The 71,634-nt window shown below is 47.2% G+C and overlaps 2 protein-coding genes across 4 annotated transcripts; both read right to left on the bottom strand.

Annotated features, from left to right (window-relative positions):
- Positions 1–18,654: 18,654 nt before the first annotated feature.
- Positions 18,655–54,120, bottom strand: LOC308637794 (cocaine esterase-like; the record flags this gene model as incomplete). 3 transcript variants are annotated; one of them, XM_081274622.1, is made up of 12 exons in its annotated part: positions 18,655–18,893; positions 19,338–19,410; positions 19,891–20,028; positions 20,412–20,559; positions 20,792–20,872; positions 20,982–21,122; positions 21,403–21,501; positions 21,931–22,189; positions 22,271–22,404; positions 23,127–23,268; positions 24,258–24,462; positions 54,045–54,120. In XM_081274622.1, 12 exons carry the CDS (start codon positions 54,118–54,120, stop codon positions 18,707–18,709), a joined length of 1,683 nt encoding a protein of 560 aa, XP_081130748.1. In that variant the 3' UTR covers positions 18,655–18,706. The 3 variants fall into 3 exon arrangements, with proteins under 3 accessions (XP_081130748.1, XP_081130747.1, XP_081130746.1); XM_081274621.1 differs by lacking the exon at positions 54,045–54,120 and adding an exon at positions 26,907–26,982; XM_081274620.1 differs by lacking the exons at positions 18,655–18,893; positions 19,338–19,410; positions 19,891–20,028; ... (6 more) ...; positions 23,127–23,268; positions 24,258–24,462 and adding exons at positions 45,846–46,093; positions 46,513–46,585; positions 47,068–47,208; ... (6 more) ...; positions 50,417–50,558; positions 51,462–51,666.
- A 4,219-nt stretch (positions 54,121–58,339) lies between these two features.
- Positions 58,340–67,042, bottom strand: LOC308637961 (cocaine esterase-like; the record flags this gene model as incomplete). Its single annotated transcript, XM_081274849.1, is given in 13 exon segments — positions 58,340–58,576; positions 59,028–59,100; positions 59,609–59,743; positions 60,156–60,183; positions 60,185–60,301; positions 60,684–60,767; positions 60,874–61,014; positions 61,636–61,734; positions 62,133–62,391; positions 62,472–62,605; positions 63,458–63,596; positions 64,507–64,711; positions 66,940–67,042. Coding segments are annotated over 13 exon segments (1,701 nt in total). The 3' UTR covers positions 58,340–58,392.
- Between the last annotated feature and the right edge of the window lie 4,592 nt (positions 67,043–71,634).

Genomic DNA, 71,634 nt, shown 5'->3' with positions numbered 1-71,634 from the left:
ATAGATAGATAGATAGATAGATATATGAAAGAATCAGTCAAAGCTATTGAAGGTTTTTCCCTAAGGTCAAATATTAATGTGCTGATATAAACCAAAGTTTAATCTACATGTTAAAATGACAAGGATTTTTTTAAAACATTAATTTACCCATAACATTGTGTTTATAAGTTTTACTTTTTAGAACAATAACTTGAAGGAATTTAGGTAAATACAACTGTTAAACAACAACTGTTACAAAGTCTAAGTTTTCATTAAAAGCTAAATTTGATTAATATAAAAACTTCAATGTAATTATGGTGATATTCCTCTTCTTTGTATATTCAATATGTTCTTATCTTCCAGGTAAACAAATCTTTAAGGTAGAAGGTTTAAAAGAACATTATGTCAAGCTGGTGTTCTCCAACTAAAGTTTTATGGTAATTTTAGATTCATAAGAATAACAAATTTTATTGGGGACTTATTTATATAATTTAATGTTCTAAAACTGGACCTGTTATCAATAAGATATATAAAGCTTTCTGTTACTTTTTACACTGGGATACAATTTAAATGTATTTTTGAGTGAATGAAAGCCTAATCTATTTAAAGGTTAATATTGTAAAACTCAAAAGCATTTTGCTACTTTTCCCCAAAAATGTTAAAAACTCTCAGACTTTCTTTAATTTGTGTTTTAAATGTAATATCATATTGTGTTAGCTAACATTCATATGAACTTTTAAAAAAGACAATATATGTAAGCTTTGTCAAATGGTATTTAAGAAAGAGGCAAAAATCAGCTTCAGAGCTAGAACACTTCACCTAAGATTTATGAGGAGCCCCACCTTACCTGAGATAAGGCTCTGCCTCCCTCCTTACAGTGTATCAGAATAACTCCAAAGTAGGCCAAACTTCAGCCCGTTGAAAGCTATGTTCAAAAGATTGATTTTTGTTATTAAGATTACTAGGATATCAAATAGGGGAGATAGATAGATAGATAGATAGATAGATAGATAGATAGATAGATGATAGATAGATACATAGATAGATATAGATATATATATCAGCCAAAATTCAAGACAGTTATTACACAAACTAATTACGTTTTTACTTGTTAACTTTATTTTTGTATTTTCCTTATAAACTGTATAAATGTTGTCTGTTAATGTTTTCCAGAGGTGTTACTTCAAGAACCCACAACCTGGGTTAATTTAAGGTAATAAGTCATCACCTATAGGACAGATAGGATAACATTATCCCTAGTTTAATAAAATGGGTAACTGACTGTAAGGTTATAGACATTAAAGTTAAAAACCAGTAATCTTAATTTAAGACTGGTGAGACTGACTTGCTGGATGATTAAGATCAAAACTTAAAAATTAATGTTAAATTAACAGGGCCAAGGAAACCAATACTTGGCTCTTGGCCTCTGAGTCAGTCTGAATTTAGGAACAGGGAACTTCTCCAAAGAGCTTTGCGACTCTGGTCACACAACCTCCTGATCAGGGAGATTAATGAGACCACTGGAGAATGAAAAGCCAATCAGTGCACTCTCTATGAAGAGGAGGGTCATTGGAGAACAGAGAATGTCCCTGAGGTTTCCAAGGAAAGCCACATGGTCAGCAAGGCCTGGACCCATCCTAGTGCAAAGAGCACTAGCAGAACTGAGACCTGCTCTCAAGTGCCCCTACGGGTGACCCCTGTGGGAACTCAGCTGACTCTTTACAATAGATAGAAACAAAGTCAGTTTTGACCAGCTTGACCTTAAACACCTAGCAAAAACAGTTGAACCAAAATAGAGCCATTCCTGGGCATTAAAAAGAAAGGAAATAATAGTTAAATGTAACTTAAGATATACACTTGTGTTAGCCCCCAAGAATATGTAAGAGAGATTCTTAGGCAAGAATGCCTGAGAAGGATCAAGAGAAACTGCCAAAGCCAGAAGTTTTTAGTTAGTTTAAAAACCTACAGATATTCCGAACCTACACATGTAGGCTTGATGTTTTCTAGTATGATTATCCAGCCCTAAGTAACAAAATAGATATTTTACAAAATCAGATGACATTAAATAGCTTAACTATATCTTGAGAGGGTGGACATCTGTGACATTAATAGTTAAATGTTGTGTTTGTATTCCTGATAATTCGGGCTCTGTTAAAGATTTATATTCTCGAATAAAGTCCTTGTCCTCTCCACCCCTGTTATGGAGACAAGTTCTCAGCCCTCAGACCTCCAGGGACGCGATTATTGGCTTCTCTCATTGAATAGCAGGTCTTCTAGGACTAAACAGCTCCTTGGTAAGTCCGTGCTCATATGAGGCCTTGGACAAATGGGCTATTCAATTTGTTTCTCTACAAGCCACCTAGGGTTATGGCAGGCCTAGCCACAGGAAGGGCAGGAATAACCACATCCATTTCCCACTTTCATCAGCTCTCCAATCAGCTGATAGGGGATATCCAACAGGTAGCCGAGTCTATAGTAACTCTCCAAAATCAACTGGACTCCTTAGCCTTTGTGGTCCTACAAAACTGCTGTGGACTGGGACCTATTAACAACAGAGAAAGGGGGCCTCTGCCTATACCTACAGGAGCAGCGCTGTTCTATGTCCTCCAGTCAGGGTAGGAAGAACAAGAGAAAAACAACTACAAGAGCAGCTAGAAAACAGGAAAGAGCAAGCAGGCCAACAGTGGCCTTGGGGAATGTGCAGTCAAGTGTGGCCTTGTCTTCTCCCCCTTGCAGGACCCCTATTAATCCTCTTTCTGTTCCTCCTACTAGGACCATGCCTGTTAAATTGCTTGCAGAAGTTCCTGCAAGATCAGACACACAAATTCATCAACTAGTTGGTCAATCAACTACTTCTCCTTTAAGAATACCAGCCCCTGACTCCCAAGACAGAGACCTACAACTCGTGGTCAATTGTTCCAACTCCAGAGACTCTGCCCCACCTAAAACCCTCCCTGACCCACTTCATAGGAAGGAGATTCTTTGTCCCTAACCAGCAGGTAGAAGCTACAGAAGAAAGACCATCACCCTCTGCAACCCTGTATCTATAAAAACAAAAAGGGAAGATTATTGGCATGAGATCAATATTGGCATCAGATCTGCCATTTTAGGTTGAGGGTCATTTTTATTTAGGGACTCCGAAGTTTTGATTTAGGAGCCTTTTTACTCAGGGCCTCCCAGGTTTCAATTTAGGAGCCATTTTATCTAGGGACTCCCAGGATGCGATTCTGAATGTGCCTGCTCAAAGGTTCACCCCACCCCAGCCCATGACGCAACCCGTAACCATGCTTGTTGCTGCTCTCCTAGGAAGGACAGCCTTGTCAGTTTGCTCCATGCTACTGACAATAAATTTCTCGCGTGGGATTCCAATGTGTGGTGTGGTCCTTGGACTTCACAAGTGTCCTCTCAGAAAGGTTTCTTGCTTTGTACTTGTGATCCTCCTTCCTCAGACTCTGAGTTGCTGGGATTACAGGTGTGTGCCACCATGCCAGGCTGGGCATCTCGACTTGGAAATAACCTTGCAAACTCTGAATAATTTTCTGTGGTTTATAAGCTACCCACAGTGTGATGATGTTTGTTACAGCAGTCTGAATGTACCAAGATACTAGGACTTTAGTAAACAGATTTCTAGTCTAGTCTAGAGGTCAATGTCAGAGATGAGAATACATGGGACTTGCTGAGAAGTAGATGTGGGATTTTGACACTCAGGTGTGGGCAACATTCTCACAGTATAGCTCTCCTTTGAAGAGTGTCTAGGTGCTTGGAGGAGAGAAGACAGAAAGTACTGGGAGGCGAGGTGAGAAAGGGAGGAATATACTCAGGCCCGGTTGGGAGTATATTCAGGCCTAATGGAGGACAGAGGGCATCCACTGGGTTCACCCATCCACAGCTTCCTGGGGGGATTGACTGAGTGTGTCTAATGAGAAAGGATCCATGGCAGCCTGGGCAATGACCATCATGAGGTCAGTTCTTCATTAGCCTTGGCTGAATGGACAAATGAAAAGTGGACGAAGAGCTATGTGAATGAGAGGGTCAACCCTGGCTCCAGTGTGGGCAAGAGAGGACAACACAGACAGACCCCACCTGCATGTAGCCCTTCCCTTCCTCCCTCTAGGAAAGTTCTGGAGACCCTGCTGTTGGAGTTCAGTCACTGCAAAATTCTTCTGCTGTTGGAGTGGAGTCACTCAAAGATTCTTCACCAGAATGCCTAGTGAGGCCATGAGAGTGGGACCACTGCTCTTGAGACCCCAGAAGTGTAGAGCCATTGGCAGTGTGCAATGCCAGCGAGGAAAGCCACAGGCCATGTCATGCCGCCCAAGAGAGCAGCCATGTGGGCTGCAAGCAGCATCACCCCAGGGGCGGGGCTGCCCAAAGCCCTGGGGACCAGTACCCTGCCCTGTGTCTAGGAGGCTGGACTTGGAGTTTGGGGATCTAGTGTCTTGATTGTTTTCAGACTTGCTGGGGGTCTGGGAGCCCTTTCTACTTGCTATTCCTCCTTTTTGCCACAGAACTGTCTGCCCTGTGCCTGTTTCAAGGCTGTATCCTGAAGCCATGTAACTTGTTGGAAGTCATTTGCCTTGAGTTTCAGATGGGACTTGGGACTTTGCACTTTGGAGCCATGCTGGCAAGACTTCAGCCTTTGAGGACTATAGGCATGGAATGACTGCATTTTGCATTGAAAGAAGGACGTGAACCTTGGGCGGCAGGGGCAGAATGGTATGTTTGGACGTGGTTTGCCCCTCAAAGATCCTTACCATGGATGACTGGTCCCCAGACTGGTGGTACTTTTCAAAAGTAGGACCTAGTGATCTGCTCAGGACTTCCCTGTGAAGGGATTAATGCTAGTCTTTCAGAGTGGATTAGCTCTCACAGGAGTGGATTAATTCCTTTGAGGTGATTGTGAGTTTTTCTAAAACAGCAAGTCTGGGGCTGGGGTTGTGGCTCAGTGGTAGAGGGCTTGCCCAGCATGTGTGAGGCACTGGGTTCAATTCTCAGCACCACATATGAACAAACAAATAAATAAAGGTCCATCAATATCCAATAAAAACATTGTTAAGAAATGCAACTCTACCTCTGTCTATTGCTTCCTCTTTCACCATGTGATCTTTCTTCCACTAAGTCATACAATGTCATGACATTGCCATGTTATGACATAGCTGAACGTTGTTAACCAAGACCAAACCAGAGAGAGTCACCTCGGCAGAGGTAAATAAATCTATTTTCTTTATAAATCACCCACTGTCAGGTCAGTTCTATTGTTTTACCACCCCAAATCAAACTAAGATATGTTCCAAGTCAAAAGGCACATGCACATGTCTGTAATCCCAGCGACTCAGGAGGCTGAGGCCAGCCTCAGCAAATTAGCATAGTCTTAAGCAACTTAGTGAGATGCTGTATCAAAATACAATGAAAAGGGCTGGGTGACATGGCTCAGTGGTAAAGCAACCTGGGGTTTCACTCAGTACCAAAAAGGGGCATGGGTGGTACGCACCTCTTCTCAGTAACAGCCTGCCTACACAGAATTCCTTACTGGGGGAAATTTCTTTTCATGTAATGTACACAGACAGCAGTCCCAGATGCCTCAGGTGTGTGTTGTAACAGCAATGGACAAAGTCTGCTAAAATGTCCCTGATCAGAGACTTGTTAAGTCAACAGCACATCATCCTTTCCACTGGATGGTGGAGGAAGCTGCACCATGTAAGAGTGTGAGGTGCCTCCTGTGTTAGGAAGGGGAAAGCATGGTGCCCCAGAGGGTGAGTTGTGGTCATGCAGATGGAAACCAGGCATGAGAAAAAAATCTCTCTCTCTCTCTCTCTCTCTCTCTCACACACACACACACACACACACACACACACACACACACACAAAATGTCCTGGGCATTGTGTGTAAGACCCTGAGGCCTTGATGGTTTCTGTGAAGGAGTCAGGACTGGTGGGGACAGAAGAGGGTGGAACCCAAATCGATGATCATTTGTGACTTGTTAATGATTATTTCTGATGGGTGAAGCCAAGACAATATTTATAATGGCAGCCAACAGTGAAATGGGCAGTACTCCTTGTCTAGAAAACCCTGTTGACTTTTGAGAGGAGCCTGGTCAACAGTAGGGAGGTGGGAAAGACCCTCTGTGGGTGTGCCATGGGGGAGAGGTGAGTGTGGACTCCTCCTGGGCAGAGTGGGGAGGATTAGCAGGAGATAAGTGGGGCCCACACTAGAAGCCTATAAGGGAGAGGATCAAGGGCCAAGGGCAGCCCAGGCATCCTGCCAACCTTGCCTAACTTCTGATGAGGGCCTGGATGCTGCCTGTAGGCTCAGAGCCCCATCACCTTTGCCCCAATGGCCAAGCCATATCCTCCTTTAGTTCAGGTGCATAAAGTGACAGGAGCCCAGTGACATCCCAGATCCCCTTTAGGACACAGTGCCTGGACCTTCTGTATTTCCCCCAAACACAAGTAACCTTGCCTGGAGCCCCTTTGAGAGGGCCAGGTCACCCCTCTGGGCAAAGGCATAACCTAGAGCCAAATGGCAGCAGGTAGGTGTTCCTAAGTGGCTGTTTTTTCCCATTGGCAGCAGGAGCTCCAGCACAGCCCAGCACTCAGTGTCCTGAATGCCCCTTCCAGAGACAGGGAAGTGGGCCCTGCTATTCTGGGTTCCTCAGTCTCCCCTCATACTCTGCCTTCTACTTGGTGCTGGTGACAACAGGCTGACTGACCCTGTCTGCACTTCAGGGGAGTCTCCCTGGCATTAGGTGGACACCTGGGTGGCTGCATATTCCCCTCTGTCCTCTATCATTTCCACCATCCTCCCCCTCCCTGTCACCTATCCTCCTGCAGCTTCAGTCTCTTCCTCTGCACCCTTTGGCTGATGGGCCTCCAGACTCTGCCCAAACTGGAGTCTCACCCTGGCCTTGGAGGAGGAGCAGCAGGACCCCCCAGGCCATGATGCCCAGCTTCCCATGAAGTCTGTGCAGCCACATGGTCATTTCCCAGGGCTGTTTCCATTGCTGTGCTTCAGAGGTCAGCACAGAGAGGACCTGGGCCCAGGTGGATTTTGGACCCTGCAGGGAGGAGGCAGAGCAATGAGTGGTGTCCTGCAAGCTGGGCACTGTGGGAGAGCCAATCTGTACCCACACAGGTTACAGAGCCAGTGGGTACTGAGCAGGACAGGACTCCCTGCCTCTTAGCTGCTCTGAGATCCCAGGAACCCATTCCTCACCCCTGGAGTCACTAACTTACTGTCCTAGCAGCCACTGGCTCTTTTATTCTACTTTTTTTTTGCTGCTGTGACCCAAAGACCTGACAAGAAAAACAAGGAAATGGAAAAGTTCATTTGGGGCTCCTGGTTTCAGAGGGCTCAGTCCAAAGACAGCGGGTCCATTCCTTAGGTCTCAAGGAGAAGCTGAATATCACGGTAGAAGGGTGTAGAGAAGGAGAGCTGCTCAAGACATCATACCAGGAAGCAGAAAGAGAGCGAGCTCCACTCAACAAAGACTAAATACATACCCCCAGGCCCGCCCCAGTGACCCACCTCCTCCAGCTCCACCCTCCATGGCTACAGTTACCATCAGTGAACCCTCATCAGGGGATTAATCAATGATTGGGTTAAGGCTCTCATAACCCAATCATGTCACCTCTAAACTTTCTGGTATTGTCTCACACACGAGCTTTGGGGGACAACTCCTCTCTAAACCATAACACTGGCCCATGAGGGTGTTGGGGTGGAGAGGAGGGAGCAGTGGGCTGTAATTAGAGGTGCCAGGAGGGCTTCTCTGAGGGGATGCAAAATGAAGATCCCCCACAGGTGAGAAATGATGACCTTGGGGGATGAGGGGACTGCCTGAGCAAACTGGGCAGTGTGACTGTGCCCATGGTACTGGGAAGTCCTTCTTCCTCTCAGCATTCATAGTTTCCTGAGTTCTCTCCAAGGTCCTTGTAGTCCTGGTCTGAGGGTCTGTGTAAACCTGTCCCTATTCGGTCCTGGCTGCTCTGTTGAAATACACTGGTGACTGCAACTGTGACACTTCTTAAGAGCCCACCCCCTTGGGCTTGGGATAGAGTTCAGTTGGTCTTGCATGCACAAGACCCTGGGTTCAATCCTCAGCACCACCAAAAAAAGAAAGAAAGAGAAAAAAAGAAAGAAAGAAAGAAGGAAGGAAGAACCCACCCCCCTCTACTTACTCTGTCCCCACCCTGTGGTTTCCCCTGAGGACAGCTCCCTCTGAGGTTGAGTTTACTGTTATTTATGCACCTGACAAACATTCTGAGGACTTCCTGGTTCTAGCACTGTGGACCTGGAAGGGCTTCTTGGGCATCTGGGGCCGCTGGGGAGACAGGCCCATAACCAGGAGATGTCAAATCTTCTAGAATCCTGCAAGGACATAGGGAATACAACAGGAGACAGGAGTGCCTGCTCTGCCTGACTTCCTGGAGGAAGGGGTGTGGGCTCCACCTCAGATGACTTCAGTACCTTCTCCTAACAGGCCTTGGCTTCTTCATTCTAGCCTGGGTTCATTCCTACACACCAGGATAGCAATTGTCTTTATTGGTGTCTTTCTAGGAGTGACAATATTCCCAGGTGGCTGTGTCCGTGACTTCTACCTAAAGAGCAAGGTCTGTTGTTAACTCAAAGTTTTCCATCAATGCACTGTGCTCCAAGCCTCTGTCTCAGCTCCCATCCAGGCAGATGCTCTCTCTGTATTCCCCTGACCTAGTTCACAGCTGGGGCTGTGGAGGTTGACATATTCCCAGCTCCTCCCAGTTCATAGCCATTTTATATGCTCCTTTATGTCAATTGAAAAACACAGTGCTCCTTCCTAACCTGGAAGTTACTGTCTACCTCTTGGTGAAAGTCCCCAAACTAACAGTAAAACTGTGGAATGAAGAAGAGTCTTCAGAGCATTAGGGCATGTGGGGGGTGGGGTGGGGTGAAAAACTGACATATATGTAATGATCTAGATAAAGTCTGAGAGAAGAGAAGAGGAGAGGAGAGGGTGAAAAGATGGCGGCGGGAAGTGAGTAAGCCGCTCCGTGCTCCGCGCCGCCGCGTCTGAAAAGATGAGGTAAAGATCATTAAAGGAGATCTGTCGACAAAAACCCAGCACCGTGTCAAGAAAGGGGCCTAGGTGGAGTGAATCCACCACGAATCCAGCCAAGGTGGAGGGAGTCCATCACGACTTCAGCGCGAGCAGTAAGGCTGCAGCCCCAGCTGCATGGCTCTATCGGCCCCATCTCCTTCTCCTCTCTGCCTCTCCGCCTTGCTTCTCCCCAGCTGTCTCTCCTCCCAAGCTCAGTCTCTAAATCTAGATCTCAATTTCTTTCCCCCACCCCGCCCGCTCTCCCGCGTGTCCGTACCCGGCCCGCGCGGCCCCGAGGCACCGCCTCCCCTCCCCCAACCCGCACCCCCTCCCCGGGGGTCCCGAAGGCCGCTGCCGCCGCCGCTGCCGCCGCCGCCTCCCGCGGAGCAACATAGAGCAGACTCTTCACCGCGCGAATGAGCTGCCGAATTAAATGAAACAGCTGATGAGTGACAATTTAAAATCCAAGTGATCCGAGAACACCAACTGAGCCCTGATCGGCTGAATTCAAACTCCCAGTCACCTGCTTCCCGCAGACAAACAGCTATGACTCGGCATTAATCCATCCGGCTGAAACAACTGGTCAGCCCTTCTCATCATACGAAGGTAAATGCCTACTGAGCCTTCATAAGTAGTGGCCACAGGTTTGAAACGGGGCTTGGGAGAGAAGGACCCACCCATTGCATTGGTCGCCCGGCAAAGGGAAACGATGTCATCAGACTGCTGCGGAGGAGATAACTTCGTTGAAACCTGCAGCTACAGGTGTGTGATCCCCTAGCCTTCCCTCTCCACACATCGGGGAAACCTTAAGGGCCCCTCCCAGCTCTCCCGTAAGGGCCCCTCCCAGCTCTCCCGTGAGTGCTACAGCCAGCCCGAGGGAATCAGAGGTGGTGCGGGACCCGTGGCGCGGAACTACCGCTCCCACCAGGGCTGACTGCTGAGGTCTCTTGCACCAGCTACGGGGAAGTGGATACCGGAGGGCAAGTAAAATCTGCTGAGGATTCTCAGCCCCAAGCTCTACAAACTTAGGGTCTGAGGGAATGGCAAACTGGAAGAGTGTGCCCAGTCGTTCATGAAAACAGGGCTCCAGGGAGCAGCAGACCTGGCATGTAGCCAGTATTGTGGTGATAAGGGCCTGGCTAGAGAAAAAGTGGGAAGTGACTAGACACAAGAGGAGGCCCTAGACACTCAGGATTGGAGACTTGCCCAGTCTGGGAGGAGCTGCTGCACAGTGATTGGTTCCCGAGTATTGACAGGAGAAACTTGACCTGGTGGGCACAGCACCATCTACTGGAAGAGAAGTTAATCAAACTCTAAGACGGCATTTATTAGGTTTTTTTTTCTTTTCTTTTTTTCTTTTTCTTTTCTCTTTTTTTTATTTGGGTTTTTCTTTCATTTTCATTTTTCTTTCTTGTTGTTTTATTAATTTTTTTTACAAAATATTTTTTTTTAATTTTTTTTCTACTAATTTTATTTTAATTTTTTTAATTATTATTATTTTTTTAAATTTTTTTCTTTTTCAGTTCCAATTTTTTTCTTCTTTAGTCTTTTCATTTTTCTTATCCCCCCTTTCCTTGAATTCTACCTGCCTACTCTCATTCTCTTTAGTGACTTCTTCCCTTCCCTTCAAATACCTTTCCTCCCAAGCATCAAATTAATTTGTAGGAGTAAACAGTAACTCAGCAGTCAAACAGAACAAGAAGTAACATGAGCAGCTTCAAAAAACAAGGAAGAAAAGGAGTACAAACAATGCAGGACAGCCTAAATGTTCAGGAGGACCTAGAGTCATCAGAAAAATGGTCATATAAAGAACTCAAGGAACACCTTAGACAGATGGAATGGAACCTTAAAGAGGATACAAGGCAGCAAATTCAAGCAGTGAAAGAACACATTGAGAATGAATTTCATAAACAGATAAAAGAAGAAGTTAAGCATCTTTATCAGGAGATAGAGATTATAAAAAATAATCAAACAATAATTCTAGAAATGAAGGAAACGATAAGCCAAATTAAAAACTCAATTGAGAGTATCACTAACAGAGTGGAGCAAGTAGAAGCCAGAACGTCAGATAATGAAGACAAAATATATCATCTTGAAAAGAGTCTAGCCAACTCAGAAAGGCTGGTAAAAAATCATGAGAAAAACATCCAAGAGGTATGGGATAACATAAAAAAACCAAACTTACGAGTCATTGGGATAGAAGAAGGTACAGAGATCCAAACCAAGGGAATGAGTAACCTGCTGAATGAAATAATTACAGAAAACTTTCCAGAAATAAAAAAGGAAACAGATATACAAATTGAAGATGCATACAGGACACCGAACACACAAAATCACAGTAGACCAACGCCAAGACACATTGTTATGAAGATATCCAATCTACAGAACAAAGAGAAAATATTAAAAGCTACAAGAGAAAGGAGACAGATTACATTCAGGGGTAAACCAATAAGGTTAACAACGGATTTTTCATCACAGACACTGAAAGCAAGAAGGTCATGGAACAATGTATTTCAAACATTGAAAGACAATGGATGCCAACCAAGAATTCTGTATCCAGCAAAATTAAGCTTCAGGTATGACAACGAAATAAAAATCTTTCATGATAAACAAAAGTTAAAAGAATTTGCAGCCAGAAAACCAGCATTGCAAAGCATTTTGAGCAAAACACTACACGAAGAAGAAATGAAAAACAATAACCAAAACCATCAGTGGGAAGTGCCTCAGTAAAGACAGAGGGCGAGGAGAAAGACAATCATGGAGAAACAAACTAAAATTTTTTAAAAAAAGGATAAACAATCAAACATGGATGGAAGTTCAAACCATATATCAATAGTAACTCTGAATGTTAATGGCTTAAACTCTCCAATAAAGTGACATAGGCTGGTATCATGGATTAAAAAAACAAATCCAACAATATGCTGCCTCCAGGAGACACATCTGATTGGAAAAGACATACACTGGCTGAAGGTGAAAGGATGGGAAAAAATATACCACGCACACGGTCCTCGCAAGCAAGCAGGGGTGGCCATCCTCATATCGAATAAAATCGACTTCAAGACTAAGTTAATCAAAAGGGATAAAGAAGGTCATTATATACTGTTAAAAGGAACCATTCACCAACAAGACATAACAATTATCAATATTTATGCACCAAATAATGGTGCTGCGACATTCATAAAACAAATTCTCCTCAAATTCAAGAATCAAATAGACCACAACACAATAATTATGGGAGACTTCAACACACCTCTCTCACCATTGGACAGATCCTCCAAACAAAAGTTGAATAAAGAAACTATAGAACTCAATACCACAATCAATAACCTAGACTTAACTGACTTATATAGAATATATCAACCATCATCAAATGGATATACTTTTTTCTCAGCAGCACATGGATCCTTCTCAAAAATAGACCATATATTATTCCATAGGGCAACCCTCAGTAAATATAAAGGGGTGGAGATAATACCTTGCATTTTATCTGATCATAATGGAATGAAACTGGAAATCAATGATAAAAGAAGGAAGGAAAAATCCTACATCACATGGAAAATGAACAATATATTACTGAATGATCAATGGGTTACAGAAGACATAAAGGAGGAAATCAAAAAATTCTTAGAGATAAACGAAAATACAGACACAACATATCGGAATCTATGGGACACAATGAAAGCAGTTTTAAGAGGAAAATTCATCGCCTGGTGGTCATTCCTCAAAAAAAGAAAAAACCAACAAATAAATGAGCTCACACTCCTACTCAAAGCCCTAGAAAAGGAAGAACAAAACAACAGCAAATGTAGCAGAAGGCAAGAAATAATTAAAATCAGAGCGGAAATCAATGAAATTGAAACAAAAGAAACTATTGAAAAAATTAACAAAACTAAAAGTTGGTTCTTCGAAAAAATAAATAAGATCGACAGACCTTTAGCCATGCTAACGAAGAGAAGAAGAGAACTCAAATTACTAACATACGGGATGAAAAAGGCAATATCACAACAGATGCTACAGAAATACAGAAGACAATTAGAAATTATTTTGAAAACCTATATTCCAATAAAATAGAGGATAGTGAAGACATTGATAAATTTCTTAAGTCATATGATTTGCCCAGACTTAGTCAGGAGGATACACACAATCTGAACAGACCAATATCAATGGATGAAATTGAAGAAGCCATCAAAAGACTACCAACCAAGAAAAGCCCAGGACCGGATGGGTATACAGCGGAGTTTTACAAAACCTTTAAAGAAGAATTAATACCAATACTTTTCAAGTTATTTCAGGAAATAGAAAAAGAGGGAGCTCTTCCAAATTCATTCTATGAGGCCAACATCACCCTGATTCCGAAACCAGACAAAGACACCTCAAAGAAAGAAAACTACAGACCAATATCTCTAATGAACCTAGATGCAAAAATCCTCAATAAAATTCTGGCGAATCGAATACAAAAACACATCAAAAAAATAGTGCACCATGATCAAGTAGGATTCATCCCTGGGATGCAAGGATGGTTCAACATACGGAAATCAATAAATGTTATTCACCACATCAATAGACTTAAAGATAAGAACCATATGATCATCTCGATACATGCAGAGAAAGCAATCGACAAAGTACAGCATCCCTTTATGTTCAAAACATTAGAAAAACTAGGGATAACAGGAACTTACCTTGACATTGTAAAAGCTATCTATGCTAAGCCTCAGGCTAGCATCATTCTGAATGGACAAAAGTTGAAGGCATTCCCTCTAAAATCCAGAACAAGACAGGGATGCCCTCTATCTTCACTTCTATTCAATATAGTTCTCGAAACACTGGCCAGAGCAATTAGACAGACGAAAGAAATTAAAGGCATAAAAATTGGAAAAGAAGAACTTAAATTATCACTATTTGCAGATGACATGATTCTATACCTAGAAGACCCAAAAGGGTCTACAAAGAAACTACTAGAACTAATAAATGAATTCAGCAAAGTGGCAGGATATAAAATCAACACACATAAATCAAAGGCATTTCTGTATATCAGCGACAAAACTTCTGAAATGGAAATGAGGAAAAACACTCCATTCACAATATCCTCAAAAAAAATAAAATACTTGGGAATCAACCTAACAAAAGAGGTGAAAGATTTATACAATGAAAACTACAGAACCCTAAAGAGAGAAGTAGAAGAAGATCTTAGAAGATGGAAAAATATACCCTGTTCATGGATAGGCAGAACTAACATCATCAAAATGGCGATATTACCAAAAGTTCTCTATAGATTTAATGCAATGCCAATCAAAATCCCAACGGCATTTCTTGTAGAAATAGATAAAGCAATCATGAAATTCATATGGAAAAATAAAAGACCCAGAATAGCAAAAGCAATTCTAAGCAGAAAGTGTGAATCAGGCGGTATAGCGATACCAGATTTCAAACTATATTACAGAGCAATAGTGACAAAAACAGCATGGTACTAGTACCAAAACAGGCGGGTGGACCAATGGTATAAAATAGAGGACACAGAAACTAATCCACAAAGTTACACCTATCTTATATTTGATAAAGGGGCTAAAAGCATGCAATGGAGGAAGGATAGCATCTTCAACAAATGGTGTTGGGAAAACTGGAAATCCATATGCAACAAAATGAAACTGAATCCCTTTCTCTCGCCATGCACAAAAGTTAACTCAAAATGGATCCAGGTGCTTGATATCAAATCAGAGACTCTGCGTCTGATAGAAGAAAAAGTTGGCTCCGATCTACAGATTGTGGGGTCGGACTCCAAATTCCTTAATAGGACACCCATAGCACAAGAGTTAACAACTAGAATCAACAAATGGGACTTAATTAAACTTAAAAGTTTTTTTATCAGCAAAAGAAACAATAAGAGAGGTAAATAGGGAGCCTACATCCTGGGAACAAATTTTTACGCCTCACACTTCAGATAGAGCCCTAATATCCAGAGTATACAAAGTTCTCAAAATTGGGGGTTCATAACCCACTTCAATCTAATGTATGAAATATGATATGTCAAGAGCTTTGTAATGTTGTGAACAACCAATAAAAAATTTAAAAAAAAAAGAGAAGAGGAGAGAGTGTGAGAGCAAGAGAGAGAGAGAGAGAGAGAGAGAGAGAGAGAGAGAGAGAGAGAGAGAAACACAGAGAAGAAAATTGAAGTAGAAGCTAAAAATCCAGGAAAATATCTGCAATGACAACTCAGTGCTACCACCCTTTCCATCTCATCAGGTTTAAGACCCCCAAAAGCAAGTTTTGGTGAGAATATGGAGCATCTGTCACCCTCATATTGTTTAATGGGATAAAAAAATAATATAGTCATATTGGGAGATACCTAGGCATTGTCCTTAAAAGTTCAGCCCAGACCTGGGAGCAGTGGCACATGCTTATAATCTCAGCAACTTGGGGGGCAGACACAGGAAGATTCTTAGTTAAAGGTGAGCTTTAGAAACTTAGCAAGTCCCTCAGTATTTTAGGGACACCCAGTCTCAAATTAAAAAATAAATACAAAATGGATTAGAGCTGTTGTCAGTAGTGAAGCACCCCTGGGTTAAATTCCCAGTACCCTCTCCACCAAAAAAAAAAAAAAAACTCAAAAGGAAAAACAAGTTTCACTCAATCACAGTGATTTGATACAGAGGATTCTTATCACAGGGCTTTACCGAAAAAAAAAAAAAAAGGGCACATGTCTACAAAGTGATTTCTGAAAATATACGCCTCAAGTTTTATGTAAAATAGCCTAAGCCAGGCATGATGTTACCCTTATTGCAATTCAGGTACTCAGGTGGTCAAAGGAGGAGTTGGAGGCCAGCCTGAGCAAGTTAGTGAGACCCAACTCAACTAAAATAAACAGGGATGGATTTGTAGATCAGTTTTAGAATGCCCATGGGTTAAGTCTCCACTAATAAGGAAAAAATAATAATAAGTGGGAGGAGGATAAATGGAAGTCATTCAGATGTGCATCAACTGGGAACGGCTTAAAGTGTGGCAGATGTGTACATGCAAGGCCAATCCTGAAAAAGAGAAGAAATTGCAAGTTCAAAGCTAGCCTCAGCATTTTAACGAGGCACTAAGCAAGTCAGTGAGATCTGTCTCTAGTAAAATAGAAAAGAGGGCTAGGGGTGTAGCTCAGTGGTCAAGTACCCCTGAGTGCAATCCCTAGTACCCCCCGCCACCCCAAAAACCCTCTTAAAAACAGCTACTGAATGGGCTGGAGTTGTGGCTCAGTGATAGAGCACTCACCTAGCACAGGTGAAGCACTAGGTTCAATCCTCATCACCACAGAAAGATAAATAAATAAAGGAATGTGTCCATCTACAACTAAAAGATATTTTTAAAAAGAAAAGAAAAGAAACCTACTGAAACTACTGAAAGTCTGAAAAATACTCTGAGGACCCACTCTGGGAAGCATCCTGTGCATGCTCAGAACTGAAAACCATACAGGGGCATGTTTGCAGCAGGAGCACAAGGGATGTTTTCAGCACAGAGTGGAAGGATTATGCACCAGTCCCTGTACACTAAAAGGAACTAAAAGGTCTTTTCACCTCTGCAGAGATCCAGTCAGCCCAGGCTTACCGCTATCCTCATCTGCCCCCTGGTGTCCAGGATGGGCAACAAGGCAATCTTCATCTTGAGCCCTAAAGGCCTTGGTGCCCTGTGGTGGGGCTTAAAAGAACTGGATGAAAGAGGAGAGTTTCTCTGTTGGGAAAACTGGTGCCCCATGGAGGCAATTTGGTAAGAGGGAGGGTATAGGGGGAGTCCCAGGGTCCCTAGAGTAAGGGTCACAGCCTTTCCGTGACAGAGAGAAAATGCTTTGGAGGAACAAAAGGGCATATTGAGCTTCATTTGGCACTTTTGATTACTGAGATAAAAGATGAGAGGGTTTCTATTGGAGGGTCCAGAAAAGTTTAGGGACATCAATGAGGTGAGAGGGAAAGTCAATCACGTGCATGTCATAGTGAGCAGCAGGCTGCAGAGGGAATTCTGAAAGATTGTACATGGAGAGATCCTCAGGGAGCCAGGGACAAGAATCTCTTCTGCTATGTGTCTGGACCTCCTGACATGTCAAGGCCTCTTCCTGGACACACCCCACTCAGAAACACTTTCACAGCTGTGTGGTGATTGTGTCAGTGTGGGGCTCACAGTGTCTGCAGAGCCACAGAGAATAAGAGGCAACTTCAGGAGACAGGACCCTGAGGACCCCACCTGGCTCTCCAGGATGCACCCAGCTGGCCCAGGCTCCAGAAGCCAGTGGAAAAGCCCAGTCCTGCTTCTCATAAGGATGGGGCCAGTCACCTCCTTGGGACAGAAATAGATGAGTATGTTGGTAGATTGAAATGTTAATGATGGATGACATTTAATCTCCAGGTGGGCTCAGGGATATGAAACTTTGCTTTTGCTTGTAGTCTGGGTGGGTTAGATGTGGGAACTCTAAGTGTTTGGCCTGAAAGTTTGTGTGCTGCACATTTGTACATTGAAAGCCAGTCAGGTGGTAGAGTGCTTGCCTAGCCAGAACTAAGCTCTAGTGCATTAAGTTCTAATGCACTAGGCTGAATCCCCAACAACAACAAGCTAACACACACGCACACACAATGCATAACTAATAAAATCAGTCTACTACCTGGTCTTTCATTGAGAAAGAAAGAAAGGAGAGAGAGAGAGAGAGAGAGAGACAGAGAGACAGAGAAACAGAGAGAGAAAGAAAGATAGATAGATAGATATGAATCATTGTGAGGAGCTAGGGTTTAGGAACTGTCAAATAGTCCCAGGAGAACTTGTTCACCCCTTCTGCCAAGTGAGGACATAGTGGGAAGGTGCCATCTAGAAACCAAAGCAAGACCACCCCAGACAACAAATCGTCTAACACCTTGATTCTGGACTTGTCACCTCCAACACAGAAGACAACATATTTAAACTGTTTATGAGCTGTTATTGTGTTTATTTGTTGATATTTAGGTGGTAGCACTGTGATCAAACCCAGGACCTTGTGCATGCTTAGCAAGTACTCCACTGAGCTATTCTCCCAGGACTTGTTGTTTTATTTTGAGCTCGTGTCTCCCCAAGTGGCCAGCCTTGGCTGAATATGTAATTCTTTTCCCTCAGCCTCCTGAGTGGCTTGGGTTATGGGCATGTGCCACCATGCCGAGCTAGGTTATTATTGGAGTTGTTGTTGTTGTTGCTGTTGCTGTTATTGTTACAGGAGCCTGATGGAGTAAAACCCTGGGGCTTGTGGTGTCCAGGTTTTCTACAGAGGTCCCACTGGTATGAGAACATGGGGTACTTGCTGAGAGGTGGGAAAGGGGTTCAGAAAAGTACCAGCTCCTCCTCTAAAACTTCTCTGTCAGTATGGGAGGTGTGGCAACTGGGAGGAGGGGATAGGAGGGGTTGTAGAGAAGGAGAGGGGTGGAAGGAAGTGAGGGACTCAGGCACAGTGGGGTGAGGAGGAAGGTGGGCATGAACTGGCTTACCCATCCACAGCTTCCTTGGAAATTATGAGTGTGTCTAACAGGAGAGGACCCAATGGTGCAGTGGATGGATGAATAGCTATGTGAATAAGTGGGTGAACCCTGGTTCTTGGGTGGGCACGTGTGGGCACCACAGGAAGACCCCATCACACCTAGCACACCCCTCTCTTCCTGACAAGGAAGCTAGAGCTCTGTGTGCTTGTTCTCAGCCCCCTTTAGCTCCTGGATCTTCTGAGGCAGGGTCTTGGTCCAGAACTGCAGCCTGTGTGCCTTCAGGGCCTGGCCCACAGCAGGCTGGATGTCCAATTGCAGGTACTGCTGGTCCTGGTCGAACAGTGGCCAGTGGGGTAGGCCCTCTCCGTTGGGGTTCCTGTGCACATGCCCTCCCAGCAGGGCAGGGTGAGGGTCAGTCTGAGATCCTTTGAACTCAGACCTGACCTTCAACCCCAATTATAAACAGGGCAACCAGCCAGGCACACAGGGGTGTTGAGAATGGGGAGAGGTGTCCTGATGTAGGAAAGTAATGGCCTCTCACTAGTGTCATTCCACACATGGCACAGCAGCCTGGCCTGTGTTGCCCTTCCCTGTGAGAAGCTGGCTCCCATGGTAGCCCAACACTATGGCTCACCCTCTGGACCACTGTGAGAAGAGACCAGGGACCTGTGGGTCTTCCCATTGGGTAAGGGGCTAAGATGTGATGAAGGACACACAATTGCTAATGGGGTCACCTCAGACAAGGGGAGCAGTGGAGGGCTCGTGCCCCCTGGGTGGGCATGTGTAGGCACGGGAGGATGCAGTGTTCAGGTTTTCTCACCCATTTCGAGCAAAGTTGGCCCAGTACTTCATCATCCTCCTTTTCAGCAGCTCCTCCTCCTCAGAGAGCTCAACTGTGGGAGGAGGAAGGCAAGGGTCCAGGTCCTGGCCAACCCCATCCAGCTGTCCACTCCTGTGCCACACTCACCACCCCAGCCCCAGGCTTGTGTCCCTTCCCTATCACAACAGTCCTGGGGCCAGGCCCTCTGCTTGTGCAACCTGCCTTTACTACTCCCAGCCTTTAACTGAATCAACACTGGGCTCATCCTTGCATAGAAATTTCCTTCTTTTGGACACTGTGAAGTCATTTAAGAAATGATTAGGCTTTTACCCAACCCCCTCTTCTCCTAGGCTAGACACCAGGTTGGGTTGACAATAGGTGGAAGGAGCATAGATTGGACGGGGAAAGGTCTGACCCTGGAATGACCCATTGAGTTGTAATATGGAAGACACTGGATCCCATGTTCTCTCTCACCCCAGTTTCGCATTGTACCATGAGAGTGATTACCACCCTGTACCCATGAGAATACTTCTGTGGAACAAGGAGAACTCACCTCTGATGCCATTGATGTAGGATCCAAAGACAAAGACTACCTCATCACCATGGTCAGCCTTCACATGTGGAGGCCTCATGTCCTTAAACTTGCTGGGCGGATGCTGGAACTCATAGAAGTAGACAGGAGCATGGGAACCTGGAGGGTGGACAGAATGTGTCACTCTTGGTGACAAGATTGCTAGGTCCAGCACTGTTTGAATCTTCACAGTGGCTTGGAAGCTCAAAATGGATCAGGGTGTATTTGGAAGGCTCTTTGTTAAGTCATATCTTGGACTTCTTGGCTATGTGGTCACAAGCAAGTCCTTGAGTGCCACTACCTTAGTTCCCTCCTCTGTAAAATGTGTGTGATGTCTATCTCTTACTCTAGCCATAAGGATTAACTGAGATGAGGGCCTTCAGGTACCTGGGACCAGGGTCTGGATAAAGACATGTGTCAGGACCTGACACCAGAACTCTCCTGGGACCCACAGCTCTGAGCTGTCTCCTAGGAAGCCAGGATTCAGGTTCAGATTCACTCACTCTGATCGTGTGCAACTTGGAGTGCAGGCATCACAAAAGTAAAGTCCGCCATCATCTCCTGGAACTGGAGCCGGCGGGTGTGGGGGTCCTCGTTGTCTCCCATGTACTCCTCCATCAATAGGTCAGCACATTCAGCAGAAAACATCATCTGGTCCAGGGGATCAGGGAGAGTCAGGATAGGCAATCTCTGGGGCAGGGAGGCAGGACCTTGAGGGGAGGGATTGGGGTTTGCAATGTGTCAGGGAATAGGACATTGGTGTCAAGCTGTGCGGTGGCCCCACCCACAAATGCACATAGCTCAGTCTTTGTTCCTGGGCATTACTGAAGAGGAAGAGTGTCTTGCTGCACTCTTGCCTGGCCCAGGACTTCAGGAGTCTCACCGTCTGTACTGATATTCTCTGCAGAACAGCTCGCATGGTCTCTCTGTCTATGTCTTTCTGGATTTCAGGGGGGCCCAAGATCTGTGTGGTGAAAAGATAGTCTAGAGTTGGGTGTGAGATGACCAGGAGGTACGAAGTCCAAACCCACTCCCACCTGACACTATTGTGGCGGTTTGGAGAGGGGACTCACCATGGGAAGGAGCCAGCCATACTCATCATTGGTGACACCAATGATGCTCGGAACAGGTTGAAAATCAGCAGAGGCCAGAAGCTCCTGGGGGTGCCTGGGTAAGAAGGCCCCATCCACCACAGCAGGAATGCTCTTGAAGGTCTAAGGTGGCATCCAAAGTCCATGATTATGGGAAACAAAGTCTCTTTTCGAACGACACCTGAGTTACTTCCAATGCATCCTACTCATCCCATGATTCTCACACCAACATTCAGAGATTCTACACCTGGTTTAGCATATTTTTGTCTCAGTTCCCATCCAGAGCTATGAGGATACAAGAATATCAAGCTTTGGAAATGACATCATTGTTCCACAGTAGAAAGCACTGTATTGTCCTTATACCATAACCCCCGTCTCCTCACTAACGTCCATTCAGCCCTACCTTGGTAATAGCCAGCATTTCCTGTTCACTCTTGCCCCGCAGGCAGCTCACCAGGGCCTCTGACTCTACCTGCCCACAGGCAGACAGGTTGGCCACCATCTGTAAAGGCACCAAAAAGAGGCTGAATCATCTCTCCAGACAGGGAGGGAGTTGCTGCCTAAGGTCTCAGCTGTGTGCAGGTTACCCATGATTCTCAAAGGGAGCCATGTGTGTATTGCAGCAAGTATGAAATCCTTCCACCTTTACTGAAGCTCAGGTGTCAGCCAGAGGAGCCATCACACCTGCTTACATGGGTCTTCTGAGGAGGAGGCTCCAAGGTGTACCTTTGCAGACCCTAGATCAAAATCAACCACTTGAGGCAGAGATGTGTGGATTCTGACCTTTGAGATCCTCAGAAACACTGGGGTGGTGGCCAGTTCTGGAGACAGCTGCATGGTCTTTGTTTTCATGGAATAGATAGTGTGGCAGAGGTTCTGAAGTTGAAGGGAGAGGCAGCAGATTTGGCCTTGAGTAGTAAAGGATACTCACTGTGGAGACATCTTTAGATGAGCTGGTGATGAGGCCAGGCAGCAGGGCCACCCCACTCTGCATGATGGCACCATGGAAGAGTCCTTGGGACATTGGTGACACCACAAGCGAGGACACACTAGTGCCACCTGCAGACACGCCAAAAATGGTGACCCGATCAGGATTTCCTCCAAAGTGAGCGATATTCTGCTGGACCCAGCGTAGGGCGGCCACTTGGTCCAGGTAGCCCCAGTTGCCAGTGGCATGCTGGTCTCCAGTGCTGAGAAATGGAAACGATGATGATCACTGGATGGTCCTCTGTCTACTCAGCCCTCATTGACCATCCCTGTCCCAGGCTCACCTGAAGAAGCCCAGTACTCCCAGGCGGTACTGGATACTGACCACCAGTACATTTTCAATGGCTGCCAGAATAGAAACATCATACATGGAAGCTGAGCCCACCACCAAGCCACCACCATGGATCCAGACCATCACCTGGGAAATCAGGAGATATACTGTGTGCTAGCCACCGTGCCCAATCCCATCGTGGCTGATCCCCTAGTGTGAACACCACTTTGGCTATGTAGCTACCCACATAGAACTCTAGTAGGACTTCATGACCTATGGCACTCATCACAGAATAATTTCAATTTGGAAGTTCAGGCCTCCCATACTTTGGGGTCTAATCACCAATTAGAACCCGGATCTATTTCTCTCAGAACTACTCTGAAAGGAAAAGAAAAGTGATGATTCTGTTATTACCCCACTTGAACATTAATTTAAAGTGTCATCTAATCTCTGGCCCCCAAATTAATCGATGGTCATGGAATGTAGTGACTGCAAAATTGCACATTTGGGCACCTGAATGAATCTCCTGGATACAAGCTGGTGAGATGATCAGTGGGTCAGAACATTTGGCCTCTGAGAACATCCAGGGCTCTTTGACTCCATGCCTAGGTCAGATTCCTGCCTGCATAAGAGGACTTCTTGGAGCTGATAGTGGGAAACTTTTCATGGTAATAAACACTATAGTGGTGGCCAGCTGAACCTGTGTCTTCCAGTGTCATTGGTATTCTTATGTAGTACTTGGGGTCAGTCCCAGGCCTTCACAGCATTGTGCTAGCTCTCTACCTTGAACCATGTCCCAAGCCCACTTCGAATCCTCTTCTCAAAGAAATGTTCTCCCACCCTTCAACTGACCATGACTTCACACTCACAGGCAGGTTAGAGCCCTCACGGGCATGTGTAGGCGTGTAGATGCTGAGGTACAGGCAGTCCTCTGACATGGGGATGGGAGGCAAGTTTATACTTTGTAGGTTCAGAGCCTCTGTATTCATTATATCTGCATTTTGCAGACACCTGGTGACAATGGAATACAGTTACTCCAGGGGCTGAGCAGTGGTCAATTCAGACCTCAGGTCCTGACTCGATCCCAGACAACCTCACTCCCTGCCTTAACTGATGCCTTGCCTCACATGATCCTTCTTTCAAGTCATTCCCCACTGAGTTCCAGGCCACAGGCTCTGGGGAAGCAGGGATGGATTCCAGACCCCCAGGAAGGCCTCAAGATTGTTGAGCACTTGCATCCAACTCCTTCTGTGGCTGGGCAATTCTGACTCTAGGGCCCTGTCTGGGAAACACTGGCTGCCCCTGTTGACAGTCACTATTTATTACTATCCCCACTCAGGCCTGGAACAGCATAGGTGTCCCCACACAGCTGGTGCCTGAGTGGATGGAGGTTAGTTCTCACAGAAGGGTAATGGGGCATCCCACAGCCCAACTTGAGACTCTGAGAAAACCTCACCCCTTCACTGAGTCTTGAGCTGTAAGCACATGCCCCTTTCCCCTGGCCCTGTGGGTGGGGTCCCCAAGGAGCCACCACTGTTGCGTTCCTCAGGGATCTGCAGCATCGACTGCTGGAGTCAAGGCCTTTTATAGGTTCAGAGAGCCACGCCGACCCTCTCCCAGAATCATCTCCCCTGGTGGGAGAGAACCTCTGAAATAAGATAAATCCAGGGACATTATTTTCTTCTCTGTGTTTAGCACCTGGAGCTAATGTCTTTTGGGTTCCACACTCTGACGCAGGGGCCTGGCAAAGTTACTCCAGCATTGGAAGAATGAGTGTGGGAATTGCCCCAATGTAGATGGATAGGTTTTTGTATATTTGTTTATTTTGAACCTGGGTTTTAAAGATGGTGCATTAGTTTGCAAAAAACACATTACCACTGGTCTACAGCCCCAGGCCTTGCAGTGCAGTTTAGATGAAGGAGCCACTGCAGCCTGGCCCAGGGCTCGGGGTACCCACCCCCACCCAGCCCTGAGGTTTCCCAGACCCCAGGAGAACTTACATGGCCGGGTGGGAGGTCCCATCCCTCACACCACTCCAAGGTTCAGGGGGCTCAGGGGCTGCAAAGCGCAGTGGTCCTACAGGTGGCTTGGCAAAGGGAATTCCCAGGAAGGTGTGGACCCCAGCATCGGTGCCCTTCACATGGACGAGGCTGCCCCGCACCTGCCCGGTGTGGGTGGTCCGGATGGGGCTGACTGAGTCCTGGCCTGTGGGCAGAGAGATGCACTTCAGGCTCAGGTCTGCCCACTCAGCTGCTGGCCTGCAGCACCTTGGCCTGGTTGGCCCTCCTCAGCTCCGCCTTGTGGAAGGAGACTGATCTGTCAACATTCGCTTCAGAATCTTTCTGCCCATCCGTAATTCCTATCCCCACCACAACTATCACTCGACAAGGTCACAGCCTATCTCTCCAGGCTCACCAGGCCCCTGTGACTTGCCACCATCCTTTAGCCCTAGCAACTTCCAGCAGAATGTCTTTTGGGCTGATGGGGCAAGACTGTCCATTGCACTCACTGTGCCAGGTCATGTCACCCACTGGGAGGACTGTGGGAATGGAACTAAAGATTTCTATCCTTAAGGATCTCATACTTGATGGGACAAGAAATGACATAAAGAAGCATCATTCATGTAAGGAGATACGAACGGTGGGAGGAGAGCTATGAGTTCAGGCCATAAAACTCTTGTCCCTCCTGGGGTTGGGGATCTGGACAAGGAGGCAATGAAAAGTCAAGCTAGATATATCTCGCTTGTCCAAGTCATGATATTTGTTAAAAGTTGATGGTGGGCATATGGGGTTTATCTCCTCTCTGTGTCCCAGAATAGGTCCGCATTTGGGTGCTGTGCAGCCCTCAGGATGCCCCAGTCCTCTCTCTATGCTTCAGGGTGCAGAGAGTTACACAGTCAGGTCCACAGTCCTCCTGCTATTGTTGACATCGCCACAGCTCCCACATCACTAGAGCCTTCCCTCCCCCAGGCTCCAGTTCTCACTCTAGAGTTTGGCAGATCTGAGCTGGTTTCCATAAGAAAACGTTAAGAACTTCAAACTTCCTCCTCTCTCCCATGAGATGCGCTAGGATCTGATGTTTGATGCTCCCTGGTACAGGTCAGGACAGGGCAGCAGCCACTCACAGGACCAGAGAAGGAAATTGGCCAGCATCCCTCCAAGTCACGGCCTATCCCTCCAGGCTCACCAGGCTCTTGTGACTTGCCACAAAGACACACTCCTGTCCCTACCAACATGCTGTCTCCACACAGTGCCTTGCCAGAGGGATCGTGGTCCATGTAACTCGTGTGGTGACTGGCCACTAATGCCTGATATTAGATACTACAAAGGACAAAGCCTGTGAAATACTCCTGCTCACAGTCTGCTGACATTATGTAGCTGCTTCCTTGAGGACAAGCCCTGCATGAAACAGCAGGAGGAATCTACTCATGTATATATGGAGTGGTATGAAGTGTCCTCATGTCCAGATGTGGAAAAGGTCACACCAGAAAAGATGGGTTTGTGACCATTTAGGTGAGAGACAAAGATGAGCAGTGTGTAAGACCTGGACCCTATTCAAGACCTAGATGGGCCTGTGGAGGAGCCAGGACTTGGTGGACAGAAGACTGTGGGACTCAATTCTATACCCTCTCATGACTCAGTTTTTTTTTTTAATTTTTGTATGTGAGGTAAAGAAAAAAAGACTGTTGAAAATAGAATCTTTCAGTGAAACTAGAAAAATCTTCCTCTTGAGAAAGTTCTGGTTCTCTGTAAGATGCCAGGTAAGAGAGGAAGCCTTTCAGCGATGATCCAAGGGGGACAGGTGAGCATGGATTCCTCTCTGCAGATTAGATTGAGAAAGTTGGGTCTATGTCCAATGCCCACACTAGGAGCCTTTGGGGTGGGAGGGATCAGGGCTGCTGACACTCCGTGGGCATGGTTCTCTTATGCCAGCACCTTCTGATAAGGGCCTAGAGACTTCTAGCAGGTACAGAGCACATCGCCTTTGTCCTAGAACAATCCAAGCCATGCCAGTTCAGGTTCACCAGTGAAAGGAACCCAGCAGTCATTCAGATCAGCGTTGAGAAGTGGTACCAGGGGGTTCTGTAACCCCCAAGGCCAGTAACCTTGCCTGGGGACCCTGCGGAGGGGGCCAGCACTACTCTGGCCAAGGGGTCAAAACACTCAGAGCCAAATGTAACCAGCAAGCTCTTATATTGCTGTTGTTATTATCCAAGGGTGAGTAGTAGCTACAGCCACAGCCACACACAGGAGGGAATGGTCCCTGTCCCTGTTCCTTTGCCAGGAGGCTTCTGACTTGCCCATTCCCTGGATTCCATTCCCACAGTCTTCTGCCCACCCAGTCCTGGTTCCTCCACAGGCCCATCTAGGTCTTCATTTGGGTCCAGGTCTTACACACTACTCATCTTTGTCTCTCACCTAAATGGTCACAAACCCATCAGAATCCCCTAAAACTAGCTCACTCCTCCATGGGGGTGTCCTTGAGCATGTCTGACCCTCTCTGGCTCACCCTCCTGCCCCTCGTCCCCTTCGTCTGTCTCCTCTACCAACTCCCCCGCCCTGGTGCCTTCCCTCCAGGCTCAGGCTCTGTCTCTGTGCACTTTGGCAGATCCAACCCGGTCTCTACCACCCTCCCCATGGCAGCCTCACCCTGGCCCTGGATGAGGAGCATCAGGAGCCCATAGGCCACGATAATGAGCCAGGCAGGAAGTTGATGCAGGCACATGGTCGGCTCCCAGGGCTGCTTCTGTATTCTCAGGGCTTCACCTGGAAATGCAGAGCAGCATTCTGCCAGGTGGAATTTGAACCTGACAGTGAGGAGGCGGGGAAATAGGTGGTGCCCTGCAAGTTGTGTGCTGCAGGAGAGTCACTCTGAACTCTCAGAGGTCATGGAGCCAGTGTGCAGCGGGCAGGGCCCTAACCCTCTTCTTCCCTTGGCCACTTTCCAACACTCTGCAGACCCTCTGAGATCCAGGACCCTCTCCTCACAACCTGGAGTCACTAATTCTCTGTCCTTGCTGTCACAGACCCATGAGGGTGTTGGGGAGGAGAGGAGAGAGCAGAGAGCTGGATGTAACTGGAGGAATCTGGAGAGCTTCACTGGGGGGAGCAGAATGAAGATTTCTAGAGATGGAGAAATACGGGTGACCTTGCTGGAGTGAGGGGAACTGCTTACACAGTGGCAGGGAGGTGTGACTGTGACCTTCAAAGCTGACTGGGTGCCCTTCAATTGTCCCTAATCTTCTATACACCATCATCTGAGAACATCTGAGGGCCTCTCCCTTCTTATTCTGGCCCTAATTTGAAGGCATTTTTGTAGATACCCCATCAACACATGACCAAGGTCCCTTCTACAGTCACTTATCCACTGGAAAGATGTGAAATGAACGCCTGCCTGTCCAGGGAACTCCCAGAGATTAGGTGCCTCTGAGAGATTCTAAATAATTCTGATCCCTGCATGGGTGAATGGAAGCCAGTGTGGGTTAGGAGAACCTGCTCAACCTGACTTCCCTGATGAAGGGGTGTGGGGCTCAACTTCAGGCAGCCTAGAGGTTCCCTGAAAACCATACTTTGCTAGATTCTCCCCACCCCCCATAGGCTCTTACAGTTCAGTGTTGTGTCCTTCTCAGCCACTTTGGGGAGCAATCAGTTTTATCCAGATGTCAGGAGAAAGCATGCTGAGAGCACTGCTTCTCCTTGACCTCCACCCAATCAGTATGGTTGCTGTGGATTCAGTTCCTCTGCAGTATTTTATGCTCCCATCCATCTCCCAGCCCCTGCCTGGCCAGATGCTTACTCTGCCCAGAGTCTCCTGATCTAATTCATAGCTGGGCTTGGTTCTCCTCCCAGTTAAGTCCTAGTATAAGCACTTTTGTGTCGACTGGACAACATAGTGCTTCCTCCTAATCTGGAGTCTGCTAGGGTGAAGGCCCACATGTGCTCTGCCATTTATGGCACCATCTTACAGAGGCCTTGGCTTTGACAAAGACCAAGATAATAGAAATAATGAGAAATGAAGAAGAGTCTCAGCAGCATATCTGTGTATGTGTTTGTATATATTATATCTCATACATATATAGAGATGAGAGAGAGAGACAGAGAGAGAGAGAGAGAGAGAGAGAGAGAGAGAGAGAGAGACAGAAAGAGAGAGAGAGAGAGAGAGAGAGAGAGAGAGAGAGAGAGAGAATGGAAGATGGAAACAGAGTCTAAAAGTCAAAACAAACATCTGCAATGAGATCCCCCAACAGGTCCTTTAAATACAATTTGATCTAAGACCATCAGACCAAGTGTTGAAGAGGATATGGAGCAAATGATACCCTCAGTTGCTTAGGGATGCAAAGTGACAGAGTCCTTTTGGAGAGGAGTTTGTTATTTCCCTTAAAAGTTCCACACACACTTGCTATATGACTCAGCAATTGTCCTCTCAGGTCTCTCCTCAACAGAAATGACAGCATGGGTCTATATAAATAATTTCTGACAATATCCCTAAGAGCTTCATTAGAATTAGTCAAAAAATGGAAGTCGCTCAGATGTATATCAACTGGTCAATGAATACATAGTGTTGTGTGCCTACAAGGAATGCCACTCCCCAGGAAAAGGAAACTGAGATCTGCCTGGATTTCAAAAATAGGATGTGAAGTGACAGAGCCATTCCTAAAAGTGTCCATTTGCATCATATTTGGGGCAAGGACAACTAGAGGAACCCAAGCAATTAGGTGACTGCCTTAGAGCAGGATTCAGGGCAACGAAGGACTACAAAGGGGCATGAGGAAGTTTAGGAAGTGAAAGAAACTGGTAAAACTTCTGGTGGTGGTGTCTGCTTATCTTACATGTTACCTCAGAGTGAGTAAATTGTACACCCAAGAGAAGAATTTCATTGTAGATAAGTTATTCCACACTGGGCTGTGAATGGATGTAGCTCAGTAATATAGTGCTTGCCTAGCAGGCCAAGGAGGTAGATGTGGTCCCTAGCACTGTACACACACACACACACACACACACACACACACACACCGCGCTAAAGCATTTAAAAAGCTATTAAAAATCTACAAAATATCATGGAAACCCCTTTGTATAATACAGTGTGCTTTTGCAGAACTAAAACATAGAGGCATGTTCACAGGAACTCAGTAAATGCTATAAGGATGCACCCATCAGTCTTCACCAAAAGGAAAGTCTTTCCTGTGCTGGATCCCTCCAGGCTTAATGTTAACCTTGTCTGTGCCCTGGCGGCCCAGATGACATAACAGAATTTTCATTTTTGCATGAAATTCATGAAGGTCTTGGTTTGGGCTTCAATGTAGTGAATGGAAACAAGGGGGTCATCTCCCCTGGGAAAAGTGGTGCCCCAGGAGGGCATGTCAGTCAGAGGTTGGGGGGTGGGGGACTCCCAAGGTCTTTGGGATGAGAAATCCAGCTTCTGAATGTCTGAGAGAAAAAGATTTGAGGGAACCCAGAGGCACATTGAGCATTATTTGCTACCTTTGTACAATGAGAAAAGATGAGAGGGTTTTTATAGGAGGAGTCAGAAGAGTTTAGAGACAGCAGTGAGGGCAGAAGGAAAATCAATGATGTGGATGCCATAGTGGGTGGGGGATGGTCAGAAGGCTGCAGGGGGAATTCTGCAAGGCAGAAGGACACCTTACTGGAGGGAGAGGTTCCCAGGAAACCAGGGACAAGAATCTCTTCTCTGGACCTCCTGAGCCTCCAAGGCCTCTTCCAGGACACACCACACAGAGAAGCATCTTCTTGCTATATGACTCAGTGTTATAGTCATGTCAGTGTGGGGCTCATAGTGTCTGCAGATTTACAGGGAACAAGACCCAACTTCAGGAGACAGGACCCTGAGGATGCCCCTTGGCTCTCTCTCAGCTGGCCCAGGCTTTAGAATCAATGGAAAAAACCCAGTCCTGCTTCCCACAAGGGTGGGAATGGAAATAGATGGGAAAGTGGTTGTTTTAAATAGGCAGACATTTTCCAATAGTTTGCAAATTTGGTTTCTGAATCTTGGGTTGTAGGACCCTTGTGCTAGGGTCTCAAAACTTGTGTCCACCCAATTCACACATTGAAACCTAATCTCCAATACGATGGTTTTAGAAGTTAGGTTCATAGCTGGGCATGGTGGGCCATGATTGAAATCCCAGTGGCTCTGGAGGCTCAGGCAGAATGATAGGGAATACAAAGCCAGCAATGTTGAGGTGCTAAGCAACTCAGTGAGACTCTGTCTCGAAATAAAAATAAATAAATAAAATACAAAATAGGACTGGGGATGTGGCTCAGTGGTTGAGTGCCCCTGAGTTCAACCCCAGGTACCAAAAGAAAAAGAGTTAGGATGAATAGGAAACCACTGGTTATTGTGATGAGTTCTTCTTCCTCCAATGTTTAAGTCTGAACACTAGAGAAGTGCCAAGGCAAGCATATAAAGGAAGTTTTATTCAAAAAGTAGTAATAAAGACTTCTCCTGGGAGAAAGAAGGGGGCCATAGCTGGTGGTATCCTGATATCCCAAGACGGAGAGCATCCTACACCTTTTAGACATTTTAGACTTTCTCTGTTTTCCTGCTCTCTTCCCCCTTATCTCTTCCTTCCTGACGAGGCCCAGGAGATGCTGTGGAATGGCCAAAAGGGGAGAAACAGGTGGGCTGCAAGGGACAAGGTGGAGTGACGGGGCAGGAAGGAAGCTGCAGCCCAGGGGACCTTAATTAGCAGCTCCCTGTCTGTTCAGGGGGTGCTTCATGAACCACCTTCTAGGAGGGGCAGTATAGGCAGGAATCCTGGTAATCAAAATGCTCAGGAGGCATTTCCATTCCAGTCTCCCAGGAGTGATCTCCAACTTTCTGGACTCCAACTGGCCTCCATTTGCTTCATTGACTCTATTACCTGTCTACATTGACTGCCTGTCTTTAATTCTGGCTTCAACATGGTCATGGGAGGCATTGTTTGTCCCTTATACCATGTAATGACTCAGTGAGAAGGTGCCGTCCATGAGTGAAAAAGCCAAAAGCAAGCTCTCCACAGACTCCCAATCTGGTAGCATCTTACTTTCTTTCTTTTTCTTTTTTTTTTTCAGGACTGAGGTTTGAACCCAGGAGAACTTTACTACTGAATTACATCTCTAGTTCTATTCATTCTTAATTTTGAGCCAGTATTGGCATGAGATCAATATTGGCCTTATCTCCGCCATTTTAGGTTGGGAACCATTTCATTCAGAGCCTCCCAGGCTTTGATTTAGGAGCCATTTTATCTAGGAACTCCAGGCTTCCATCCGAATGTGCCTGCTAGAAGGTTCACCCCACCCCAGCCCAGGACACAACCCCTAAGCATGCTTGTTGCTGCTGTCCCAGGAAGGACAGCCTTGTCAGTTCACTCCATGCTACTGACAACAAATCTCTTGCGTGGGATTCTGGTGTGTGGTGTGGTCCTTGGACTTTGCGTGAACCTCATGAGTGCCCTTTCAGTGGTGCCATGACTTGGATTGGCTCTCCCATGGATCTTCCTTTCCCTTTGGGGACCTGAGCTGCTTTGGGATCCTCTCCTGGGTCCTAGGACACCCTCACCACACACATTCCATTTCACTGAGCGCTTGATTTCTCATCCACCGCCAGCTGATTCGGGTAAGTTCCCGTGCCTTTAGTCAATTCAAAGGAACTGCGGGTCCAGAGAAGTGACCATGGACCATCTGGTGCTCCTAGGCTTCCCTTTGGTCTGGGACACCCCCAACTATGGCTTCCAGAGCTGTGGTTGGTCTCTACCATCAACTGGGTCCATAGGCTCAGAAGGTCTCACTCCTAGCAAAAGATCTCTCTCTGGGTCTTGGTTACTCTTTGGGCTCAAAGCCCTGGTGCCAGGCACTGAGAACCCCTATGGGCCTTAGCCCCAGCTGCCACCCTGAGGTCAGCTCTTCCTCACTCAATATGGGAAGACACAGAGGGATGCCTCTGCTCCTCCCTAGGAACTCTCTCTCTCCCTCTTGCCATGGGTGCAGCCACCTCTGCCATCCCCTAGACACCCTTGGGTTGCCTTTTAGCAAATTCAGACTCCTTCCACCTTACCCTTGACTTAAAGGAACAGAAACGAATTTGTCTCTGGAACTAAATTTGGCCCCTCTATACCTTAGACAATGATTCCAAATGGTCACTTAACGGCACTCTAGAGCCCAACATTTTTGATGAAACATTTTAAATTTTGGGAGCGCTCTGGGAAATGCAAAGATATCCCCCATGCTCAGCTATCTTTCCTTCTTTCCAAACTGTCCCTCTGCTCTTCCTGTTCTCTGGCCCAGGTTCTGCTGGCTCTTAAACTCTCTCTTCTCGACCTCAGGATCCTGCTTAACCCCAGACTTTGACCCTGCTGAGGAACCCCCTCCCTACCATTCTGCACTGACTCCTTTGGGACCTCCCTCACCTACTTTCAGTCCACCTGTTACTCCTTCTTGCTCGGCGCCCTCTACCCAGCCTGCACCTTTGCTTCCTTTTGTGAAGTAGCAGTGTTGGAGGGAGTTGTCCAGGTACATGTCCCTTTGTCCCTTAGTGACCTCTCCCAAATAGAAAGGAGGCTAGGGTCTTTCACCTCCAGTCCCACAGGGTACAGTAAAGAATTCCAACTCCTAACACAATCAGAGGATCTAACTTTCCATGATCCTATCCAACTGTCTCCTACCACTGAAAACAAGGTTACTGAAAATTTAAATTATCCCAACAGGTATAATTCTATATACTTGAATATTGTATTTTCATGAAATGATAAACAAATGAGATTCTCTATTCAAATAGGTCCGAAAGTTTTAACTGTGTTTCAATTAGAGTACTTTAAATAATATAAAGTATTTATTCTCATTAAAGTGGAATAATTTGTCTAAATTCAGAAATTTACAAGGATTATTTTAAAAAGTGAATATAAAAGGATTTGTTTAAAGATGGGAAAGAGAAATTAGAAGGTTTTAGGTATGGAGCCATATTTAATAGAAGGAAAAGAAAATGTTTCTGGATAAGAAAGTCTTTATGTGATGAAGTAAATAAGAGGGTTTAACGAAGTTATATATATATATATATATAAGATATATATATGAAAGAATCAGTCAAAGCTATTGAAGGTTTTTTCCTAAGGTCAAATATTAATGTACTGATATAAACCAAAGTTTAATCTACATGTTAAAATGACAAGGATTTTTTTAAAACATTAATTTACCCATAACATTGTGTTTATAAGTTTTACTTTTTAGAACAATAACTTGAAGGAATTTAGGTAAATACAACTGTTAAACAACAACTGTTACAAAGTCTAAGTTTTCATTAAAAGCTAAATTTGATTAATTAAAAACATCAATGTAATTATGGTGATATTCCTCTTCTTTGTATATTAAATATGTTCTTATCTTCCAGGTAAACAAATCTTTAAGGTAGAAGGTTTAAAAGAACATTATGTCAAGCTGGTGTTCTCCAACTAAAGTTTTATGGTAATTTTAGATTCATAAGAATAACAAATTTTATTGGGGACTTATTTATATAATTTAATGTTCTACAACTGGACCTGTTATCAATAAGATATATAAAGCTTTATGTTACTTTTTACACTGGGATACAATTTAAATGTATTTTTGAGTTAATGAAAGCCTAATCTATTTAAAGGTTAATATTGTAAAACTCAAAAGCATTTTGCTACTTTTCCCCAAAAATGTTAAAAACTCTCAGACTTTCTTTAATTTGTATTTTAAATGTAATATCATATTGTGTTAGCTAACATTCATATGAACTTTTTAAAAAGACAATATATGTAAGCTTTGTCAAATGGTATTTAAGAAAGAGGCAAAAATCAGCTTCAGAGCTAGAACACTTCACCTAATATTTATGAGGAGCCCCACCTTACCTGAGATAAGGCTCTGCCTCCCTCCTTACAGTGTATCAGAATAACTCCAAAGTAGGCCAAACTTCAGCCCGTTGAAAGCTATGTTCAAAAGATTGATTTTTGTTATTAAGATTACTAGGATCTCAAATAGGGGATATAGATAGATAGATAGATAGATAGATGATAGATAGATAGATATAGATAGATAGATAGATAGATAGATGATAGATAGATAGATATAGATAGATAGATAGATAGATAGATAGATAGATAGATATATCAGCCAAAATTCAAGACAGTTATTACACAAACTAATTACGTTTTTACTTGTTAACTTTATTTTGTATTTTCCTTATAAACTGTATAAATGTTGTCTGTTAATGTTTTGCAGAGGTGTTACTTCAAGAACCCACAACCTGGGTTAATTTAAGATAATAAGTCATCACCTATAGGACAGATAGGATAACATTAACCCTAGTTTAATAAAATGGGTAACTGACTGTAAGGTTATAGACATTAAAGTTAAAAACCAGTAATCTTAATTTAAGACTGGTGAGACTGACTTGCTGGATGATTAAGATCAAAACTTAAAAATTAATGTTAAATTAACAGGGCCAAGGAAACCAATACTTGGCTCTTGGCCTCTGAGTCAGTCTGAATTTAGGAACAGGGAACTTCTCCAAAGAGCTTTGTGACTCTGGTCACACAACCTCCTGATCAGGGAGATTAATGAGACCACTGGAGAATGAAAAGCCAATCAGTGCACTCTCTATGAAGAGGAGGGTCATTGGAGAAGGGAGAATGTCCCTGAGGTTTCCAAGGAAAGCCACATGGTCAGCAAGGCCTGGACCCATCCTAGTGCAAAGAGCACTAGCAGAACGGAGACCTGCTCTCAAGTGCCCCTACGAGTGACCCCTGTGGGAACTCAGCTGACTCTTTACAATAGACAGAAACAAAGTCAGTTTTGACCAGCTTGACCTTAAACATCTAGCAAAAACAGTTGAACCAAAATAGAGCCATTCCTGGGCATTAAAAAGAAAGGAAATAATAGTTAAATGTAACTTAAGATATACACTTGTGTTAGCCCCCAAGAATATGTAAGAGAGATTCTTAGGCAAGAATGCCTGAGAAGGATCAAGAGAAACTGCCAAAGCCAGAAGTTTTTAGTTAGTTTAAAAACCTACAGATATTCTGAACCTACACATGTAGGCTTGATGTTTTCTAGTATGATTATCCAGCCCTAAGTAACAAAATAGATATTTTACAAAATCAGATGACATTAAATAGCTTAACTATATCTTGAGAGGGTGGACATCTGTGACATTAATAGTTAAATGTTGTGTTTGTATTCCTGATAATTCGGGCCCTGTTAAAGATTTATATTCTCGAATAAAGTCCTTGTCCTCTCCACCCCTGTTATAGAGACAAGTTCTCAGCCCTCAGACCTCCAGGGAAGCGATTATTGGCTTCTCTCATTGAATAGCAGGTCTTCTAGGACTAAACAGCTCCTTGGTAAGTCCGTACTCATATGAGGCCTTGGACAAATGGGCTATTCAATTTGTTTCTCTACAAGCCACCTAGGGTTATGGCAGGCCTAGCCACAGGAAGGGCAGGAATAACCACATCCATTTCCCACTTTCATCAGCTCTCCAATCAGCTGATAGGGGATATCCAACAGGTAGCCGAGTCTATAGTAACTCTCCAAAATCAACTGGACTCCTTAGCCTTTGTGGTCCTACAAAACTGCTGTAGACTGGGACCTATTAACAACAGAGAAAGGGGGCCTCTGCCTATACCTACAGGAGCAGCGCTGTTCTATGTCCTCCAGTCAGGGTAGGAAGAACAAGAGAAAAAACAACTACAAGAGCAGCTAGAAAAGAGGAAAGAGCAAGCAGGCCAACAGTGGCCTTGGGGAATGTGCAGTCAAGTGTGGCCTTGTCTTCTCCCCCTTGCAGGACCCCTATTAATCCTCTTTCTGTTCCTCCTACTAGGACCATGCCTGTTAAATTGCTTGCAGAAGTTCCTGCAAGATCAGACACACAAATTCATCAACTAGTTGGTCAATCAACTACTTCTCCTTTAAGAATACCAGCCCCTGACTCCCAAGACAGAGACCTACAACTCGTGGTCAATTGTTCCAACTCCAGAGACTCTGCCCCACCTAAAACCCTCCCTGACCCACTTCATAGGAATGAGATTCTTTGTCCCTAACCAGCAGGTAGAAGCTACAGAAGAAAGACCATCACCCTCTGCAACCCTGTATCTATAAAAACAAACAGGGAAGATTATTGGCATGAGATCAATATTGGCATCAGATCTGCCATTTTAGGTTGAGGGTCATTTTTATTTAGGGACTCCGAAGTTTTGATTTAGGAGCCTTTTTACTCAGGGCCTCCCAGGTTTCAATTTAGGAGCCATTTTATCTAGGGACTCCCAGGATGCGATTCTGAATGTGCCTGCTCAAAGGTTCACCCCACCCCAGCCCATGACGCAACCCGTAACCATGCTTGTTGCTGCTCTCCTAGGAAGGACAGCCTTGTCAGTTTGCTCCATGCTACTGACAATAAATTTCTCGCGTGGGATTCCAATGTGTGGTGTGGTCCTTGGACTTCACAAGTGTCCTCTCAGAAAGGTTTCTTGCTTTGTACTTGTGATCCTCCTTCCTCAGACTCTGAGTTGCTGGGATTACAGGTGTGTGCCACCATGCCAGGCTGGGCATCTCGACTTGGAAATAACCTTGCAAACTCTGAATAATTTTCTGTGGTTTATAAGCTACCCACAGTGTGATGATGTTTGTTACAGCAGTCTGAATGTACCAAGATACTAGGGCTTTAGTAAACAGATTTCTAGTCTAGTCTAGAGGTCAATGTCAGAGATGAGAATACATGGGACTTGCTGAGAAGTAGATGTGAGATTTTGACACTCAGGTGTGGGCAACATTCTCACAGTATAGCTCTCCTTTGAAGAGTGTCTAGGTGCTTGGAGGAGAGAAGACAGAAAGTACTGGGAGGCGAGGTGAGAAAGGGAGGAATATACTCAGGCCCGGTTGGGAGTATATTCAGGCCTAATGGAGGACAGAGGGCATCCACTGGGTTCACCCATCCACAGCTTCCTGGGGGGATTGACTGAGTGTGTCTAATGAGAAAGGATCCATGGCAGCCTGGGCAATGACCATCATGAGGTCAGTTCTTCATTAGCCTTGGCTGAATGGACAAATGAAAAGTGGACGAAGAGCTATGTGAATGAGAGGGTCAACCCTGGCTCCAGTGTGGGCAAGAGAGGACAACGCAGACAGACCCCACCTGCACGTAGCCCTTCCCTTCCTCCCTCTAGGAAAGTTCTGGAGACCCTGCTGTTGGAGTTCAGTCACTGCAAAATTCTTCTGCTGTTGGAGTGGAGTCACTCAAAGATTCTTCACCAGAATGCCTAGTGAGGCCATGAGAGTGGGACCACTGCTCTTGAGACCCCAGAAGTGTAGAGCCATTGGCAGTGTGCAATGCCAGCGAGGAAAGCCACAGGCCATGTCATGCAGCCCAAGAGAGCAGCCATGTGGGCTGCAAGCAGCATCACCCCAGGGGCGGGGCTGCCCAAAGCCCTGGGGACCAGTACCCTGCCCTGTGTCTAGGAGGCTGGACTTGGAGTTTGGGGATCTAGTGTTTTGTTTGATTGTTTTCAGACTTGCTGGGGGTCTGGGAGCCCTTTCTACTTGCTATTCCTCCTTTTTGCCACAGAACTGTCTGCCCTGTGCCTGTTTCAAGGCTGTATCCTGAAACCATGTAACTTGTTGGAAGTCATTTGCCTTGAGTTTCAGATGGGACTTGGGACTTTGCACTTTGGAGCCATGCTGGCAAGACTTCAGCCTTTGAGGACTATAGGCATGGAATGACTGCATTTTGCATTGAAAGAAGGACGTGAACCTTGGGCGGCAGGGGCAGAATGGTATGTTTGGACGTGGTTTGCCCCTCAAAGATCCTTACCATGGATGACTGGTCCCCAGACTGGTGGTACTTTTCAAAAGTAGGACCTAGTGATCTGCTCAGGACTTCCCTGTGAAGGGATTAATGCTAGTCTTTCAGAGTGGATTAGCTCTCACAGGAGTGGATTAATTCCTTTGAGGTGATTGTGAGTTTTTCTAAAACAGCAAGTCTGGGGCTGGGGTTGTGGCTCAGTGGTAGAGGGCTTGCCCAGCATGTGTGAGGCACTGGGTTCAATTCTCAGCACCACATATGAACAAACAAATAAATAAAGGTCCATCAATATCCAATAAAAACATTGTTAAGAAATGCAACTCTACCTCTTCTCTGTCTATTGCTTCCTCTTTCACCATGTGATCTCTCCTCCACTAAGTCATACAATGTCATGCCATTGCCATGTTATGACATAGCTGAACGTTGTTAACCAAGACCAAACCAGAGAGAGTCACCTCGGCAGAGGTAAATAAATCTATTTTCTTTATAAATCACCCACTGTCCAGTCAGTTCTATTGTTTTACCACCCCAAATCGAACTAAGATATGTTCCAAGTCAAAAGGCACATGCACATGTCTGTAATCCCAGCGACTCAGGAGGCTGAGGCCAGCCTCAGCAAATTAGCAAAGTCTTAAGCAACTTAGTGAGATGCTGTATCAAAATACAATGAAAAGGGCTGGGTGACATGGCTCAGTGGTAAAGCAACCTGGGGTTTCACTCAGTACCCAAAAGGGGCATGGGTGGTACGCACCTCTTCCCAGTAACAGGCTGCCTACACAGAATTCCTTACTGGGTGAAATTTCTTTTCATGTAATGTACACAGACAGCAGTCCCAGATGCCTCAGGTGTGTGTTGTGACAGCCATGGACAAAGTCTGCTAAAATGTCCCTGATCAGAGACTTGTTAAGTCAACAGCACATCATCCTTTCCACTGGATGGTGGAGGAAGCTGCACCATGTAAGAGTGTGAGGTGCCTCCTGTGTTAGGAAGGGGAAAGCGTGGTGCCCCAGAGGGTGAGTTGTGGTCATGCAGATGGAAACCAGGCATGAGAAAAAAACCTCTCTCTCTCTCTCTCTCTCTCTCTCTCACACACACACACACACACACACACACACACACAAACACACACACACACACACACACACACACACACACATAAAAATGTGCTGGGCATTGTGTGTAAGACCCTGAGGCCTTGATGGTTTCTGTGAAGGAGTCAGGACTGGTGGGGACAGAAGAGGGTGGAACCCAAATCGATGATCATTTGTGACTTGTTAATGATTATTTCTGATGGGTGAAGCCAAGACAATATTTATAATGGCAGCCAACAGTGAAATGGGCAGTACTCCTTGTCTAGAAAACCCTGTTGACTTTTGAGAGGAGCCTGGTCAACAGTAGGGAGGTGGGAAAGACCCTCTGTGGGTGTGCCATGGGGGAGAGGTGAGTGTGGACTCCTCCTGGGCAGAGTGGGGAGGATTAGCAGGAGATAAGTGGGGCCCACACTAGAAGCCTATAAGGGAGAGGATCAAGGGCCAAGGGCAGCCCAGGCATCCTGCCAACCTTGCCTAACTTCTGATGAGGGCCTGGATGCTGCCTGTAGGCTCAGAGCCCCATCACCTTTGCCCCAATGGCCAAGCCATATCCTCCTTTAGTTCAGGTGCATAAAGTGACAGGAGCCCAGTGACATCCCAGATCCCCTTTAGGACACAGTGCCTGGACCTTCTGTATTTCCCCCAAAAGACATGTAACCTTGCTTGGAGCCCCTTTGGGAGGGCCAGGTCACCCCTCTGGCCAAATGCATGACCTAGAGCCAAATGGCAGCAGGAAGGGGTTCCTAAGTGGCTGTTTTTTCCCATTGGCAGCAGGAGCTCCAGCACAGCCCAGCACTCAGTGTCCTGAATGCCCCTTCCAGAGACAGGGAAGTGGGCCCTGCTCTTCTGGGTTCCTTAGTCTCCCCTCATACTCTGCCTTCTACTTGGTGCTGGTGACATCAGGCTGACTGACCCTGTCTGCACTTCAGGGGAGTCTCCCTGGCATTAGGTGGACACCTGGGTGGCTGCACATTCCCCTCTGTCCTCTATCATTTCCACCATCCTCCCCCTCCCTGTCACCTATCCTCCTGCAGCTTCAGTCTCTTCCTCTACACCCTTTGGCTGATGGGCCTCCAGACTCTGCCCAAACTGGAGTCTCACCCTGGCCTTGGAGGAGGAGCAGCAGGACCCCCCAGGCCATGATGCCCAGCTACCCATGAAGTCTGTGCAACCACATGGTCATTTCCCAGGGCTGTTTCCATTGCTGTGCTTCAGAGGTCAGCACAGAGAGGACCTGGGCCCCGGTGGATTTTGGACCCTGCAGGGAGGAGGCAGAGCAATGAGTGGTGTCCTGCGAGCTGGGCACTGTGGGAGAGCCAATCTGTACCCACATAGGTTACAGAGCCAGTGGGTACTGAGCAGGACAGGACTCCCTGCCTCTTAGCTGCTCTGAGATCCCAGGAACCCATTCCTCACCCCTGGAGTCACTAACTTACTGTCCTAGCAGCCACTGGCTCTTTTATTCTACTTTTTTTGCTGCTGTGACCCAAAGACCTGACAAGAAAAACAAGGAAATGGAAAAGTTCATTTGGGGCTCCTGGTTTCAGAGGGCTCAGTCCAAAGACAGCGGGTCCATTCCTTAGGTCTCAAGGAGAAGCTGAATATCACGGTAGAAGGGTGTAGAGAAGGAGAGCTGCTCAAGACATCATACCAGGAAGCAGAAAGAGAGTGAGCTCCACTCAACAAAGACTAAATACATACCCCCAGGCCCGCCCCAGTGACCCACCTCCTCCAGCTCCACCCTCCATGTCTACAGTTACCATCAGTGAACCCTCATCAGGGGATTAATCAATGATTGGGTTAAGGCTCTCATAACCCAATCATGTCACCTCTAAACTTTCTGGTATTGTCTCACACACGAGCTTTGGGGGACAACTCCTCTCTAAACCATAACACTGGCCCATGAGGGTGTTGGGGTGGAGAGGAGGGAGTAGTGGGCTGTAATTAGAGGTGCCAGGAGGGCTTCTCTGAGGGGATGCAAAATGAAGATCCCCCACAGGTGAGAAATGATGACCTTGGGGGATGAGGGGACTGCCTGAGCAAACTGGGCAGTGTGACTGTGCCCGAGGTACTGGGAAGTCCTTCTTCCTCTCAGCATTCATAGTTTCCTGAGTTCCCTCCAAGGTCCTTGTAGTCCTGGTCTGAGGGTCTGTGTAAACCTGTCCCTATTCAGTCCTGGCTGCTCTGTTGAAATACACTGGTGACTGCAACTGTGACACTTCTTAAGAGGCCACCCCCTTGGGCTTGGGATAGAGTTCAGTTGGTCTTGCATGCACAAGACCCTGGGTTCAATCCTCAGCACCACCAAAAAAAGAAAGAAAGAGAAAAAAAGAAAGAAAGAAAGAAGGAAGGAAGGAAGGAAGGAAGGAAGGAAGGAAGGAAGGAAGGAAGGAAGAAAGAACCCACCCCCCTCTACTTGCTCTGTCCCCACCCTGTGGCTTCCCCTGAGGACAGCTCCCTCTGAGGTTGAGTTTACTGTTATTTATGCACCTGACAAACATTCTGAGGACTTCCTGGTTCTAGCACTGTGGACCTGGAAGGGCTTCTTGGGCATCTGGGGCCGCTGGGGAGACAGGCCCATAACCAGGAGATGTCAAATCTTCTAGAATCCTGAAAGGACATAGGGAATACAGCAGGAGACAGGAGTGCCTGCTCTGCCTGACTTCCTGGAGGAGGGGGTATGTGGCTCCACTTCAGATGACCTTCAGTACCTTCTCCTAACAGGCCTTGGCTTCTTCATTCTAGCCTGGGTTCATTCCTCAATGCCGGGATACTAGTTGTCTTTATTGGTGTCTTTCTAGGAGTGACAATATTCCCAGGTGGCTGTGTCCGTGACTTCTACCTAAAGAGCAAGGTCTGTTGTTAACTCAAAGTTTTCCATCAATGCACTCTGGTCCAAGCCACTGTCTCAGCTCCCATCCAGGCAGATGCTCTCTCTGTATTCCCCTGACCTAGTTCACAGCTGGGGCTGTGGAGGTTGACATATTCCCAGCTCCTCCCAGTTCATAGCCATTTTATACGCTCCTTTATGTCAATTGAAAAACACAGTGCTCCTTCCTAACCTGGAAGTTACTGTCTACCTCTTGGTGAAAGTCCCCAAACTAACAGTAAAACTGTGGAATGAAGAAGAGTCTTCAGAGCATTAGGGCATGTGGGGGGTGGGGTGGGGTGAAAAACTGACATATATGTAATGATCTAGAGAAAGTCTGAGAGAAGAGAAGAGGAGAGAGAGAGTGTGAGAGCGAAAGAGAGAGAGAGAGAGAGAGAGAGAGAGAGAGAGAGAGAGAGAGAAACACAGAGAAGAAAATTGAAGTAGAAGCTAAAAATCCAGGAAAATATCTGCAATGACAACTCAGTGCTACCACCCTTTCCATCTCATCAGGTTTAAGACCCCCTAAAAGCAAGTTTTGGTGAGAATATGGAGCATCTGTCACCCTCATATTGTTTAATGGGATAAAAAAATAATATAGTCATATTGGGAGATACCTAGGCATTGTCCTTAAAAGTTCAGCCCAGACCTGGGAGCAGTGGCACATGCTTATAATCTCAGCAACTTGGGGGGCAGACACAGGAAGATTCTTAGTTAAAGGTGAGCTTTAGAAACTTAGCAAGTCCCTCAGTATTTTAGGGACACCCAGTCTCAAATTTAAAAATAAACACAAAATGGATTAGAGCTGTTGTCAGTAGTGAAGCACCCCTGGGTTAAATTCCCAGTACCCTCTCCACCAAAAAAAAAAAAAAAAAAACTCAAAAGGAAAAACAAGTTTCACTCAATCACAGTGATTTGATACAGAGGATTCTTATCACAGGGCTTTACCAAAAAAAAAAAAAAAAAAAGAGCACATGTCTACAAAGTGATTTCTGAAAATATACGCCTCAAGTTTTATGTAAAATAGCCTAAGCCAGGCATGATGTTACCCTTATTGCAATTCAGGTACTCAGGTGGTCAAAGGAGGAGTTGGAGGCCAGCCTGAGCAAGTTAGTGAGACCCAACTCAACTAAAATAAACAGGGATGGATTTGTAGATCAGTTTTAGAATGCCCATGGGTTAAGTCTCCACTAATAAGGAAAAAATAATAATAAGTGGGAGGAGGATAAATGGAAGTCATTCAGATGTGCATCAACTGGGAATGGCTTAAAGTGTGGCAGATGTGTACATGCAAGGCCAATCCTGAAAAAGAGAAGAAATTGCAAGTTCAAAGCCAGCCTCAGCATTTCAACGAGGCACTAAGCAAGTCAGTGAGATCTGTCTCTAGTAAAATAGAAAAGAGGGCTAGGGGTGTAGCTCAGTGGTCAAGTACCCCTGAGTGCAATCCCTAGTACCCCCCGCCACCCCAAAAACCCTCTTAAAAACAGCTACTGAATGGGCTGGAGTTGTGGCTCAGTGATAGAGCACTCACCTAGCACAGGTGAAGCACTAGGTTCAATCCTCATCACCACAGAAAGATAAATAAATAAAGGTATTGTGTCCATCTACAACTAAAAGATATTTTTAAAAAGAAAAGAAAAGAAACCTACTGAAACTACTGAAAGTCTGAAAAATACTCTGAGGACCCACTCTGGGAAGCATCCTGTGCATGCTCAGAACTGAAAACCATACAGGGGCATGTTTGCAGCAGGAGCACAAGGAATGTTTTCAGCACAGAGTGGAAGGATTATGCACCAGTCCCTGTACACTAAAAGGAACTAAAAGGTCTTTTCACCTCTGCAGAGATCCAGTCAGCCCAGGCTTACCACTATCCTCGTCTGCCCCCTGGTGTCCAGAATGGGAAACACGGCAATCTTCATCTTCAGCCCTAAAGGCCTTGGTGCCCTGTGGTGGGGCTTAAAAGAACTGGATGAAAGAGGAGAGTTTCTCTGTTGGGAAAACTGGTGCCCCATGGAGGCAATTTGGTAAGAGGGAGGGTATAGGGGGAGTCCCAGGGTCCCTAGAGTAAGGGTCACAGCCTTTCCGTGACAGAGAGAAAATGCTTTGGAGGAACAAAAGGGCATATTGAGCTTCATTTGGCACTTTTGATTACTGAGATAAAAGATGAGAGGGTTTCTATTGGAGGGTCCAGAAAAGTTTAGGGACATCAATGAGGTGAGAGGGAAAGTCAATCACGTGCATGTCATAGTGAGCAGCAGGCTGCAGAGGGAATTCTGAAAGATTGTACATGGAGAGATCCTCAGGGAGCCAGGGACAAGAATCTCTTCTGCTATGTGTCTGGACCTCCTGACATGTCAAGGCCTCTTCCTGGACACACCCCACACAGAAACATCTTCACAGCTGTGCTGTGATTGTCTCACTGTGGGGCTCACAGTGTCTGCAGAGCCACAGAGAATAAGAGGCAACTTCAGGAGGCAGGACCCTGAGGACCCCACCTGGCTCTCCAGGATGCACCCAGCTGGCTCAGGCTCCAGAAGCCAATGGAAAAGCCCAGTCCTGCTTCTCATAAGGATGGGGCCAGTCACCTCCTTGGGACATAAATAGATGAGTATGTCGGTAGATTGAAATGTTAATGATGAATGACATTTAATCTCCAGGTGGACTCAGGGATATGAAACTTTGGTTTTGTTTGTAGCCTGGGTGTGTTAGATGTGGGAACTCTAAGTGTTTGGCCTGAAAGTTTTTGTGCTGCAGATTATACATTGAAAGGCAGTCTCCATGGGCTGGGGATAGAGCTCAGGTAGTAGAGTGCTTGGCTAGCCCGCACTAAGCTCTTGTGCATTAAGTTCTAATGCACTGGGCTCAATCCCCAACAACAACAACACACACACACACACACACACACACAATGCATAACTAATAAAATCAGTCTACTTCTTGGGCTTTGATTGAAAAAGAAAGAAAAAAAAGCCAGTCTGAAATGATGAATCATTGGGAGGGGACAGTGTTTAGGAACTGTCAAATAGTCCCAAGAGAACTTGTTCACCCCTTCTGCCAAGTGAGGACATAATGGGAAGGTGCCATCTAGAAACCAAAGCAAGACAACAAATCTGCTAACACCTTGATTCTGGACTTGTCACCTCCAACACAGAAGACAACACATATGCATTGTTTATGAGCTACCCAGTTTATTGTTTTTATTTGTTGATATTTTGTTGTTAGCACAGTGATCAAACCCAGGACCTTGTGCATGCTTGGCAAGTACTCTACCACTGAGCTACTCTCCCAGGACTTGTTATTTTACTTTGAGTTTGTGTCTCCCCAAGTGGCCAGCCTGTGCTACATATGTAATTCTTTTCCCTCAGCCTCCTGAGTGGCTTTGGTTATGGGCATGTGCCACCGTGCCGAGCTAGGTTATTATTGGAGTTGTTGTTGTTGTTGCTATTGCTGTTTTTGTTACAGGAGCCTGATGGAGTTAAACACTGGGGCTTATGGTGTCCAGGTTTTCTACAGAGGTCCCACTGGTATGAGAACATGGGGTAAGTGCTGAGAGATGGGCAAGAGGTTCAGAAAAGTACCAGCACCACTTTCTAAAACTTCTCTGTCAGCATGGGAGGGTGTGGCTACTGGGAGGAAGGGATAGATGGGGTTGTAGAGAAGGAGAGGGGTGGAAGGGACTCAGGCACAGTGGGGTGAGGAGGAAGGTGGGCATGCATTGGGAATTAATAAGTGTGTCTAACAGGAACGGAACCATGGCGGAGTGGATGGACGAATAGCTATGTGAATGAGTGGTCAACACTGGTTTTTCGGTGGGCATGTGTGGGCACCACAGGAAGACCCCATCACACCTAGCACACCCCTCCCTTGCTGACAAGGAAACTAGAGTTCTGTGTGCTTGTTCTCAGCCTCCTTTAGCTCCTGGATCTTCTGAGGCAGGGTCTTGGTCCAGAACTGCAGCCTGTGTGCCTTCAGGGCCTGGCCCACAGCAGGCTGGATGTCCAGCTGCAGGTACTGCTGGTCCTGGTCGAACAGTGGCCAGTGGGGTAGGCCCTCTCCGTTGGGGTTCCTGTGCACATGCCCTCCCAGCAGGGCAGGGTGAGGGTCAGTCTGAGCTCTGTTGAACTCAGACCTGACCTTAAACCCCAATTATGGACAGGGTAGCCATCCAGGCAGAGAGGGGTGTTGAGAATGGGGGGAGGTGTCCTGATGTAGGAAAGTAATGACCTCTCACTAGTGTCACTAGCCTGGCCTGTGTTGCCCTTTCTGTGAGAGGCTGGCTCCCATGGTAGTCCAACACTATGGCTCACCCTCTGGACCACTGTGAGAAGAGACCAGTGACCTGTAACCAAATAGCACCCTCTTTTAGTGTGGGTCTTCCCGTTGGGTAGGGGGCTAGGATGTGATGGAGGACACACAATAGCTAATGGGGTCACTTCAGAGAAGGGGAGCAGTGGAGGACCCGTGCCCCCTGGCAGGTTTTCTCACCCATTTCGAGCAAAGTTGGCCCAGTACTTCATCATCCTCCTTTTCAGCAGCTCCTCCTCCTCAGTGAGCTCAACTGTGGGAGGAGGAAGGCAAGGGTCCAGGTCCTGGCCAACCCCATCCAGCTGTCCACTCCTGTGCCACACTCACCACCCCAGCCCCAGGCTTGTGTCCCTTCCCTATCACAACAATCCCAGGGCCAGGCCCTCTGCTTGCCCAACCTGCCTTTAATACACCCAGTTTTTAACTGGATCAACACTGGGCTCATCCTTGGCGTAAAATTTTCCTTCTTTTGGACACTGTGAAGTCATTTAAGAAATGATTAGGCTTTTACCCAACCCTCTCTTCTCCTATAATAGAAACCAAGTTTGGGTGGGAACAGGTAGAAATGAGCATAGATTGGACTGGGAAAGGTCTAACCCTGGAATGACCCATTGAGTTGTAAGATGGTAGACACTGGATCCCATGTTCTCTCTTACCCCAGTTTCTCCTTGTACCATGAGAGTGATTGCCACCCTGTACCCATGAGAATGCTCCTGTGGAACAAGGAGAACTCACCTCTGATGCCATTGATGTAGGATCCAAAGACAAAGACGAACTCATCATCACCATGGTCAGCCTTCACGTGTGGAGGTCTCAGGTCCTTAATGAAGCTGGGCGGATGCTGGAACTCATAGAAGTAGACAGGAGCATGGGAACCTGGAGGGTGGACAGGATGTGTAACTCTTGGTGACAAGATTGCTGGGTCCAAGCTGGCTTGAATCTTCACAGTGGCTTGGAAGCCCAGAGTGGATCAGAGGCAGTTGCAAGGCTCTTTGTTAAGTCATGTCTTGGACTTCCTGGCTGTGTGGTGACAGGCAAGTCCTTCAGTGACACTACTTTAGTTCCCTCCTCTGTAAAACATGTGTGATGTCTATGTCTCACTCTAGCCATAAGGATTTACTGAGATGAGGGCCTTCAGGTACCTGGGAACAGGGTCTGGATAAAGACATGTGTCAGGACCTGACACCAGACCTCTCCTGGGACCCACAGCTCTGAGCTGTCTCCTAGGAAGCCAGGATTCAGGTTCAGACACACTCACTCTGATAATGTGCTACTTGGAGTGCAGGCATCACAAACATGAAGTCCGCCATCATCTCCTGGAACTGGAGTCGGAGGGTGTGGGGGTCCTCGTTGTCTCCCATGTACTCCTCCATCAATAGGTCAGCACATTCGGCAGGCAACTTCATCTAGTCCAGGTGACCAGGGAGAGTCAGGTTAGGCAATCTCTGGGGCAGGGAGGCAGGAGCTAGAGGGCAGGGATTGGTGTTTGGGATGTCAAGGAAGAGGGCAATGGTGTCAAGCTGTGTGGTGGCCCCACCCACAAATTTACATAGATCAATTTTTGTTCCTGTGGATTCCTGAAAAGGAAGAGTGTCTGGCTGCACTCTTGCCTGGATCAGGACCCCAGGAGTCTCACCCTCTGTGTGGATATTCTCTGTAGAACAGCTTGTGCGGTCTCTCTGTCTATGTCTTTCTGGATTTCAGGGGGGCCCAAGATCTGTGTGGTGAAAAGATAGTATAGAGTCGGGGGTGAGATGACCAGGAGGTACGAAGTCCAAACCCACTCCCACCTGACACTATTGTGGCGTTTTGGAGAGGAGACTCACCATGGGAAGGAGCCAGCCATACTCATCATTGGTGACACCAATGATGCTCGGAACAGGTTGAAAATCAGCAGAGGCCAGAAGCTCCTGGGGGTGCCTGGGTAGGAAGGCCCCATCCACCACAGCAGGAATGATCTTGAAGGCCTAAGGGGGCATCCAAAGTCCATGATTATGGGAAGCAAAGTCTCTTTTCTAATGACACCTGAGTTACCTCCAACCCATCCTAATTCATCTTATGATTCTCAGACCAACATTCAGAGATTCTACACCTGGTTTAGCATATTTTTGTCTCAATTCCCATCCAGAACTATGAGGATACAGAAGACCAAGCCTTGGAAATAACATCATTGTTCCACAGTAGAAAGCACTGTACTTTCCTTACACCATGACCCCTGCCTCCTCACTAATGTCCATTCAGCCCTACCTTGGTAACAGCCAGCATTTCCTGTTCACTCTTGCCCCGCAGGCAGCTCACCAGGGCCTCTGACTCTACTTGCCCACAGGCAGACAGGTTGGACACCATCTGTAAAGACATACAAAAAGGGGCTGAATCATCTCTCCAGACAGGGAGGGAGTTGCTGCCTAAGGTCTCAGCTGTGTGCAGGTTACCCATGATTCTCAAAGGGAGCCATGTGTGTATTGCAGCAAGTATGAAATCCTTCCACCTTTCCTGAAGCTCAGGTGTCAGCCAGAGGAGCCATCACACCTGCTTTACATGGGTCTTCTGAGGATGAGACCCCCAAAGTGTACCTTTGCAGACACTAGAGCAAAATCAACCACTTGAGGCAGAAGTGTGTGGATTCTGACCTCTGAGCTCCTCAGGAACCCTGGGGTGGTGGCCAGTTCTAGAGACACCTGCATGGTCTTTGTTCCCATGGAGCAGACAGAGTGGCAGAGGCTCTGAAGTTGAATGGTGAGGCTACAGATATGGCCGTGGGCAGTAAAGGATACTCACTGTGGAGACAACTTTAGATGAGCTGGTGATAAGGTCAGGCAGCAGGGCCACACCGTTCTCCATGATGGCACCATGGAAGAGTCCTTGGGACATTGGAGACACCACATGTGAGGACACACTACTGCCACCTGCAGACCCGCCAATAAGGGTGACCTGATCGGGGTTGCCTCCAAAGTGGGCGATATTCTGCTGGACCCAGCGTAGGGCGGCCACTTGGTCCAGGTAGCCCCAGTTGCCAGTGGCATGCTGGTCTCCAGTGCTGAGAAATGGAAGGATGATGATCATTAGATGGTCTTCTGTCTACTCAGCCCTCATTGACCATCCCTGTCCCAGGCTCACCTGAAGAAGCCCAGAACTCCCAGGCGGTACTGGATACTGACCACCAGTACATTTTCAATGGCTGACAGAATAGAACCATCACACATGGAAGCTGAGCCCACCACCAAGCCACCACCATGGATCCAGACCATCACCTGGGAAATCAGGAGATATACCATGTGGTAGTGACCATGCTCAATCCCATCCTGGCTGAATCTCTTGTCTGAAAAGTACTTTGGCTTGTGTAGCTACCCACACAGAACTCTAGTAGGACTTCATGACCTCGGGCTGGGGATATAGCTCAGTTGGTAGAGTGCTTGCCTCACACGCACAAGGCCCTGGGTTCAATCCCCATTATCACCAAAAAAAAAAAAAAAAAAAAAAAAAAGGACCTCATGACCTAGGGCACTGGTGAAAGAATAACTTCAATTTGGAAGATCAGGCCTCCCATACTTTGGGGTCTAATCACGAATTATAACCTGGATCTATTTCTCTCAGAACTACTCTGAAAGGAAAAGTGATGTTTCTGTGATTACCCCGCTTGAACATTAATTTAAAGTGTCATCTAATCTCTGGCCCAAAAAATAGATGGTCATGGAATGTAGTGACTGCAAAATTGCAGATTTGGGCACCTGCATGGGATCTCCTGGGTACAAGCTGGTGAGTTGATCAGTGGGTCAGAACATTTGGCCTCTGAGAGCATCCAGGGCTCTTTGACTCCATGCCTAGGTCAGATTCCTGCCTGCATAAGAGGACTTCTTGGACTTAATAGTGAGAAACTTTTCATGGTAGTTCACTCCACAGTGGTGGCCAGCTGAACCTGTACTTCCAGTGTCGTTGGTATTGTTATGTGGTACTTGGGGTCAATCCCAGGCCTTCATAGCATTGTGATAGCTCTCTACCTTGAACCATGTCCAGAGCCTGTTTCTAAATATCTTCTAAAAGAAATGTTCTCCCACCCTTCCACTGACCATGACTTAACACTCACAGGCAGGTTAGAGCCCTCACGGGCATGTGCAGGCGCGTAGATGCTGAGGTACAGGCAGTCCTCTGACATGGGGATGGGAGGCAAGATTTTACTCCCTAGGTTCAGAGCCTGCATATTCATTACATCTGCATTTTGCAGACACCTGGTGACAATGGAATACAGTTACTCCAGGGGCTGAGCAGTGGTCAATTCAGACCTCAGGTCCTAACTAGATCCCTCACTCCCTGCTTTAACTGATGGATTGCCTCACATGATCCTTCTTTCAAGTCATTCCCCATTGAGTTCCAGGCCACAGGCTCGGGGAAGCAGGGATTTTCCCAGACCTCCAGGGAAACACTGGCTACATGTATTGACACTCACTTCTTAACCCTGTCCCCATTCAGGCCTGGAACAGCATACGTGTCCCCACACAGGTGGTGCCTGAGTGGATAGAGGTTAGTTCTCACAGAAGGTAATGGGGCATCCCACAGCCCAACTTGAGGCTCTCAGAAAACCTCACCCCTCCACTGAGTCTCCAGCTGTAAGCACATGCCCCTTTCCCTTGGCTCTGTGGGTGGGGTCCCCAAGGAGCCACCACTGTTGCCCTCCTCAGGGATCTGCAGCATCGACTGCTGGAGTCAAGGTCTTTTATAGGTTCAGAGAGCCAAGCCAAACCTCTCCCAGACTCGTCTCCCCTGGTGGGAGAGAACCCCTGGAGTAAGTCAAATCCAGGGACATGTGTTTCTGCTCTTGTGTTCAACACCTGGAGCTAATGCTTGTTGGGTTCCACACCCTGAGGCAGGGGCCTGGCAAAGTTACTGCTGCATTGGAAGAATGAGTGTGGGAATTGCCCCAATGCAGAGGGATATATTTTTATATATTTGTTTATTTAGGGCCTGGGTTTCAAAGCTGGTGCATTAGGTTGCTAAAAACACATTATCACTGGTCTACAGCCCCAGGCCTTGCAGTACAGTGTAGATAAAGAAGCCAAAGTAGCCTGGCCCAGGACTCGGAGTACCCACCCTCACCCTAGTCCTGAGGTTCCCCAGACCCCAGGAGAACTTACATGGCCGGGTGGGAGGTCCCATCCCTCACACCACTCCAAGGTTCAGGGGGCTCAGGGGATGCAAAGCGCAGTGGTCCTACAGGTGGCTTGGCAAAGGGAATTCCCAGGAAGGTGTGCACCCCCACATCGGTGCCCTTCACATGGACGAGGCTGCCCCGCACCTGCCCGGTGTGGGTGGTCCGGATGGGGCTGACTGAGTCCTGGCCTGTGGGCAGAGAGATGCACTTCAGGCTCAGGTCTGCCCACTCAGCCCCTGGCCTGCAGCACCTTGGCCTGGTTGGCCCTCCTCAGCTCCGCCTTGTGGAAGGAGACTGATCTGTCAACATTGGCTTCAGAATCTTTCTGCCCATCTGTAATCCCTATCCCCACCACAACTCTCACTTGACCCGGTCACGGCCTATCCCTCCAGGCTCACCAGGCTCTTGTGACTTGCCACGATCCTTTAGCCCTAGCAACTGACAACAGAATGTCTTTTGGGCTGATGGGTCAAGAGTGTCCATAGCACAAACTGTGCCAGGTCATGTCACCCACTGGGAGGACTGTGGGAATGGAACTAAAGATTTCTATCCTTAAGGAACTCATACTTGGGACAAGAAATGACATAAAGAAGCATCATTCATGTAGGGATATATGAACGGTGGGAGGAGAGCTATGAGTTCAGGCCATAAACCTCTTGTCCCTCCTAGGATTGGTCATCAGGGCAAGGAGGCAATGGAAAGTCAAGCTAGATATATGTGGCTTGTCCAAGTCAAGATATTTGTTAAAAGTTAATGGTGGGCATATTGTGTTTAACTCTTCTCTCTTCCCAAAATAGGTCCACACTTGGGTGCTGTGCAGCCCTCAGGATGCCCCAGTCCTCTCTCTGTGCTTCAGGGTGCAGAGAGTTACACAGTCAGGTCCACAGTCCTCCTGCTATTGTTGACATCGCCACAGCTCCCACATCACTAGAGCCTTCCCTCCCCCAGGCTCCAGTTCTCACTCTAGAGTTTGGCAGATCTGAGCTGGTTCCATAAGAAAATGTTAAGAACTTCAAACTTCCTCCTCTCTCCCATGAGATGCGCTAGGATCTGATGTTTGATGCTCCCTGGTACAGGTCAGGCCAGGGCAGCAGCCACTCACAGGACCAGAGAAGGAAATTGGCCAGCATCCCTCCAAGTCCAAAGACACACTCCTGTCCCTACCAACATGCTGTCTCCACACAGTGCCTTGCCAGAGGGATCGTGGTCCATGTAACTCGTGTGGTGACTGGCCACTAATGCCTGATATTAGATACTACAAAGGACAAAGCCTGTGAAATACTCCTGCTCACAGTCTGCTGACATTATGTAGCTGCTTCCTTGAGGACAAGCCCTGCATGAAACAGCAGCAGGAATCTACTCCTGTATATATGGAGTGGTATGAAGTGTCCTCATGTCCAGATGTGGAAAAGGTCACACCAGAAAAGATGGGTTTGTGACCATTTAGGTGAGAGACAAAGATGAGTAGTGTGTAAGACCTGGACCCTATTCAAGACCTAGATGGGCCTGTGGAGGAGCCAGGACTTGGTGGACAGAAGACTGTGGGACTCAATTCTATACCCTCTCATGACTCAGTTTTTTTTTTAATTTTTGTATGTGAGGTAAAGAAAAAAAGACTGTTGAAAATAGAATCTTTCAGTGAAGCTAGAAAAAGTCTTCCTCTTGAGAAAGCTGTGGTTCTCTAAGACACCACATAAGGGAGGAAGCCTGTCAACGGTGATCCAAGGGGGACAGGTGAGCATGGATTCCTCTCTGCAGATTAGATTGAGAAAGTTGGGTCTATGTCCAACACCAACACTGGGAGCCGTTGGGGTGGGAGGGACTCCCTGGGCATGGTACTCTCCTGCCAACACCTTCTGATAAGGGCCTAGAGACTTCTAGCAGGTACAGAGCACATTGCTTTTGTCCTAGAACAATCCAAGCCATGCCAGTTCACGTTCACCAGTGAAGAGAATTCGCCAGTCATTCAGATCAGCATTGAGAAGTGGTACCAGGGCTACTGTAACCCCCAGGGACAGTAACCTTGTCTGTGGCCCCTTTGGAAGGTGCCAGCACTTCTCTGGCCAAGGGGTCAACACACTCAGAGCCAAATGTAACCAGCAAGCTATTATATTGCTGTTGTTATTATCCAAGGGTGAGTAGTAGCTACAGCCACAGCCACACACAGGAGGGAAAGGTCCCTGTCCCTGTTCCTTTCCCAGGAGGCTTCTGACTTGCCCATTCCCTGGATTCCATTCCCACAGTCTTCTGCCCACCCAGTCCTGGTTCCTCCACAGGCCCATCTAGGTCTTAATTTGGGTCCAGGTCTTACACACTACTCATCTTTGTCTCTCACCTAAATGGTCACAAACCCATCAGAATCCTCTCACATTAGCTCACTCCTCCATGGAGGTGTCCCCAGGCAGCTCTGACCCTCTCTGGCTCACCCTCCTGCCCCTCGTCCCCTTCGTCTCTCTCCTCTACCAACTCCCCCGCCCTGGTGCCTTCCCTCCAGGCTCAGGCTCTGTCTCTGGGCACTTTGGCAGCTGCAACCTGGTCTCTACCACCCTCCCCATGGCAGCCTCACCCTGGCCCTGGATGAGGAGCATCAGGAGCCCATAGGCCACGATGATGAGCCAGGCAGGAAGTCGATGCAGGCACATGGTCAGCTCCCAGGGCTGCTTCTGTATTCCTGGGCTTCACCTGGAACTGCAGAGCAGCATTCTGCCAGGGGGAATTTGAACCTGACAGTGAGGAGGCTGGGAAATGGGTGGTGCCCTGCAAGGTGTGTGCTGCAGGAGAGTCACTCTGAACTCTCAGAGGTCTTGGGGCCAGTGTGCAGCGGGCAGGGCCCTAACCCTCTTCTTCCCTTGGGTACCACCCAAGGTGCCGCACAGCCTCTGCAGCCTCTCTGACATCCCAGGACCCCTCTCCTCACACCTGGAGTCACTAACTCCCTGTCCTTGAGTCACAGGCCCATGAGGGTGTTGGGGAGGGGAGGAGGGAGCAGAGAGCTGGATGTAACTGGAGGAACCTGGAGGGCTTCTCTGAGGGGGCAGAATGAAGATTTCCAGAGATGGAGAAATACAGGTGACCTTGCTGGAGTGTGGGGAACTGCTTGCCCAGTGGCAGAGAGATGTGACTGACTTTCAAAGCTGACTGGGTGCCCTTCAGTTGTCCCTAATCTTCTAAACACCATGATCTGAGAACCTCTGAGGGCCCCTCCCTTCTCAGTCTGACCCTTCTTTGTGAAGGCATTTCTGTAGATACCCCATCAACACAAAACCAAGGTCCAATTTACAGTCACTTATCCACTGGAAAGATATGAAATGAGTGCCTGCCTGTCCAGGGAACTTCCAGGGATTAGATGCCTCTGGGAGATTCTGAATCATCCTGAGCCCTGCAGGGGTGAATGGAAGCCCATCTGGGTTAGGAGAACCTGCTCAACCTGACTTCCCGGTGTGGGGCTCAACTTCAGTCAGCCTAGAGGTTCCCTTGCAAACCATCTTTGGCTAGATTCTCCCCACCACCCATAGGCTCTTATAGCCCAGTGTTGTGTTCTTCTCAGCCACTTTGGGGAGCAATCAGCCTTATCCAGATGTCAGGAGACAGCATGCTGGGAGCACTGCTTCTCCTCGACCTCCACCCAATCAGCAAGGCTGCTGTGGATTCAGTTCCTCTGCAGTATTCTCTGCTCTAAGCCATTGCCCCAGGCCCTGCCTGACAGATGCTTACTCTGCCCTGAGTCTCCTGATCTAATTCATATCTGGGCTTGGTCCTCCTCCCAGATAAGTCCTATTTTAAGCACCTTCCTGTCGACTGGACAACATAGTGCTTCTTCCTAATCTGGAGTCTGCTAGGGTGAAGGTCCCCAGGTACTGTGCCATTTATGGCACCATCTTACAGAGGCCTTGGCTTTGACAAAGACCAAGATAATAGTAATAATTTGAAATGATGAAGAGTTTCAGGAGCGTATCTGTGTATATGTTTGTATATATTATACCTTATACATATATAGAGATGAGAGAGAGAGAGACAGCGGAGGTGGGGAGAGAGAAAGAGAGAGGGGGGGAGAGAGAGAGAGAGAGAGAGAGAGAGAGAGAGAGAGAGAGAGAGAGAGAGAGAGAGGAGAGAGAGAGAGAATGGAAGACAAGGTTAACATTAAGCCTGCAGGGACCCATCAGACCAAATGTTGAGGATATGGAACAACTGGTACCTTCATAAATGGCTGGTAGGGATGCAAAGTGACAGAGTCTTTTTGGAGAAGAGTTTGGTATTTCCCTTAAAGGTTCCACACACACTTGCCATGTGACTCAGAAATTCTCCTCTCAGATCTTTCCTCAACAGAAATAACAGCATGGGTCCATATAAATAATTTCTGATAATGTCCCTAAGAGTTTTATTGTCAAATTGGTCAAAAATTGCAAGTCACTCAGATGTATAGTAACTGGTCAATGAATAAATTGTGTTGTGTGCCTATATGGAATGCCACACACCAGGAAAAGGAATCTGAGATCTGCCTGGATCTCAGAAATAGTATGAGAAGTGACAGAGCCATTCCTAAAAGTGTCCATTTGCATCATATTTGGGGCAAGGCCATCTAGAGGAACCCAAGCAATTAGGTGACTGCCTTAGAGCAGTATTCAGGCAAGGAAGGACTGCAAAGGGGCATGAGGAAGTGAAAGAAACTGGTAAAACTTGTGGTGGTGGTGTTTGCTTATCTTACATGTTACCTCAGATTGAGTAAATTGTCCACTCAAGAGATGAATTTAACTGCATATAAGTCATTCCACACTGGGCTGTGAATGGATGTAGCTCAGTAATATAGTGCTTGCCTAGCAGGCCAAGGAGGTAGATATGGTCCCTAGCACTGTGCACACTCACAGACACACACACACACACACACAATCGCCACACTAAAGCAATTTAAAAAGCTATTAAAAATCTACAAAATATAATGGAGCCCCTTTGGATAATACAGTGTGCTTCTGCAGAACTGAAACATAGAGGCATGCTCGCAGGAACTCAGTAAATGCTATAAGGATGCACCCATCAGTCTTCACCAAAAGGAAAGTCTTTCCTGTGCTGGGTCCCTGCAGGCTTAATGTTAACTTTGTCTGTCCCCTGGTGGCCCAAATGGCAAAATGGAATTGTCATCTTTTGCATGAAATTCATGAAGGTCTTGGTTTGGGTTTAAATATAGTCAATGGAAACAAGGGGGTCATCTCCCCTGGGAAAATTGGTGCCCCAGGAGGGCATGTCAGTCAGAGGTTGGGGAGTGGGGGACTCCCAAGGTCTTTGGGATGAGAAATCCAACCTCTGAATGTCTGAGCGAAAAAGATTTGAGAGAACCCAGAGACACATTGAGCATTATTTGCTACCTTTGTACAATGAGAAAAGATGAGAGGGTTTTTATAGGAGGAGTCAGAAGAGTTTAGAGACAGCAATGATGGCAGAAGGAAAATCAATGGTGTGGATGCCATAGTGAGTGGGGGATGGTCAGGAGGCTGCAGGGGGAATTCTGCAAGGCAGAAGGACACCTTACTGGATGGAGAGATTCTCAGGGAATCAGGGATAAGAACCTCTTCTGCTTCATGTCTGGACCTCCTGAGCCTTCAAGGCCTCTTCCAGGACACACCACACAGATAAATATTTTCTCATATGTGAGATGTGTTGTGATCATGTCAGTGTCTGCAGATCCACAGAGAATAAGAGCCAACTTAGGAGACAGGATTTCAGCTGTCCCAGACTCCAGGACCAATGGAAAAGCCCAGTCCTGCTTCTCACAAGTATAGGCCAGTCACCTCTCTGGGATAGAAAGAGATACGTGGGCAGGTGTTTAAAATAGGCAGAGACATTTTCCAGTAGTTTGCAACCTTAGTTGCTGAAATCTGGAGGCTGTAGGTGCTGGGGTCTAAGAACTTGTGTTCCCCCAGTTCACACATTGAAACCTAATCTTCAATATGATGGTATTAAGATTTGGGGTCCTTATCAGATTTTATCACATCACAGGCATTATTTGTCCCTTATACCATGTAGTGACACAGCATTAAGGTGCCATCCATGAGCCAAAAAGCAAGTTCTAACAAACTCCAAATCTGTAGGCATCTTTCTTTCTTTTTTTATTTTGATTTTTATTTGCAGTATTGAAACCAGGAGAACTTTACTACTGAGCTACATCCCAAGTCCTATTCATTTTTAATTTTGAGGTAGGGTTTCACTAAGTTGCCCAGGCTGGCTTCATAGTTGTAATCCTCCTTCCTCAGTCTCCTGAGTTGCTGAGATTACAGGTGTGTGCCACCATACCAGGCTGGCATCTTGACCTTGGACATAACCTTGCAAACTCTGAATAATTTTCTGTTGTTCATAAGCTAACCAGTTTGTGATGGTATTTTTTTTTTTACAGCAGTCTGAATGTACTGTGATACTACGGCTTTAGGTAATCATGGTTTCTAGTCTAGTCTGTCTAGTGGTCAATGACAGATATGAGAATACATGGGACTTGGCTGAGAAGTAGATGTGGGATTTTAACACTCAGGTGTGGGGACATTCCTCAAAGCATAGCCCTCCTTTGTAGAGTGTCTAGATTCTTACAGGAGACAGAAAGTCCTGGGAAGGTTAGTTGAGGAAGGGAAGAATACACTAAAGGCCCAGTGGGTGTGGAGGAAGGTGAGCATCCACTGGGCTTACCCAATCACAGCTTCCTGGGGGGGGGGGATTTACTGAGTGTGTCTAAAAAGAGAGGACCCACAGCAGACTGGGCAATGAACATCATGAGGTGAATTCTTCACCAGTGTTGGCTGAATGGATGAATGAAGAGTGGATGAATGGCTCTGTGAGTGAGAGGCCAACCCTGGCTCCTGAGTGGGCAAGAGTGGGTACCACAGGCAGAGCCTACCTGCACATAGCCCTTCCCTCCCTCCATGAACAGGGAGCTAGAGCTCTGTGTGCTTTACATGTGTGCCTTGCTCCTGGATCTTCTGAGGCAGGGTCTTGGTCCAGAACTGCAGCTTGTGTGCCTTCAGGGCCTGGCCCACAGCAGGCTGGATGTCCAATTGCAGGTACTGCTGGTCCTGGTCGAACAGTGGCCAGTGGGGTAGGCCCTCTCCGTTGGGGTTCCTGTGCACATGCCCTCCCAGGAGGGTGGGGCAAGGGTCACTCTGAATCCTGCTAAACTCAGACCTGACCCTTCCTACCCACCCCATTTGGGACAGGCCAGGTTACCAGGCTGGCAATTATATTGAGATTGGGTCAAGTTTTCCTGACGTTGGAAAGCAATGACCTCTCACTAGTCTTGTTCCACACAGGGCAGGGCAATCTGGTCTGTTTTGCTCTTTCCTGTGAGAGGCTGGCTCTCATGGTAGCCCACCGCCATAGCTTACCCTCCCAGCCACCATGTGTAGAGACCAGTGAGTGACCAACACCCACAAAGCACCCTCTTTCAGTGGGTCTTCAGGTTGGAGAGGGGGCTAGGATATGATTAAGGACACACATGTGCTAATGAGTCATCTCAGACAAGGGGAGCAGCAGAGGGCCCATGCTCCCAGGCTGAGTGTGCAGGTGTCCTCACCCATTTCGAGCAAAATTGGCCCAGTACTTCATCATCCTCCTGCTCAGCAGCTCCTCCTCCTCAGTGAACTCAACTGTGGAAGGAGGAAGACAAGGGTCCAGGTCTGGCCAACTCTATCCAGCTGTCCACTAAAATGCCACACTCACTACCCCAGCTGTAACCTATCCTTGGGCCCCAGATTTGTGTCCCTTCCCTACCCCAACAGTCCTGGGGCCAGGCCCTCTGCTTGCCCAACCTGCCGTTATTCATCCCAGTCTCTAGCTGAATCCACCTTTGCCTCATCCCTGGCCCAGTAATTCCTTTTTAATTTTGGACACTGGGGTGTCATTTTAGAAATGATTATGCCTTAAGTCCCTTTTCTCCTATGCTAGACACCATGATTGGGGTAGAAATAGATGGAGGATCAAAGGCTGGGATGGGAAAGGCTGAGATTCTAATCATAGAGCAGGTTTTTGAGCTATAATATGGTGGATTCCTGATTCCATCCTCTCTGAGCCACAGTTTCCTCATATTTACCATAAAGTCCCTTAGGGCTCCATCCAGGGCCCTATCTCAGCTCCTAGAGAATTAAGAAGACTCATCTTCACTGCCCTTGAAGGATCCAAAGACAAAGATGATCTCGTCACCATGGTCAGCCTTCACGTGGAGTGGTCTGATGTCATTGAAGATGTTGGGCCAATGCTGGAACTCATAGAAGTAGACAGGGGCGTGGGAACCTGGGGGCATGGACAGGCCATGATATGATGGCCCCTCACCTTGAGCTCTTCTGCTTTACCCATCTTATCAAGATGTCTAGGTCCAAAGTTGACTGCAATCTGAACAGTGGAAAGGGGAGTCCCAGGCTGGGCAGGGGCGGTTGAAAAGTATCTTGGTGAAATCATAACCCTGGACTTCCTTGCTGTGTTCTCATGGGCATATCACTAAATGCCATTAAATCAGTGTCCTCATTTGTCAAATGAAGGTGATGTCTGTCTCTTACACTAACCATGAGGATTTTCTGTATGGGAGCTACCAAGTATATTGCCTCCAGAGTCTGATAAAGACATCTGTGGGGACTAGGACACCAGAGACCTCACCTGGGACTCACACTTGTGAGCTGCATCCAGAATTCAGTGAAGATATACTCACGCTGATAATGTGCTACTTGGAGTGCAGGAATTCACAAACAGGATGTCTGCCATCACCTCCTGGAGCTGGAGTCTGAGGGTTTGTGGGTCCTCATTATCCCCCAAATACTCCCCCATTAACAGGTCACCAAATTCAGCAGGCAACATCTAGCACAGGAGAACATTGAGAGTCCTGTTAAGCAGGCTCTGGCCTCTGGGTTGGGGGATGAACAGGAATGGATGAAAAGACTAAGTTTTGGGGTGGGTGACCACATCTTTTTTGCTAGAGGTTATTGCATGAGCAGGATATCTGATGTGCCCTCAATTTTTTTTTTTTTTTTGGCAGTACTGGGGATTGAACCCAGGGACACTCTACCACTGAGCTGTATCCCCAGACCTTTATAATTTTGAGTCAGGGCCTTGCTAACTTGCAGCAGATATCCTTGATCTTGTGATCCTCCTGCCTCAGCCTGCTGAATCACTAGGATTACAGATATGCATCACTGATCTGGTGTCCTCTTGAATTTTTGCAGGACCCCAGGAAACTCACCAAACGTGCCGACATTCTCTGAAGAATAGCCTGTGCAGTCCTTCTGTCCATTTCCTTCTTCTGGGTGTCAGCAATGTTTAAGCCCTGGTTGGCAGAAAGTCTTGATTTAGGGATGGATGAACTTGGAGCTACAAATCTATACAATCTCCCAGGGTTTCCCAGACACCGGGGGTATGGGAATGGACCTCACTGTGGAAAGAAACCAACCAAATTCATCATTGTTGACACCAATGATGCTGGGGACAGGTTGAAAATCAGCCAAAGCCAGCAGTTCCTCAGGATGCCTGGGCAGGAAGGTCCCGTCTACCACACCAGAGATGGTCTTGAAAGCCTGAGGGGTCATTCAGTGACAGGAAGCAAGGTCAGGGAATAGAAAATGTCTGATGTCCTCGGAGTGCTTTCCATCTTTTACTGACTCTCCCCAAATGCCCACCCTAAAAGGCACTGGTTCCTCATGACCTGTTCCACCAATTCAAACACAGACAATGGCATGGTGCCACAGTCTGACTGGGCACAATTCAGGAGCCACTTGTCAAAAGAAACGAACTTTATTTTTAGAACACACACACCAAATCACACAGCTCCTCAGGAAAAACCTTCAGAGCCCAACTGGAACTACTGGCCTCCCACAAGCCTCTCAACCTCCCTGACTCCTCCTGCTCTTGAGGTTGATTGGCTGGGTCACGTGGGCAGAGCCAAAAAAAGTCCCCCAATGAGCAGCTCCATGGTCTGAAAGGGCGGGGAAACAGCCCAATGAGCATCACCGCACAGGAGCCAATCAGTTGGCAGCTAGAAGTTTGCTGGCAGCTGGAAGTTTGCTGGGGCCCCTTTCGGCTGCGGCTCTCAACAGCATGGAAATGAGTTAACTGTCCCACAAGATGAAAGGCACTCAGACCTTCTGTCCCTCTTACTCTCCATGCCCTTCCTCCATACCCATGACCATTCAGCCTACCTTGGTAATAGCCAGCATTTCCTGTTCACTCTTGCCCCGCAGGCAGCTCACCAGGGCCTCTGACTCTACTTGCCCACAGGCAGACAGGTGGGCCACCATCTGTAAAGAGACCAGGTAGGGGCTGGATCATCCCTCCAGGCTGGGAAGAAAGTGTTGTCTAAGATCCCAGCTGGGTGCAGGTGACCCTAATTCTCAAGGGTGCCATGTGTGGATTGTCACAGGTGTCAGCCAGAGGAGCCATTACACCTGCTTAGATGGTTCTTCTTAGGATGAGACCCCCAGGGTGCAGCTTTGCAGAACATAGAGCAAAATCAACCACTGTCAGGTAGAGCCATGCAGATTCGGACCCTCGAACCCCTGAGCAATCTTTGGATAAACATCAGTTCTGAAGACACTTCAACTGTTTTTGTTGTCCCCACTGAACAGACAGAGTAGAAGTGGCTTGACGGTGAGGGGAGAGACAGTGCGTCTTGGCTTTCGTGGTTGAGGGCACTCACCATGGAAACCACCTCAGATGAGTTGTCAATAATTTTGGGTAAAAGAGCCACCCCACTCTCCATGATGGCACCATGGAAAAGTCCTTGGGACATTGGAGACACCACATGTGAGGACACACTACTGCCACCTGCAGACTGGCCAAAAATGGTGACGCGATCAGGGTTGCCTCCAAAGTGGGCGATATTCTGCTGGACCCAGCGTAGGGCGGCCACTTGGTCCAGGAAGCCCCAGTTGCCAGTGGCATGCTGGTCTCCAGTGCTGAGAAATGGAAAGCATAATGATCACTGGATGGTCCTCTGTCTACTCAGCCCCATTGACCATCCCTGTCCCAGGCTCACCTGAAGAAGCCCAGAACTCCCAGGCGGTACTGGATAGTGACCACCAGTACATTTTCAATGGCTGCCAGAATAGAACCATCATACATGGAAGCTGAGCCCACCACCAAGGCACCACCATGGATCCAGACCATCACCTGGGAAATCAAGACAGATGCCATGTATCTCTCTCCCAACCCAAACCCCTCCTGGACTGCTCTCTAGACTTGGATAGTACATGGACAGAACCCCAGCAGGTGACATAGTATTTCTCATGAGCAAGGGACTCAGTTTCAAAACCACTTATGCTATTTTTTTTTTTTTTGGGTACTGGGGATTGAACTCAGTATTGAATTCGACCACTGAGCCACATCCTCAGCCCCTTTTTATATTTTTTGTTATTAGAGTCAGGGTCTTATTGAGTTGCTTAGCACCTCACTTTTGCTGAATCTGGCTTTGAACTCGTGATCCTCCTGCCTAAGCCTCCCAAACTGCTGCTGGGATTATAGGCATACACCACTGCACCCGGCCCATTATGCTTTTGAATCTGCCCATGTATCAGATTCTGGCTCTATTATTCCCCAGAGCCCTTTGAGACGAAAATAAAAGGGGTGTCTCCCTGAACGTCCCACATAAACATTAACCAGTTTTATTAGCTCAACCTTTTTAATAGCTCAACAGGTAATCAATGTTTGGAAATGCAGATGACCTCAAAATGCAGTCCTTGAGCACCTGATTGTCTCTCCTGGGCATGAATTGGTTGTCGGTGTCCTGGATCCACCCTAGGGCCACAGCCTAAAACCTCTGGGGACAAGCAGGTCTCTGTAATCCCATGCCCAGGGTTCAGTTACCCATCCTGAGTAAGAAGACTTTTTGAACCTGTTAGTAAGAGTATTCTTATCAGGGTCCACACTGCAGTGGGGCTCAGACTATTCTCATCTTTAAAAAAAAAATCTTCTTGCAGAACAGCTGTTTTCCCACCTAGCAGGTGACCAAGGTTTGGCACTCACAGGCAGGTTAGAGCCCTCATGGGCATGGGCAGGTGAGTAGATGCTGAGGTACAGGCAGTCCTCTGACATGGGGATGAGAGGGAGGGTCAGATTCAAGAGGTTCACAACCAGTGTGTTCCTAGCCACATCCTGCAGACACCTGGTGAGAATAGCAATTATTCCAGGAGCTGTGCCGTGGGCAAAACCAGACTATGGGTCCAGAGTGAGTCTGGGTGCTCTCAGTCACCCTCAGTCTCCACTCCCCCTCAACCCTCCTCACACTTGATCCTTCTCCAGAGACTTTCCACCAAGTTCCAGGCCACAGGCTCGGGGGAAGCTGGGATGGAGACCAGACCTCCAGGAGCTCTCAAGGTTGTTGAGCACTTGCGTCCCACTCCCCCTGAGGCTGGGCAATCATGACTCTAGGGGCCTGTCTGGGAAACATTGGCTGCATGTGTTGACCAAATAATCCCTATCATAGGTGTCCCGACACAGGTGGTACATGAATGGGTAGAGGTTAGTTTCCCATAGAACATACTAGGACAACTCACAGACCAATTCGAGACTTTGAGGGAACCACATCCCTCCCACAGGGTCATCAGCTATAAGCACATGCACCTGTTTCTTGGACACTGTCTCCTGAACCTTTGGGCTGGGATAGTGATTATAGAAGGTGGGAGTCACCAAGGAGCCACCACTGCTTCCATCCTCAGGAATCTACAGAATGTACTGGTGGGTCTTTTATAGTTTCTTAGAACTAACATGAACCTCTCCCAGACACACGTCAGTCCCCTGGTTGCAGAGAACTTCTGGCATAACATAAGCTGGGACAAACATGTCTCTGCAACTAATGCTCTCTGGGTGCCAAGGCCTGAGACGGGAGCCTGGGGAAGTTAGCAACTGGTACTCTCTGATCCTCTCTCTTTGGAAACACGCATGTGAGAATCTTCTCAATGCAGAGGGAAGTTGCCTGGACAGCGTAGATGAAGAAGTTACCGAAGCCTGGCCCAGAGCTCAGAATACTCACCCCCACCCAGCCCTGAGGTTTCCCAGACCCCAGGAGAGCTTACATGGCCGGGTGGGAGGTCCCATCCCTCACACCACTCCAAGGGTCAGGGGGCTCAGGGGCTGCAAAGCGCAGTGGTCCTACAGGTGGCTTGGCAAAGGGAATTCCCAGGAAGGTGTGGACCCCCGCATTGGTGCCCTTCACATGGACGAGACTGCCCCGCACCTGCCCAGTGTGGGTGATCCGGATGGGGCTGACTGAGTCCTGGCCTGTGAGCAGAGAGATGCACTTCAGACTTTGGTCTGCCCAATCAGCTGCTGGTCCACAACACCATGGCCTGGTTGGCCCTCCTCAGCCCCGCCCTGTGGAGGAACCCAGATCTGTCAACATTCGCTTCAGAATCTTTCTGCTCATCCTTAGTCCCTATCCCCACCACCACTATCACTCGACCAGCTCACAGCCTATCCCTCCAGGCTAACCGGGCCCCTGTGACTTGCCACCATTCTTCAGCCCTAGCAACTGCCAGCAGAGTGTCTTTTGGGTTGATGGGTCAGGAGTGTCCTTTGCACTCACTGTGCCAGGTCATGTCACACACTAGGAGGACTGTGGAAATGGAACTAGAGTTTCCCATCCTCAAGGATCTCATGCTTGAGAAGACAAGAAATGACATAAAGAAGCATCATTCATGTAAAGAGAAACAGACTGTGGGAGGAGAGCTATGAGTTCAAAACTCCTGCCTTGCCTGGGGTTGGGGATCAGGGCAAGAAAGCAATGGAAAATCAATTTAGATATACCTGGCTTGTCCAAGTCATGATATTTGTTAAAGGTTGATGTTGGGTATGTTGGTTTTAACTCTTCTCTCTACTCCAGAATGGGCCCACTCTTGGGTGCTGTGCAGCCCTCAGGCTGCCTTAATCCTCTCTGTGCTTCAGGGTGCAGAAAGTTGGCAGTCAGGTCCACAGTACTCCTGCTATTGTTGACATCGCCACAGCTCCCACGTCACTGGAGCCTTCCCTCCCCCAGGTTCAAGTTCTCACTCTAGAATGTGGTATAGATCTGAGCTGGTTTCCATAAGAAAAAGTTAAAAACTCCAAACCTCCTCCTCTCTCCCACCAGATCCCCTAGGATCTGATATTTGAAGCTACCTGGTACAGGTCAGGCCAGGGCAGCAGCCACTCACAGGACCAGAGAAGGAAATTGGCCAGCATCCCTCCAAGTCCAAAGACTCACTCCTGTCCCTACCAACATGCTGTCTCCACACAGTGCCTTGCCAGATGGGATCTCAGCCCATGTAACTCACATGGCCACTGGCCACTAGTGCCTGATATTTGTTATAATAAAAGAAAAAGCCTGATAAGTATTGTTGCAGCTGCCTCATTGAGAACAAGTCCTCCATGAAACAGCAGGAGGAATCTCTACCATGCAGTGGTGTGAAGTGTCCCCGGGTCAGGATATGAAAAGCTTATGCTTAGGTGAGAGACAAGGACAAGCACTGTGTAAAACCTGGACCCTATTTAAGACCTAGATGGGCCTGTGGAGGAGCCAGGACTGGGTGGGAAGAAGACAGTGGAACCCAACTCCATACCCTCCTATATGTCTTATTTTTTTTTTTAATGTGAGTCCAAGAAGAAAGACTGTTTAAAAAGACCTCAGTGACGCTGTAAAGATCTTCCTGATGAGAAAGTTCTGGTTTTCTAAGACCTCAGGTAACGGAGGAAGCCTGGCACGATGGTCCAAGGGGGTAAGGTGAGCCTGGAATCCTCTGGGAAGATTAGAGTGGGAAAGTCTCGGGGTTACGACCAGCACCCATACTAGGAGGCTTCAGTGTGAGAGTGATCCAGGGCTGCAGACACACCCTGGCAACCACTTCTGATAAGGGCCTAGAGATTTCTAGCAGGTACAGAGCATATCTACCTTTGTCCTGGAAGCCAAGCCATGACTGTGCCCCAGCTCAGGCCCATGAATGAAGGGAACCCAGCAATCTTTCAGATCAGCTTTGAGAAGTGTTACCAGGGACTTCTGTATCCCACCAGGCCAATAACCTTGCCTAGGGACCCTTTGGAAGGTGCCAGGCACTTCTGTGTCCAAGGGATCAAAACACTCAGAGCAAAATGTAACCAGCAAGGTCTTCTTATTGCTGTTGTTATTTTTCAAGGGTGAGTAGAAGCTACAGCCACAGCCACACATGGGAGAGAAGTGTCTCCTATTCCGGTTCCTCTGCCAGGAGGCTTGTGACTTGCCCATACTGTGCTCCTCAGAATCCCTCACACTAGCTTACTCCTCCATGGGGGTGTCCTCAGGCAGCTCTGACCCTCTTTGGCTTCAAGAGAGCACTCTGAATTTTGAGGGAGCTCACCTTCCTGCCCCTCATCCCCTTCATGTGTCTTCTCCACCAACTCCCCCCACCCTTGGTGCCTTCCCTCCAGGCTCAGGTTCTGTCTCTGTGCACTTTGGAAGATCCAACTCAGGTCTCTGCCACCCCCCATGGGATCCTCACCCTGGCCCTGGAGGAGGAGCAGCAGGAGCCCATAGGTCACGATGGTGAGCTGCACTCCAAGTTGGTGAAGCCACATGGTCAGTTCCCAGGACTGTTTCTGCATCCACTGGGCTTCACAGGGCACTGCATGGCAGGACCTCTCTCCAGGTGGAATTTGGACCTGGCAGGGAGGAGGCAGGGGAATGGGTGGTGCCCTGCAAGGTGTGTGCTGCAGGAGAGTCACTCTGAACTCTCAGAGGTCATGGAGCCAGTGGGCTTGTCCCCTTTGACGCCTCCCAAGGTGCCACACAGCCTCTGCAGCCCCTCTGAGATGCCAGGACCCCTCTCCTCACACCTGGAGTCACTAATTCCCTGTCCTTGCTGTCACCCTGTCCCATGAGGGTGTTGAGGAGTAGAGGAAGGAGCAGAGAGCTGGATGTAACTGAAGGAACCTGGAGGGCTTCTCTGGGGGGTGCAGAATGAAGATTTCCAGAGTTGGAGAAATACAGATGACCTTGCTGGAGTGAGGGGAACTGCTTGCACAGTGGCAGGGAGGTGTGACTGTGACCTTTATTGCTGACTGGGTCCCCTTCAATAGTCCCTCATCTCAAGACTGTGTTCTCAGAGCCCCTGAGGGCCCCTCCCTAGTCAGTCTGGCCCTTCTTTTGGAAGGCACTTCTCTGTAGGTACCCCATTACCCAATAGCCAAGGTCAAGTTCACCTTTACTTATTCACTGGAAAGATGTGAAATTAGGGCTGGCTGATCCAGGGAACTCCTAGGTCTTAGGTGCCTCTAGGAGATTATAAATTATCCTGAGCCCTGCACAGGTGAATGGAAGCCAATCTGGGCTTAGAGAGCCCACAGCTTGATTTCCTAGAGGAAAACTCACAGCCCAGCACCATCTATGTTCCTTCTTAGCACCTTTGGGAACCAATAAGCATTTATTCGGATCTGAGTAGCCAGCATACTGATAGCACCACTTCTCCTTGACCTCCACCCAATCAGCAAGGCTGCTATGGATTCAGTTTCCCTTTCAGTGCACTCTGCTCCAAGCCATCGCCCTAGCTCCTGCCTGGGCAGATGCTTTCTCTGCCCTGATTTTCTTGATCTAATTCACAGCTGGGTTGTGAGGATCCTCCCGCTCAGAGTCATGTTACAAGCTTCTTTATGTCAACTGGATAACATAAGTGCTTCTTCCTAATTTAGAGCCTGCTGTCTACCACTGCTAGGGTGAAGGTTCTCATAAACTTTGCCACTTATTGCACAATCATTCAGAGGCCCCTGCATTGACGGTAGCCACAATAACAGTAAAAATGTGAAATTAAGAAAAGTCCCAGGTGCATATCTGTGTATGTGATTGTATCTATTCTTTCTTTCTATCTATCTATCTATCTATCTATCTATCTATCTATCTATCTATCTATCTATCTATCTAGATATGAAGAATTTCTTCTGCTAGACTGACCCTCTGTCTTCTAGTTCCATTCTCAAGAAAGACCTCAAGAAAGGTTGGGAGTTAAACCTCCTTGCAGTTGTGCAATGATTGATGTCAATATGGTCCTCAGAGTCTGCAGATCAAAAAATATAGGAGCAAACTTCACAAGTGAGGATCCTAAGGAACCCACCTGACTCCCTTCAACATCCCATTGCCAGCCAGAAGCCAGGAGCCAATGGTCATGCCCTGTCCTTCTTCTCACAAAAATGGGGCCAATCACATCTCTGAGACAGAAATAAATGTCAACAATAGATGACAATATAACAATATAGGGGGACAATAGGTAATGTCAGGGACCTTTATATTTTTAGTATTGGTAACCTTGGTGGGTGAAGTATGGGAACTTATGTGCTATGGTTTGAAAGTTTTTTCCCCTCTTAGATTTATATGTTAAAATCAAATCCCAAATGTGATGGTATTAGCAGGTGAATGCTTGAGAGGTGACATATGAGGTGGAGTTCTCAAGTATAAGATTGATGCCTTTTATGCTCTGGATCATATTTGTCCCCCCAAAGATTCATATGCTGGAAGGTCCAGGGTGGTGACAGGTAGTGTGTTGGGGGCCATGAATGAATTGTGAATTTGTTTGAGCCATCTCAAGGCAGGGTGTTGCTCTTCTGAGAACTCTGTGAAATTCCACCGATATAAGACCACTCAGTTTATGCAGACACCCTGCCCATTGTCTCAGACAGCTCTAGGCTCAAATGTAGCAGCCCAGAAGTAGAGGAGGTGGGCATAACCTGCTAAGCCCCAACCAAGTTGCTTTTGCCATCTTCATCCTGTTTTCCTTGGGAGGTTCTTCATACTGAATCCCTGGTGTTCCTATACATATAAATAAAGGGCATGGGTTCCATTCTGTGGTGAGATCCAGTCTCCATCAGAGCTAGATCATCCCACCATGCCACCTGCTTTTTATTTATTTCCATGTCCTGTCTTTATTTCTAAAATTTCTCATACTGTTAATATTTCTAATCTGACTTACCACTCTAGTTCAGGCAACTGAGTAAACACCATGCAGGTCATGACAGTGGTGGAATCCTTAGGGGATGGGGCCTATTGGAAGGTAATTAGGTCATTGGGATCATTGCTTTAGGTAGAGATTAATACAGTTCTTATCAGTCCTATAGGTGCAGATTTTTATACATCAAGTTCACCCCATATACTATCCCCTTCCACATTTAGCCATCTCCCTCCCCACTTCCCCAAAATATTGTGAGGCTGAAGGGAGCCTTTGTGAGTGGCTGAAGAAATGGCAGCACCAAACTGGGACTTTTAAAACTGTGAGCCAAATGAAACTCTTATCTTTATATGTACTCACTTCAGGTATTTTATTATAGCAACAGGAGATAGGTTACTACAACACCATTATAAATTAAGCCTGTGAGAGTTTGTTTGTTTCTTTGTCACTTGAGGACACAGTGAAAAGGTGCCATTCAAGAGCCGTCATCATCAGATACCAAGTTATCTGGCACCTTGATCTTAGACTTCCCAGCCTCAGGAACTGTGAGCAATAAGCTTTTGTTGTATGTAAGATACCCAAATTATACTTTCATAACATCAGCCCGAATAAATTAAGATACTGGCACATTTGGAATGCAGGTGTTCTATTGGCCTCTTCCATGTAAGAAAACATGGGAGATATGCTGAGAAATAAAACTGGGCTTTTGATATCTAGGAGAGGGCAACATTCCCCTAGCACCTCTCTTGAAGTGGGGAGGGTACGAGAGTTGGGAGGAGAGGAGAGAGAGGGTTCAGGGAAGGAAAGATAAAGAAGCTGGGAAGGGACACAGGACAAGTGGGGTGTGCAAGAAGGTGGGCATCCACTGGGCTTACCCATCCACGTCTTCCTTGGGGATTACTGAGTGTGTCTAACAAGAGAGGACCCACAGCAGCCTGGGCAATGAACGTTGTGAGGAAAGTTATTTATAGGTGTTGGCTCAATGGATGAATGAATGGCTACATGAAATGAGGGGGTCAACACTGGCTCCTAGGTGGGAGTGTGTGGGTACCACAGGCAGACCTCACCTGCACTCCACCCACCCAGCCCTCCCTGACATGGAGCTACAGCTCTGAGCTTGTCGTCAGCTCCCTTAAGTTCCTGGATCTTCTGGGGCAGAGTCTTGGTCCAGAACTTCAGCCAGTGGGCCTTCAGGGCCCTGAGCCCCCTGGTTTTGGTCATGCCAGGCATCCAGGCATCCAGGCATCCAGGCAGGCAGGAGGCATGGGCAATGGGGGGAGGTTTCCTAATTTAGGAGAGCAATGACTTTCTACTTGTAGACTTTCCACATGGGACAGAGCCTGGCCTGTTTTGTCCTTCCCTGTCAGGGCTTCTGATGGAAGCTCTGAATTGTGGCCCACCCTCCTGGTCGTTGGAAAGGGACCAGGTAATGGCACACACAAGATGCCCTCTGTTAGAGTGGGTCTTTGGGTTGAAGCGAGGGGGCTACGTTGTGATTAAGAACGTGTGTTAATGAAGTCACCTCAAACAAAGGGAACGCTAGATGAGTACAAGTCTCGAAGGAGGCTAAGATGGGTGGTGCATTCTTTCACTCATTTCCAGTAATTTTGGCCCAGTACCTCATCGTCCTCCTACTCAGCAGCTCCTCCTCCTCAGTGAGCTCAATTCTCAACTATGGGGAAGAAGAAAGCAGGGGTCCAGGTCTGGCGAAGCCCATCCAGCTGTCCATTCCTGTGCCACACTCAGCACCCTAGCTGTAGCCTGTCCCTGGACCCCAGGCCTGTGTCCCTTCCCTGCCCCAACAGTCCTGGAGCCAGGCCCTCTGCTTTCCCAACCTGCCCTTACTCATCTCAGCTTCTAGCTGAATCCACCCTGAGTTTGTCTTTGGCTCAGAAGCCTCCTTATTCCTTATAAAACTGGGAAGTCATTTAAGAAAGCACTACTATGCCTTTTTTGAAAAAAAAAAAAGAAACAATTATGACTCTAACCACCATGGTTAGGGTGGGGACAGATGGAAGGAAAACAGATTGAAGTGGTAAAGGGCTTAGATTCTAACTCTGTTATGAACTTTTGAGTTGTAAGATGGTAGACACCAGATCCCATCCTCTCTCTAAGCCACAATTTCCTTATCTGTACAATGGGATAAATTGCCACTCCTGCCCACTAGAATGCCATCCTGGCTCCTAGGAAATAAAGAAGACACCTCTGCTGCCCTTGATGTAGGATCCAAAGACAGAGATAATTTCTTTGCCATGGTTGGCC

The sequence above is a fragment of the Spermophilus citellus genome (assembly GCF_964194105.1).
Source record: "Spermophilus citellus genome assembly, chromosome: 18".
NCBI classification, from domain to species: Eukaryota; Metazoa; Chordata; class Mammalia; order Rodentia; family Sciuridae; genus Spermophilus; species Spermophilus citellus.
This window is presented reverse-complemented; position numbering and strand designations above follow the sequence as displayed.